The 72089-nt window shown below is 45.0% G+C and overlaps 1 pseudogene; it reads left to right on the plus strand.

Moving 5' to 3' along the window:
• Positions 1–35522: 35522 nt before the first annotated feature.
• On the plus strand, positions 35523–37304 carry LOC142567784 (uncharacterized; annotated as a pseudogene).
• The last annotated feature ends 34785 nt before the right edge of the window (positions 37305–72089 follow it).

Below are 72089 nucleotides of genomic sequence, written 5' to 3' on the forward strand. Positions count from 1 at the left end.
TTCTTAGGGTCTTCTTCCACTTGTCGGAGGTAGAGTCGGGCGGAGCGTTTCTGCACATCTCCTACTGTTATTTGATATGCTGCAAATAGCCTCACTTCATATATCTTAGATTTTTTTTACAATTCGTGCTTATTGAAAGAAGAACATGACGTTTACTCATAGCGGCAGATTGTATATACCTCTTCTGCTCTCTTTTGCAACGTGTACACTACTTCTTGTTGGTGAAGCTAGCATAGCAGGCTTCTTCGAGGAAATATCAGACAATGTTTGGGATATCATTGGCCTCAGTGAGGTTCGATGAACTGGTGAGGATTATACAGTGCTGACTTATGGCCAAGTCCTCTGCTATAGACGACTTCCAGATACGCAGTATGGTGTAGGATTCCTAATCCATAAGGAAATAGCGCGCAACATTGACGAATTCTGCAGAATCAATGAAAGGGTCGCAGTAGTCGTAATAAAACTTCATAAGAGGTATAGAGTAAAGGTAGTGCAAGCCTACGCTCTAGCCTCCAGTCATAATGATGATGAAGTAGATGAGTTTTATGAAGATGTTGAATTAGTGATGAGATCGGTATACAGGAGTAATAGGCGACTTAAATGCAATAGTGGGGAAGAAATAGGCTGGTGAACAAGCAATCGGCAAATACGGCATCGATTATAGAAACACAAGAGGGGAGGTGTTGCTAGAATTCACAGAAAGGAACAAGCTGTGACTAATGAACACGTTCTTCAAGAAGCGTAGGGCCACAAAAGGGACCTGGAAAAGCCCTAATGGTGAAACAAGAAATTAAATTGATTTCATATTTTCCGCCAATCCTAGCACAGATCAGGGGGCAGGAGTGTTAGTGAAGTACAGTGATCCTATGTTAGTGGTGCCTTGCATTCACCTCAATCTGAAAAGAGAAAAAGTAAAACTGGTCAAGAAGAGAGAGTTAGAAGAAGTTAGAAGAAAGAAGTTAGACGCAGTAAGGGTAAAAGCAGACTAATTCAGGCTGCTACCTGCAAACAAACATTCAACCTTAGAACAGCGAGACTAAGACGACATAGAGGTAATGAATGGAACCGAAACTTGGCTGGCTTCAGAAGCAAGAATTGAAGTGGAAGGTAAGGCACCAAGGCAACCAGTAGGTTAGCTCTCCCAAATAACAAATGACCTAATAAAAAAACCGACAAATATTGAAAGTGTCCTACTCAAGAGATCAGATACATTTCGCGGAATTGTCACTACTGATCAACAAGGAGAAAATAAGAGATATTCGAAATATAACTTCAGAAAGACTAAGAAACCAGCAAAAGATGGACGCAGCCTAAAATCAGTGAGAATAAATTGTCATGGGACAAGCCGATATGTATGAACTGAAATATAAGCAAGGTAATATCGAATTTGGCAGCGTAATTTAGTAACATAGCACGGTAATTTCGAAGATATAGTAAAAGCAGCAGTAGAATTACTACAAACGATTTACTTCACATCCGAATATGTTAACAATTATTTTACATCTCTTGCTCAGCTAGAACTCTGCACTCACACAAAACATACTACACGAAACCCCGAGGTATAGAAGGTACCATGGTTTCGAAACATCTACAGCCTACAGTCCTTAACACATAATATACCGCCTGTGCTAAACAAATATAAGCACACAGATACGCTAAATAAAAATGGTTTGCGTGACCATTTTCTTTTGTTGTAGTGACACTTTAGTATATTGCATTCAAATGTAAAATGTCATTTTTATGCATACGTGCGATGTGTAATCTTTGTTGTGTATAAAGCCTTCTGTGTATATATCATGCGAGTGCTACTGCCACGTAAGGGACCCTGGGCCTCCGTCAAGCTGCTGCGACTGCCTTTTGCACAGGTGTCCCTCCAGTTCGTATTATTTCTGGTAAATAAAATTGATTGATTGATTGAATTCTATAATCACCTGTACAGTAACCAGACCAGCCACGATACCTCCATTTGAAGTAGTAACGAACAGGTTACAGAGGCTCCTTCTATAGCTAGTGATGAAGATAGAAAAGACTTGCGAGACATGAAACAAGGAAAAGCGGCACGAGAAGATAGAATAAGAGTCGCTTTATTCAAAGGTGGAGGAGATATCCCGATACGCACGACTTCAAGTGTTCCAGACAACTTGGGTAATACCAACATTATGCTAATCTATAAAAAGGGAGACGTTAAGGATTTGAAAAATTATAAGCCGTTTAGCTTACCTTCAGTATTATATAAAAATTCGCCAAATAATTTCCTATAGAGTAAGGGCCACACTGGATTTCAGTCAAGCAAAGGGACAGGCTGGCTTCAGGAAGGGATACTGTAGAACGGATCATATCCATGTCATCAACCAGGTAATTGCGAAATCTGCCGAGTAATGTCAGCCTCTCAATATGGCTTGCATAGATTACGAAAGGGCATTTGATTCAGTGAAGGTACCAGCAGCAGGCACGTACCCAGTATTTTTTTTTCAGGGGGGCCCAACGCAAAGCAACTTTTCTATGCAAATGAGGGGGAGTACCTTTACTAGTACAAATGTGAATAACGCCCACCATTCGCCATAAAAGCGTGTACACACACAAAAGAGAAATGAAATAAGGTGTATTTTACAGGTACGCCTGTTCGATACACCTCTCATTTACTTCGCACACTAAGAACAACGCCAAATGGGCTCGCGCAGGAAGGAAGCGCAGGAAGAACACTGCCAAGAACAAGTAAAGAAGCGAAAGTGTAAAATAAAGATTACATCAGTAGAAGTGAACTTTGAAAACAGTAGTTGGCGACAAGGGCACACGGACCACGCGGAGTTGTGTTATTCCGCCAGCCAATGACAGAAGCAAACAAAGTAGTCATCATGCGGCTGTTTCAACACGGCGTCGTACTAGATACCTCTGGAGCGTATGCAGTTCTTCAAAAGTCTTTTCATCGGCGGAAACAATGAGGTGTGCAACAGACATGGACAAAATATATCGAGTCTGAGAATTTCACTCTTCAAAAGTCTGCTGTGCAGTTCATTTCACTGCTGAACCCATTTTTCTCATGAAACTTCATTGCCAACTGAAGTGAAACTTCATAAGAAATAGTTGTAGCGAAGCAAGCATGTTATTTAAGTTCAATGATGAATTAGGCATTCGCCATTCCACTATAATAGGCGAGGGGAAAGGTATAAAATTACGCGGTAATAATTTTTATTTTTGTAGTTACCACCTTCAAATCGAAGAGGTTTGAAGTACGAATTATTTGCAGCCTGCGGAGGAACAGTGGCTGGCGGTTATAAGGGCGTGGGCGGGTCTTCATTGCAGACTTAAGAGGAAGCTTTAGCTCGGGTACTGCTATCTATATACATGTAAAAAGAGAATTCATTTTTCTGAGCAACTGCACTAAATTTGACGAAGTTTGTTCCATTTAAAAGAAAAACTTAAACTCTAGTGACTGTTGGTTTCGAATTTTCTATTTATATCGTCAATCATTTAATAAAATTATCAAAAATGGAAAATTTTCGGTAGAGGAGACAATAATGTTTACAACTCTGTCGTAGGGCAACAAAAATGATTTCACAATTCTGTGAATTTCATCTAATAGTACATTTAAAGCGGTCAAAAGTGATATGTTACATATGAATCTCAAGAAAATTAGTAATATGGAAATACACCTTTTGCAGAACCCTGTAAACAACGTAACAAATTTACATAAGATGTAAAATGACGTATCGAATTCGTCCGCTTTGAATGGTCTAATGGAAGCCGTTTACAGAACCGCGACATCTGTTCTTGATGCAGAGCTATGGATTTATAAACTTCGTGCTTCTATTTTTTTTTCACACTGTCGAATATTTGAAAATCTTTTTACCAATATTCCGGCACTAAATGGAAATTCCGCTTCAAACAGTCAATAAAATTTAACTGTCTCTCTCAAATGCAACAAATTTCTTTAAATCGGAACAGGGGTTATCTCAGAAAAACGTTTTTGGGTTTTACGTGTATTTGAATAGGCCGCCTCGGAGTTGGGCCCGAGGTAAAGCTTCCTCTTAAATTGTATCCAAATATAGTAGCGTTTTTTGAATTATCTCTGGAAGAAAAATACAGAAATATATATTTGCAGTACAATCACAGTTCTTTTGGATCCCTCGTTTACTGCTCTAACAAGTTAAGTGCCACAACCGACTCTTATTGTTATTTCGGAAGTTACGTAACGATGCGCGGCCGCCAGTCGCGTACCACCGCGTATGGCGCAGGAAGCAGTGACTCTACATGTACTGCGCCCACCGCGGAAGGTTAGAAAAACATCTACATAAGCACAGCAGAGAATGGCAACGTTAAGCGGCTCGAATGATAACAGTAGAAGCGTCATTCAAAACACACGGAATCGTCCTCCACTTCCAGAGCCGTTCTCTTTACTGCCGTTTTAAATAAAACGATGATCCATGAATATTTTCATAAACAACGGTTACATTTTTAATTTTCGCTTTTCCTTCCTGTTTGGCTGTGGCCCTGGCTCTCTCGCTTAGTAGACGGCTTAATTTCTCAAATCCTTGCGACTCTTGTTTCCAGTTGGCAATCTTGCACGAAAATTTAAGAGCTGTACAATTCGGGAAAACCCAGACGAGTTAAGAGGTGACAGTCATGTTGCCTATGAGTTTCAAGGTTATTGCAGGGATTGATGATGGACGCTGTCTCGCATTATTTTATTTTCCATCTTATCTAACCCATATAACGGGTATGTGGTTCCGAGGATCAGTCAGCGTCGCGGCGAGCCGTCACTCGAGGAAATAATGCAACAAAAAGAAAAAGTTAAACGCAATTGGCATTTTCTCTGGCCGCAACTCGTTCCACGTGCATAAAGTCCAGCTGACCACGAACTGAATCCCTTTCCTGGTCCCTAGATCAGTCTAAACGAAGAAGGTTGAACTTACGAAGCAACAACGATGGGCGTGACCGTTGAATAGACGGTAGCAACTGAATGCATCTCGAGTTAATCGCGCGGACACCGAATTGATGAGGAAACTGGCCATCACATCCCAGGAGACGCCGATAACTACCGGCATCTAAAAGGAGTGAAAAAGGTAGCAAAATGTTGACCGCCGAATAGCTGTCAAGTCTCAACATTGATTTGGTGGCGCTTTAGGTATGTGTGGGAGAAATGGTGGCGTGGGCGGGGAGCGGGGGGGGGGGGAGGTTATGAGTCATAATATCCGGGGGGGGGGGGGGACCGGGCCCCCCCTTGGGTACGTGCCTGACCAGCAGTCATAGAGGCAGTACGTAATCAGAGAGTACAGGAGGCTTATTTAAATATCATAGGAAATATGCGCAAATATTCCACAGCTATCTTAATTATCTACAAGAAAAGTTAGAAGATGCCTACAAAGAAAGGGGTCAGACAAAAAGACACAATCTCGGCAATGCTATATATTGCTCACTTGGAAGAACTATTGAAGCTATTAAACTGGGAAGTTTTGCGACTTCGGGGTGGTCCCGTAGCGCTCGTCACCCGTTTCGTGATAGAGCGTTGCCAGCTCTCTAGTCGGTAGCGAAGACTCCGAGTCAGGCGTCGGTGAGAATAACAAAAGGGACTTTATACACTATATACAGGCCATTACACAGGACAAGATCGGATAGGCACTGGGGCCGAGAGCTAACAGCAAACGCGACTGTTCCCGCACGGCGACTTCCGGGGAGACTCCAACGGGTAACTCATCTCACTCCACTCGTGAGCGGCACTGGGCTCACGGTGGTTCAGTGGATCCGGTTCTCCAGGCGGCGGCGTCGGGGCCTATAAAGCCCCGAGAAACGATTGTCACTCAAACGGCCCAATACAAAGACAGCACTCGACGGTCGTTCGAGAGGGCCAACCAGTGACCGCGCTGGGCACCCGCTTCAATTTTGCCGCGCGCGGTGACCTCTAGGGGAACGGAAATACGGCGCCTGGCTGTCTAGCACTTTGTTGCACGTTTGGACATGTCGCTCGCCGATGCTCCTCCACAGGGCGCCGCTGCCTGGCGGCTAAACATCTTGACTTGTCAAGAGAGAGTTAGGCCGCTGTGCCTTTCGCCGCAGCTCCGGGTTTGTCCAAAGGGCGTTCGCAGGATAAATTCTGAATCTTGTAGATTCGGAATCCAGGCTGGTTGAACGGGCGGAACAGAAGGCTTAGGAGAGAGGATTAACGGCGAATGCCTGAGCAACCGTCAGTTTATAGATGACATTGTCCTCTTCAGCAACCCTGGGGATGAGATACAACAAATGACTAAGGACCTTAATAGAGAGAGTCTAAGAGTGGGGTTGAAGATTAATATGCAGAAAAAAAAGATAATTATCAACAGACTGGCAAGACAGCAAGAGCTCAGGTTTTTCAATCAGCCTCTAGAGTCTGTGAAGGAGTGCATTTACCTAGGTCAATTACTCACGAGGGACCCAGATCATGAGAAGGAAACTTACAGAATAAAATGGGTTGGAGGGCATACGGCAAACATTTGCAGATCCTGACTAGAAGCTTACTATTATGATTGTAAAGAAAGGCGTACAATCAATACATTCTAACGCTGCCAACATATGGTGCAGAAACTTGGAGAATGATAAAGAAGCTCGAGACAAGTTAAAGACCACGCAAAGAACGATAGAACGAAGAAGTTTGTGCGTAAAGTTATGAGACGGAAAGAGAGCGGTATGGATCCGAGAGCAAACTGGGATAGCCGATATTCTAATTGGCATTAAGAGAATAAAATGGAGCTGGGCAGGTAATGTCATGCCTATGTCAGATAACCGGAGTAACATTAGGGTTACAAAATGGGTGCCAAGCGAAGGGAAGCACAGTCGAGGACGGCAGAAGACTAGGTTCGGTGATAACATTAAGAAATTCGCAGGCGCTCGCTGGTATTGGTGCGCGCAGGACAGGTGTAATTGGAGATTGCAGGGAGAGGCCTTTGTCCTGCAGTGCATATGAAATAGGCTGATGTTGGTGATAAGTTTTACACGTAGAGGTACCGTGTACCGAAGCTTTGACGCAGCGCCAGCTGCAGGGGATTGCCTTCCAGATATATGCTGAATATTGTTATCCCATGACAATGTACTAGAAAATGTAACACCTAGGGACATTAATTCATTGACAGTTTTGGTTTATTACAAACCAAATTGATTTGGAGTCGTATAGTATTGGCCTGCTGGCGTGCTGATGTTTGCAACAATGTTACAGAAGCCAGGTGGATTCATGATTTAAAAAAGCTTTGCTTCGACATAACATAAGAAATTAACAACGAAAGGGTACAGTCGTTTCGTTCATATAGGAGGTTGTGGCCAAGTACTGCACCAGGGTGGCCAATCCTGCTCTGGTGAGGGAGTGCGTTACCGGGATCAGGCCACACTCTAGGCCGGTTTATGCAATTTCATCAACACGCGGATCTTTGTTTTTTTTAAATCCGGTGGAAAATTGCTGGCACCGGGATTCGAACTACGGACCTCTTGCTTGCGAGGCGGGTGTTCTACCTCTACGCCACCGCTGCACAGATGACAGGGGTTGTTGGAGAAGTATGGGAAAGGCCTTTGCCCTGCAGTGGGCGTAACCAGGCTGATGATGATGATGACACTCGTTTCGGCTTCTATGCAGGTAGCATCTTCAGTATACACAGACACAAATGAGGGGAGGCCCAGTCTACTCGTTACACACGTCACACACGTTGTTAAGCTGAACCGTGACGCTACAGCAGTCAGAGCAGCAGCTGGTTGAGTAATTGCGGGGGTACCAAAGAAAGGAACCCTTGATAAAATGTTGCACCGCCGACTCTTTTCTTTCCAACGATATACGGGTTGCCCAGCGTGTATAAAGAGGGTTGCCTTCTCCGTCCTGTCGTGTCTTCTATTGGGTCACCAACTTACAACCTGTTGAAGTTCTTGGTTTGAATGCTGAAGCCTTTAACTGAGGGCAAAACCAGGTCACCTAGAAATTCTCGCGATTTTGCAATTGACGTCCGTACACAGCAACTTAATGATGACGATGTGATGGTGTCTTTTGATGTTATTTGCTTCTTTACAAACGTCCTTATTGGCCTGGCCATTGATGTGGTACAGGCGCGTTTGAGAGAAGATTGCAATTTAGAAAGTCATAGCTCCCTGTCAGTGGAAGAGACCGTACTTTTGTTACGGTGTTGCTTGTACCAAACCTGCTTGAGTTTCGCCAACACGACTAATCATTAAATTGAAGGGTGCCCTATGGGAAGCCCTGTTTCCGTTACCGTGGCAAACTTAATGATGGAGCGTGTCGAATAACAGGTGCTGGAATGACTTCCCTTTCGGGTGAAAATGTATTGTAGATACGTGGATGACACTTTTGTAATTTTGGAAAAGGAAAACCTGGTTGGTCTGCACGCGGCGCTGCACAGTGCACACCACGCCATTCAGTTCACGTGCGAAACAAGAGAGGTATTTTCTCGCCTTTTCTGGATGTGCGTGCACGCCAGGCCCATATTGGCCGTGTGGAAACGCCAGCCTACCGTCAGGAGAGGAGGAATAAACTTTATTTGTGCACACAGACCTAGGCTTCTCTACCCAAATGACGGCCTCGAGCCCTTGGGCCCTGGCGGCATCTTCGGCCTGCTGGATGGCCTGAGTTGGTCTTCCGGTGCACAGCTGAGCAACGCGGTTTCCCACTGCTCTCTGGTATTATTTATTTTATTCTGTATGGGTGCATGAGTACAAGCCCAAACCATATGTTGTAGGTCCGCCCTTTCTTGACAGAATCTACATGTATCCGTGTAAAGGTCCAGGTAGTAGCGGTGGTAGGCCACCGGGTTCGGATATGTATCTGTTTTTAAGAGGCGCCATGCCGTCGCTTGCCGTCTACTTAACAAGGAGTGTGCCAGGGGGAAATGGGCCCTTCCCAATTTATAGTGTTTGGTGATCTCGTTAAAGCTCGTCTTCCGTTCTCTCTCCGTTCCCAGTATTTGTTGCGTGTCACCTGCTGGGCCTGTCAGTTCTCGAGCCAGGTTGTGCGCTATTTCGTTCCCGGGAAGGGAGGAGTGTGCGGGTGACCATATAATGTGAATGTCGCGATCTTCACGAAAGTTGTTTAGAATTTTCAGTGCTTCCGGCGAAATTCTTCCTTTTGCATAGTTCTTGACGGCTGTCTTGCAGTCGCTTACTATGATGTTAGCCCAGGCAGCACACCAGCATTGGACCAAGCATGGCCCAATGCTGGCAAACATTGGAGCCAATGTTGGCCCAATCTTGGCATTTTGGCAAAGTGCAACCCGATCCAAGGTCCAGCCAATGTTCAAGCCAACATTGGCCCTACATTTTGCCATTGTAGTATCCGATGTATTTCCAGCATAGAGCCAGTGCCCAGCCACTTTGTATCCAATGCTTTTCCAGCATAGCCAGTGCTCAGCCATTTTGTCCCCAATGTTTTTCCAGCATAGCCGCTGCTCAGCCATTTTGTATCCAATTTTTTTCCAGCATAGCCAGTGCTCAGCCATTTTGTATCTAATGTTTTTCCAGCATAGCCAGTGCTCAGCCATTTTGTATCAATGTTTTTCCAGCATAGCCGATGCTCAGCCATTTTGTACCCAATGTTTATCCAGCATAGCCAGTGCTCAGACATTTTGTACCCAATGTTTTTCCAGCACAGCCGGTGCTCAGCCATTTTGTATCCAATGTTTTTCCAGCATAGCCGATGCTCAGTCATTTTGTATCCAATGTTTTTCCAGCAAAGCCAGTGCTCAGCCATTTTGTACCAGATGTTTTTCCAGCATAGACTGTGCTCAGCCATTTTGTATCAATGTTTTTCCAGCATAGCCGATGCTCAGCCATTTTGTACCCAATGTTTATCCAGCATAGCCGGTGCTCAGCCATTTTGTACCCAATGTTTTTCCAGCACAGCCGATGCTCAGCCATTTTGTATCCAATGTTTTTCCAGCATAGCCGATGCTCAGTCATTTTGTATCCAATGTTTTCCCAGCATAGCCAATGCTCAGCCATTTTGTACCAGATGTTTTTCCAGCATAGCCGGTGCTCAGTCATTTCGTTGCTTGTGTGCGGGCTTACTGCCTATACTATTAGGTAAACGTGATGGAAATAAGTGCAGGAAGGAAGTCCTGCAGATGCAAGCAAATCGTAAATGAAGATAACTTGCTTATTTATAAATTACATGCCTGCAGGCCTTATGCAGAAGTGCAGGTCTGCAGGGGAGGCAGCTGGACAGCTGGGGTCGGTGAACGGGCCAGGGCTCTGAGGGCAAGGGTGGGGTAGGGAGAGGGCAGCAGTGGTTAAGCAATGATTCCTGTCCCGAGGGCGAGAATCACTGGGCTCCTCTGCTGCGAACGTTTCGGCGAAACGCCTCTTCCTGCCGCCACCCCTGTCCACAGACCCCGGCAACCACTTCTTTGTGAAGCTCTGGGCCTCCACCACGTCGACGTGGCCCTTCTCACAGACAACATCTGCACACAAACATAAAGACCACAAATAGTACACAAACATACACTGTGCTTGAGACGTTCAAAATCCTTCATCCTAAGTAACTTCATTGCAAATATTATGCACCATAAAGATCACCCAGAATAGAGCAGGGCAGATGTATTAACAAATCAAAACCTTCATTATGAACTCAAGAGACTTAGTGATAAGTTAAGTCTTTAGCGCACACTTCATGTGAGAGAATGAGCAACCGCAGCGAACCTTATTGAATCGAGGTTCACCGCATGTTCTGCGGCAAAATGCAGGAACTATGAAAAGTGAAGCTGCAGACCATCAAATGCGGCTAGCACCTTCCTCGCCATTAAAATTCTTGATCCATTTACAGGATATTCATCCCTGTTGCCTTCGTTGGCATTCCTGTTTTTCCACCCTAACAAAGCATTGATGTCATCAGTGATCATTACGCCATGTTTTTACCAACCGAGACATATTCATCAACAGTCTCTCCCGCTGATGCATTACAGCAGAGCGTACTAGTTTAGCAATCGATCGGCATGCTTGTCAAGCAATTCACCTACGCTGCCATTGGCACTAGCACCAGAGCACATCTTGGTTACATCTGCGATGTCCGTGGTGGGTGCAGTATGTGGATCTTATAGTAAATAATTAAACCAGCTGACAGGGAACGCCTAAATTCGTTCACTGTAGAGGTTCACAATTAATATGAAACATAAGATTTTGGCCAGGATATAATCTTTTGCTATGCAAGTCATTCATTGGAAAGTTCGGCTGTATACACAAGACTTCAACAATGCAAGAAGATGGCCAAGGAAATCTTACCTGTGACTATACGGCAAAGCTTCAAATTAATGAAGGCTCGTTTGCCTTTTCTGCCATGAAGGCTGTAAAGCACTTGCACCGGATGTGCCATTACAGCCTTCATGGCATTCGATGCCACCTCCCGCAACAACAGACAACAGTGGTTTAGCAACAGAGGCAGCGCGTAGGAAGGACGTCTCACATTTCCCTGTTTGATTTCCCAGGTGTATCGAGAGCAAACCGACACAGAAGAATACTCAACGAGCGCAGCGTGGCCACTGCTCAAGTGGGTGCGGCCAGACCGTCCGGTATCAGCTGATCCTGCTGAACCTGCTGGATCACGTGGAGCTTGTCGTCACCGGAGCCTGGGATAAAAGCACGCTCGCATCGAAGAAGCAACATTTGGCAACAGAGGCAGCGCGAAGGAAGGACGTCTCACATTTCCCTGTTTGATTTCCCAGGTTTGAGACTTTTACCATATAGTGAAACTTATTTGCTTGTTAGCTTGCTGCCTCTGTTGCCAAACCACTGTCGTCTTTGATTGCTTTTCATGATGTCAACCGAAGTGTCAAATTTAGCGCGGGAACTGCGCAAGGATATAAGGGAGCTTAAAAATAGTCTTGAGTTTATCAACAAAGAGTTCGAAACACTCAAGCAGGACTGCGCAAAAGTGAAAGCGAAAAATGTAGCTCTCAAAACATCGCAACTAGCACTCACGCAGGAAGTCGAGGGACTAAGAAAACAATTGCATGAAACATCGCTCAAGGTCACTGTTCAAGACCAATACTCTCGGAACAAGAACATCGAAATTAAGGGAATTCCGTATGAGAAAGCTGAAAATCTACTTAATGTGCTAGGCAAAGTAGGCGACGCAGTGGGTGAACCAATTAAGAAGGAAGACATTGACATTTGTCATCGAGTCGCGTCACGAAAGGCGGACATGGGCATTGTGGTTGTTTTCAACCACCGTGCAAAGTGTGAAAAAATGCTTGAGAAAGCACGGAAGGCTAGAATTAATTCCTGTGACCTAGGATTTGACAAGCGGCAAGCAATATATGTAAACGAGCATCTTTGTCCGCAGCTAAAGAAGCTTCTGGGCATGGCCACCGCTAAGAAACGGGAACTGAACTGGCGATTTGTTTGGGTGAAGGGCGGTAAAATTTTAGCTCGGAAAACGGAAACATCTAATGTTATTCGAATTGGTAGCGAGGCAGATGTGCAAAAGATGTGCGAGTAGACGCGCCTACATAAATTTCATTGATCTGTTTCATATCTTATTTGCACCATGGGAACAGTTTTACCAAGAGACGTCATAAAGCCGAATTCGCGCGATTGCCTTTCATTTCTTCACTGCAACGCACAATCAGCTAGGCACAAGCATGACGAGTTGATCGCGCTTCTCGGTGACTTCCCGTTTCAATTTGACAATGTAATGATAACGGAAACATGGTATAGATCAGAGGAAGAAGTTTTTCGAATGCCTGTTTTCCAAACCTTTTATCTGAACCGTTCAGATAGGTGTGGCGGGGGTGTATTACAGCTAGTATCTGATCAAATTTCATGTAGCGTGCTTCCAGCTTACTCTGCATCGACAACAGATTACGAAGTGTTAAGTCTAGAATCACACAAGTGTGTTTTCACTGTTGTGTATCGTCCCCCTAGCGGCGACATTGACAATTTTTTGGTGTTTCTTGAAAGATTGTTGTGCTACATCAGCACAAATCACCTGCAACTTGTCATTGGCGGGGATTTTAATATTAATCTTCTAGTAAATACGCCGATGTCTCGAAGATTGCAGATTATTCTTGATTCTTTCTGCTGCAGAAACGTAATTACGGCACCCACACGAATTTGTACCAATTCCGAAAGCTTGCTTGATTTGTTCATCACAAATAGCTCGGAAGGCTATGTACAGTCTGGTGTAATTGAAGGAAAGATAGGAGATCACTCGCCCGTGTACATGATATATAAGGTTAATCGCGCATTTTGGAAGTATCATCGTTCTGAGCCACTTCAGATTCAAGCAATTAATAAGAAAACTCTAGAAACTTTTAGAACGGAAATAAAAATAATTAATTTCAGCTCTGTACTTGACTGCACAGACGCAAATGAAGCGTATAATATATTTATCCATACACTTTTAAAAGTTAGGAAGTTTCTTTCCCGTACAAAAAACCTAAAAAATCGAGAAAGATTAGGAAACCGTGGCTTACTGATGAATGCCTCAGAATGATCCGAGAAAAAAATTCTTTGTATGCTAAGTTTTTTAAGACTCGGGATCCTGCGGACTTCACTTCCTTTAAAAAATACAGAAACAGTTTAAATAAATTCTTGAGAAATGCCAAGAACAGGCATTTTGAAAACGTTTTTAATAGAGCGGGAACTAGAAGTGATGTCGTTTGGCGTGAAGTAAATAAACTTCTACGGCCGGAATCGCATAATAAGCAGGAATTTGAGCTGACAATTGATAACAAAGCTATTAGTGCTGAAGAATTAGCTAACAAATTTAATGAACACTTTACGTCTTTAACCCCAAGCACGCATAACATAAATGCAACTTCCTTTCTGGGTAGTCCCAATGCTTACACAGCTTTTTTTGAACCTGCTACACCAGAAGAAGTATACGCGATCTTTATGTCCTTAAAAAACAGCACATCGCGCGATATAGATGGCTTGCAGATTAAACCCATTAAATTTGTGCTTGATCTTTTGTTACATGTGCTTACTCACATTTTTAACATTTCCTTATTAAACGGCGTCTTCCCTGAGAAAATGCAACATGCCAAAGTGATTGTTATATTTAAGTCCGGAAACAAAAACCAGCTAACAAATTATAGACCAATATCTATACTTCCTGTAATTTCGAAGGGTCTCGAAAAGATCATTTGCGCAAGAATTAGATCATTTTGTCATAAACATAGCATACTAACAGATATGCAGTTCGGTTTCCGGCAGGGAATGTCTACAGAGCTTGCCTTGCTGACGCAAAAAGAAATAATTTTAAACAACTTTGAGAACAAAATGTCAACTCTAGGTGTATTCGTTGACTTTTCCAAGGCTTTCGATTCGGTTAACTATAATACTCTATCTTCAAAATTAAACCATTATGGCTTTCGCGGGACTCCCCTTAAACTTTTGAAATCATATCTTGAGCACAGAAGGCAGTGCGTCGCAATAGGATCAAAACTTTCTTCAGCAAGAGAATTAACACAAGGCGTTCCACAAGGAAGTGTACTTGGACCGATTTTATTTAACATTTATATTAATGACATAACGAATATTAGTCAACATGCACAGTTCTTAGTCTATGCGGATGATACTAGCCTTTTTTTCAGGTCACTTGCAAATATGGCAAATAAAACTTTAAACTTATTGCAAAAGTGGAGCAATCTAAACTCATTAGCAATTAATGCAAATAAAACTAAGGCTGTGTTGTTTATGCCACCACAAAAACAAGTAAACTGCAAGACTGTTCTTTACCTCGGTACAGAAAGGATAGAAATAGTTGATACTGTCAAAACGTTAGGTGTAATTTTTCACAAACATTTAGTTTGGGATGCACACGTTGAGCGTATTATGTCCACTTTGGCGAGAGCATGTGGAATAATCTGTCGATTACGACACATACTGCCCTCTAAGGTAAAACTAATGTTATATAACAGTCTCTTCCTTTCACATATTAGCTATTGCAACTTAGTGTGGGGTACGACATCACAAGCAAACATACGAAGCTTAAAAACACTACAAAAGAAAACTGTCCGACATGTTGTTAACGCACCGTTTGATGCACATACATTCGAGATATTTCGTGCTCTTAATGTGCTCCCTATTCAATATTTCTATGATTATAACCTAGTCTTAAAAATTAAAAAATATTTTCGCTGTAACAACAACGTTTTCACAAACTTGTGCAACTTAGTCTAATCAAGGGAAGCGTTATATGATTTCCGAAAACAGAGCCAGTGGGCATTACCTTTCTCAAGAACAAATTATGGTTTCCGGCGATTGCAGTACCAGGTGCCGAGAATATTAAATGTGATACAGGCTTCCCATACCGAACTAAATGCTATTACGAGAAAGGCACTGAAATTTAATTTCATTAATAATGGTCAAATTTTATAAATAACATTTGCCATTTTTATTTTTTTTAAATTTTTTATTCATTTTATTTTTTAGCATGTTCCAAACCTCGCTTTTCCATCGTTCCGCATTTTTATTTTGTTCCGCTGAACATTGCCGTTACATTGAGTTGAATTTTTGGTATTTTAAAGCGTTTTTGTTCAGGTGTTCCTTGTTATTTGTACATGATCTTTCTTTTCCCTCCACTTTTTTCTGTATACAGATGTATGCCTACATCTACAGATGCAAATATCTATAGATGCTGGGTTGGTGTAGATGCGCATTTGAATATATGTATACAGATGTTATAAATGTTCTGCTGTGAATATCAATATCTGTATGATATGAAATTGTTTTTGCACATATGTAACCGATTTTCTTTGTGAATATTCTGCAACTATTCGTCAAAGACAGGCGACAGGAACCTCGTCAAGCTGCGATTGTGCAGCTTTTTGTTCCTGCCCTTGCATTTTCTTTTTCTTTGCAAAGGAAAATGCGAAATAAAGTTTGAAAGTTTGAAAGACTTCCCTCCTATCTGTAGGAGGTGCTTGCGCTGGAAAAAAAATGTCAGAAATGTGAAAATGAGCACTTATGCGGCAGTGTCTTCATGTTGAAAAAAGCCCAATACTGCTAGAATATAATTTTTAGCTGAGTGCAAAGCAAGACATTTTTGCTACAAGCGGGTTGTGAGGCTGTGCTCTTTAATTGTAAATGTGCTCCACAACACTTGTGTTACTGGAAGACAAACACGAAGTGTATCAGATCTGTCTGTTCAGTACATTTCATGTTTGCGTTTGATCATCCTTAGTACTAAAACCATGTTTCATAATAACTACCTTGCCAAGCTTTCACCATCATTAAAATTACTGTAAGCGCACCAATTCTATTCACATGCAAATTTGCAGTGCATATTTAGGAGATGCAATATGACAGTGTGCAGGAAAGACAAATACACACACATTTGTGGCACAAAACAGCTACTGACATACCAACATGATATTTCCAGATTTTCATATTTCTGTTAAATGGACTGACAATATATATTTAGGGACTTAATTTCTTTAAACTGTAACGAAACGCTCACTCTCAGCAATGTTACTGTGGATATTTTGTAAAAAGCGTGTGGATATTTTGTAAAGAATATTTCTATTTGAGGAGCCTCTAAAAAAGAAGAGTCCCTCCTCTAGCAACACAGCACCGAGAAGTGAAAGCAATGCAGATAGCCCACTTTGCAAATTGTGAAAGCAGCCCATCATTATACTTTCACAGGAGTGTGCGCGACTGTGATCAACCATCTACATTTTGACCTTGTCAACCACTTTGGAAAATAAAAAGCTGGTACAGTAAGTTAGCGTTGCCAGACCTTACACCTGCATCATGGCTGGCTGGCCCCCATTGTCGTTATTTTGTTGATAGACTTGCCAAGCCAACTACCGCATTTACTCGCATAATGACTGCACTTTCTTGTCAGAAACATTGTAGCAAATTCAGGGGTGCGATCACTACGCGGGTTAAATTTCTCGCAAAAATAATGTTCTTTTCATCCCGCGTTTGCTGCGGGATGACAACAGGTCAACAAGCAGGCGGCTGCCGCTGAAACAGTGCGGGACACCAAAAAAATATGGCGGCCAGAGGAGCAAGCCGAACGCACCGAATGAGATTCTTGTTCTTCTTGCGAGTATATTAGGCGCACTGAAACAGTTTCTTCTCTATCAGTAATGAATAACATCGTTAATATCTGCAAGTTTGTGACAATAACATAGCCGTGTTCACTTTGAGGGGACAGAAACAGAGATGTGTGCGCGTAGCTGTCAGTGATATAGAAACACATGGCGGGCATGCTGCAGAAACTTCTGCATTAGTCTTCACTACTATCCTAATACGGCATGTTTCCGTTAAGCGTAGGCGAATATCTTAGCTATGTGACAAGCGTCAGCGTGTGAATAGGGTACACTTCCAACATATTAGTGTAAACATGGCCACTATATTGCCACTCGAGACTAGTTCCGGTTGCCTGCCCACGAGTGTAGACGAGAAAAATCGAAAGGAGCCTTTTTTGTTGTTGGTCAAAACCATAATGAAGCCTACAAATAATAAAGCCAAGGCAAGTTTGGTTGTAGCTTTTCTCTTTCATGGAAGTACGGAAAGTGATGAAAGGAATGAAATGGGGCATCTGCTTAAGAATGTTTGGTGCATGCAGACCGCTTGGTATGTCTTCATGAGTCGTTTGCGTAGCATTTGACAGTATTCGACAGATGGTAAGCACAATCACCATTAGCTTGACTTGGCACACAGCATATCGCTGCGACAAGTTCGGGGTACAATCATTACACGGGAAAGAAAAACAATATAATTTTGATGACAAAATTCAGATGTGCGATCATAATGCGAGTAAATACGGTAACTCATCGAAAACAAAGGCAGCGCCACTTTTATACTCGCGACTAACAAAGGCTTGTCTGCACATTCTAAGTGAAAGAAATAACAGAAAACGTAGACTGCACTTCAGTACTAATAAACATATCATGAACCATGTACACTAATGGGAAGTCACGCGATAGTCCTCCGATTCACGTTAAATAAGGAACAGCGCACTCAAAACGAAGGGAGACAAACACATCACAAACTCTGGCATTCAACTGGAAAATTAATTGAACAAATAGGTGAAAAAATTGGAGGACGCTTAAGCTTCGCCTTCAAGAGTGGAACGCGACAGCGTTGCCGTCGACCCGCCAAGGGCTGTAAGACAATGCGCTCAGACAGTGATCACTTACGAGGCGCCCCGCATCGGACTCTGCGCCCACCTATCACGAGGTGAGCGTCGAGCAACGCAGCGTTCGGCGCGGCAACGAAACGCGCGCCTGAACAAACGGAACGAAGCAAAGAACTCGGTGTCTCGGAGGGGGAAACGATCTACGCCAGCCAAACGTCGCGATCGGCAGGGGCAGAGCGATAGATAGATAGATATCTAAAGAAAGGAACGGCGCTTGATTCTGCAACCCGTGTGGGAGCACGGCGAAGCGTCGTCAGGGGAGAGGGAGTCGGGGACGCGAGGCGCCTGGCACCGGTCCGCGCACAGCCCCAATGCGCGCGCGGCGCGCCACCTTTCGGGGCAGCGCCGTACATTGAGAGAAGGGGGTCTATTGTTTGCCGCAAGATGGCTCTGCGTGTGTGGTAAGCGCAGAAGAAATGTAGCGGAAACGTACTTCGCTATTCGTGTAAATGCGACTTCTGTAAGTTACATGCTCATAATTACCGATATACACCGCAGTATAACTTTCTACGGCTCGTTTCTAAGGCAACACCGCATTCACTAGACGCGCTTTTGTACCGCTTTGAAGCATCGAACTCGTGGCTGAGTGGTAGCGTCTCCGTCTCACACTCCGGAGACCCTGGTTCGATTCCCACCCAGCCAATCTTGGAAGTTGCTTTTTATTTATGAAGTGCCTGCCATGATTTATCGCTCACGGCCAACGCCGCGGACGCCGACGCCGACACCCGACACCGACGCCGACGACACCGGCTTTTCTGCGACACGAGCTCCTTAACGCTATCGCGTTAATACACACTTGAATTGGGCATGTGCCTGCAAGGCAGTGAACAATTCGTGACGTGCATTCGTGGTTAGCTTACGTGATACCAAACAATAATGAATTAACAAAAATCAATACCAGCGAGCTGCTCTGCTATCAACGATTTGCTTGGTCTAAAAAGAAACTCTTTTTTTTCTTTTCACCAAAGGAAAAGGAAGAAGGTAGCTATTATGCCACACTTCACCCAGCTTTTGCAAAGGTTGAAAAAGGTGGGATCTTCGCATGGCCTAGATATGGTATTTTTTAGCAAAAAAAAATGGGTAGTGTCTGCGCAGTGGTAAGAAAACATGTGGAAATAGGTGCAAATGCAAAAGATGTCTGCCCTGTTAGGCGAACTGATATGTTTATGCCTTGCACCATTGCAATCATGTACAGCATCCCCCTCAGGTGTGGCCAAGTGTACGTGGGACAATTAGTTCAGTGTGTAAACGTGCACGTAAGGGAGCACCAAAATTGACTGAAAGGCACTGTCTGCTCCTCGCACTTCGCAATGCATTGCCGTGACTGTGGGTGCACTACAGAATTCACCACAACCTAGATTCTTTTTTCGCCACCCAGGCCAATTGACATGTGAAATTTGTGAGGCTTATAGAATACAGAAAGCAGGACCAGAATGCATTAGCCAGCCTTCAATAGCACTCCAACAAAAAGCAATTTCCGCTGTAGACCACGCAAATTGTTGATAGCCAAGCAGCAAAGTGAGTTTTTGTTAATTCATTATTGTTTAGTGTCACCTAATCTAACCACAAATGCATGTCATGAATTGTTCAGTGCCTTGCAGGTGCATATGCAGTTCAAGTGTATATTAACTCATTCATTCAATAAATATTCCAGTTGAAAGTGAAGTTGTGGTGTGTCTACGTTTCATTTCATCTTCCGTTTGCAGTGCGCTGTTCCTCATTTATCATAAATCAATACTAACACGACCGAGTTTTCCAGGGCTGTTATAAATATGCTCTTGCCGCATGGGGAGTCAAAGGTCTTTTTCCACGACTTTTTGTGAAGGATGAAGAATATAAATACATGTTTAATGAGAAAAAGATGGCTCGTTTTACCCAGTTTTCATAAGTGGGGTTTTCTCAATTCATGTTCTGAGCAGTTGTCTATCCCTTTAAATAAAGGTGCGGGACACTAAAACCCCAGAATTAATACTGGCAAACCCCAGAGCGCACTAAATAATTTATTGCAATAGATGTTCTACAGCCAGGTTTGGCTCAGCTTTCTCCCCCATCACATCATGGCACAGAAGGTAGCCACTTACGACAATGGAAGGTTTGACACTTGCTTTGACTTGCTTGTCGAAAGGATTAGAGGTTTCGGCTTCTACACAGAAGCCAGAACATCTAACCCCTTCAACAACATTATTTTGGTCAACGTTACATTTATTGCAGGTCTAACATGATCAGGAAGAAGCATGGTGAAAAACAACAGATGGCAACCAAGGTGAAAAAATATTTAGAACAATGTTGTGGACCCTTTGTGGGAGCCTTGTTCACTATGGTTGGCATTTGTTTTCACCATGAATGTTCATATGCAATGGTTCGAGCTGTTTGCAATTTGACCGACTTTCCCACCTAACCCTTGGCATTCAGGCATGGAAAATAAGCCCATAATAAATACTCATACATAATGTAGCATAGAAGCAGATAAAACAAGGTGCTGAAAAATGCAAGTAGCGAAATAAAAAGTAACAGTGGCTGCAGTGTATGTGTGTTTACATCCCTAAAGTAATTGCTAGTGTTCTGGAAAATGCTTTGAATCACTGCCTGAAACTACATAGTTGAGTTTGTTTCTTGGACTTGTAGCAGAAGAAAAAAAATGCCATAGTGCTGGTTAGTATGCAAGCAATGGGGCAATTTGACAGCCTGTACAGTAGACTCTGCAAATGTTGTTTTGATTACATATTCAATTGTAGTGCAATTTTGAAACAATTTTTTTTTTCAGAAAACCGCACATTAAAATGACTTAAATACAGTTACCGCCCCTCTTTTTCTGTACCGTGTCCCACTTGTTTGTACTGATATTTATCATTCACAATGGACCAACTAGTCCAACAAAAATAATTTATTCACAAGTGTTCTGCATTGCGTCCTTTTACAGAAAGCTGGCACAGTTTGCACTTTGTGTCAGCAATACTTTCTATCATCTCGACAACCTATTCTTGAGTCAAATGTATCTCTACAGAGAGAGCAAGCCACTAAGGTAGCTTATTGGCTATGACGTTGCCGAGCTTAAGCTCACACATTTGATCCTGGCAGCCACTGGCACGCTGCTATACTAGTGTACACTTACATTTATATGCATGCTAAATGTAGGCGCAGTCGAGATATGCCATTAGAAACAATCCAGCAGGGAAGAAAAATTTTTTCTATAAAATCTTCAGTGTGTGCGACGCTTAATAGGTAGTTAACATAGAACCCACAGCATGGTTCATGAAACAGCACAGAACATCTACACATTACATAGCCTTATAATTAAAAATAAATGGGCAGTACAAACCAAGGTGGCAGCCACAGCCTCGTCGCCTACCGCTGCCTCTGCTGCCTCTAGCTCCTCCAAGCTGTTGGCAGGCAGCCGAGGTAGACTGGCAGGCACCGTACACTGGGCAGGTTGAGGCGTGGTACGGGTCCTGCCTAGAGACTCAATTTCATGAAGCCTGTCAGACATGAACCGTACCTCGTGCCTCAACTGCTGCAGCTCATGATGCAGCTCTCTGTTTTGCTGCCTCACCTCTAGCTGCACCCGCAGCACCCGCAGCATCACCGCTGAAACACAAGAAGATTTATTTCATAGCAGAAGGAATGCACTTGTGGCACATTTGATTGCTTGTTCCAGAGCACACTGGTAAATGTAAAAGTACCAGGATTCGTACAGGTCTCAGCGACAAAAGTTCACGGGTATTCAAAGACTTTCAAGGCCAAGCCAAAGCCTTTTCAGGTTGCAGAACAGCATCACATGTGCCACTTTTTACTATAACACTTCCAAAACACTTTAGGTAACTTTATTGCACCATAAATACAAAAAGTTATATTCAACATGTCCAGCCTTGATCACTCGCAAGTTCCTTACTTCTAGCATCTAACGAGGCATGATAAAAGCACCATAAACATGGGATGGCAGCCAACCCCAAGTGCCGGTGTCTTGCTCTTGCCCACTGTGGGGTTTTCCAGTTCTATGCAAGTCATACGAAACGAAATGCCTGAGCACTGCAAAAGCTACGGCAGAGCGAAGCATACCTACAACCCTTCACCTAATAAATGTCACCGTGGTGGGCTGTTTAAATTTGAATTCGTGTGCTCACGAAGATGCCACTACTTCCCATTTTGGCACCAACAATGCACCAAAACTCTGAGGCTGTTCCTAAACTTATGGTGGAGTGCAGTGTTGCATACCTTTGCTGTCCTAGTCTACCAGATAGCTACATGCAGCTTTTACACACAAAGTAACAAGCCACATTTTTTTCACTTATTATGGCAATGGTACAATTTCTGACAAGTGAACGAAACATTGTATTTATGTGCACTCATAAAGAGTTCCGGCCATGATTTTGGCACACCTCAAAGATATGCAAGTTCGGAAGCAGACGACCTGTTCCAGTAGGATATTTGCGTTCGGGCAGGCATGCTATGTGCCTGGAGCCATGTTGCCCGGAGGCAAATTTACAGTTGTTAGTGCAGGGGTGCGTTACACTTTCGGAGGCGAAAGACATTTGTGAAATGTGCGGGCATTTGCGCCTTGAATATCTCACTGCCTAGGCACTATGGAGAAGTTTCTTTGCTTGTGTTGTATGCATCTGTCCCTGGACGTGCCTGCATTGTCGAGTGGGGTCAAGTTTACGCCCGGACGCTGGCGCGGTGAAACAGGTGACGCAGTGGGTACCGATGCCCAATTTGAAGATCGCTGTGCCGGACAAACTCTCTTGTGCTTGCAGTGCTCATGCTGAGTCAGTCGTGCTGGATGATATCTTCCTCGCGCCAGCCTTCAATATAATATCACCTATTGTCCCAGGGGAGAAGTAGGGACCATGTAGTTGAGGCCGAGCCGCATATAATGAAAATCTAGAAGGCACAGTGCCTAATCCTCACGGCGTGACATCAAAGCGTCGCCTGTGGAGTTTCAGGCAATAGCGTTCATCCACAGTTGCTAAGGTGCCGTGTGCTTATTTCACTCAAAGAGGATCAGTCAAAAATGCTGCTGAAATGTCACGAAGAGCAATGTCACGAAGAGCAGCATATGAAAAAGCCTGCAAGAGCAAAGATAGTGCTCGAGGAGAGCATGCCTAGCCTCTACTACAGCCCCTACTGCTCCCCAAGAAAAATCGGTGGTTTTTTGTTTTTTAGCGTAGAGCACTGCAAAGCGCCAAAAAGGTATAATCCAGCATGACTGACTCGGCACTAACGCTGCATGCGCGAGAAAAGTCTGATGCACCTTTAGACACAGCGATCACCAAATAGGGCGTCCGTTCCCACTGCATACCTGCTTTACAATGCTGGCAGCCAGCGTCGGAGCTTAAACTCAACCCCACTCCACAATGCCGGCACACATAGGGACAAATGCATACAAGGCGAGCATAGAAACTTCTCTGTAGTGTCTAAGCAAAGTCACATATTCAAGGAGCAAAAGCCCCGAGATTTTCTCTTGCTCCTGCTCTTACTCGCAACTGCACAGAAACGTCGGGTGCCTCAGGAAATGCCACACCCTGCTGTGGTTACTAGCGATTGTAATGACACTGCCCGGAAACCACTCAGAGCACCTCAGCGAGCCATAATGAACTTGATACCGCAGCGACTGCGGTATCAATGTTCCATAGCAGATACAGCTACATGCTACTGTATTGCTTTTGCTCTGGTGCACGACAGGGCTGGAGTGCATGCTTATGCTCAATTCTGGCCATGCTAAGTGGTCTGGATCGGCTTTGAATTGCACCAACTTGTCCTACGGGTACAGTAGCCACATCCAAATGCTGCATTTAGAGGCACTGTCTACAGTTTAATAATAAGTCTATCAATTCATCTATGCAGGGGCAGCCAGTGGTGAGAGTGAGCTAGCAAGTGAACATGTGGTCTCACCTTAAGTCTCTTGTGGTTCAAGGCTAGTCAAATGTTCTCGAAATGAATCGAAATTAGCGAGACCTGACGGATACAATACCAATAAGCAGTGTGGCTAGACAATACTTGGGCTTCTTCTAGAAGTAATCGTATTTTATAAGAATTCAAAATGCAGATTTTCTTTAACCACACCACAGGCTTAGTGAAAAACGCCTTCTGCAGATAGCACACGCTACTGTACCTCAGCCAAATTTTGCACTTGTGTGCAGCACGTGCAGCTCAAGAAGTGGAGTCCGGAGTCATCTTTTTCTCAAACCTTTTTTTCAACAGAGGCCTTCTCCTCAAGCTTTTGGGGCTGCTGGCAACTGCCCCTTGACGTCAGTGTGCACATTCCCAGACGGCGCTGCCATTGGCCCATAGCCAACACCAATTGAAGAAATTGTGCACTTCTTCCTGGCTGTTACTGGGTAAATCTATAGACACAGTTTACTAAACAGGCTTGAATAAGTGAAAAGCTGCACTTCCAGGAGAAGCCAACTATCGTCTGCTTACACTCAGCCGCACCCACACGCATAGAAATGATATTTTGGCCACAGTGCTTATCAGTGTTGTAGCAGTAGGGCCTAGCTAATTTCGATCAGTTTTGAACACTGAACTAGCCTCGAATGACACATAATTCGAACACAGCCTCGAACCACACATACAAAGGCCACACTTCGCATGAATGGCAGTTAGCATCTACAGTGGACGCACACCACTGCAAACCTAGGCTGGGCTAACATTGCTTTCAGCCAGTCCTGGCTAGACACCTTGACAGATATCGCTTCGTAATGAACTTATGCGAAAGCTTTGAAATGCACAGTTTGGATTTGTGTACTATCACTGCAGGACAGCAAGTCCACACCACGTAGCATGGTCAGACTAGGCGCAAGAGTGAATGTGCAATCCAATCCTGCCATGCATATAGCAAGTGAACTACATTTGCATGTGGTTGTGTCTGTTGCCTAGCGTACAAACTGCGAGAAAACTCTCCTTGCTATCTACATGTAGCACCATGCAACATTTTCTGTTCCCCATATGGAAACTGGTGCTCAGGGGTTTCGGGGATGGGACTATAATTCAAAAGGAAAGGACATTGCTGCTGGAGCGCTTAACTGAAGGACTTCCAAGAGGGCTTTCAGCAATAGGAAGAGAGGTGGAACCAAGCTATTGTGTCTAATGGGGAGTACATTGAAGGTTAGCAAAATTATTTCTTTAAAGCATACGTCATCTTTTTTACTTAAGCATCTAAGGATTGGAAAACATCTGCCTGTAGAAACTTTGCACCATACCTATGGCACTTATATAAGATAGCCATTGAACACATTGTGCTCTTCTTAAAATATGATGCCGGAGAGACATTTCAAATAACATAGCGATGTCGAAGCCTAAAGCTTTCTGTTGCAGAAAGATACAGATAACATTTGGTCAATAATATCTGAATTGACCCCCTCCTTCGCACCTCCCCTTCCCCTGATGGATCCACTTCCTGGGAGCGGCAAATCTTTACGGTTATTTTAATAAATGTTTTAACAACAACATTTGCGTCATACCTTTAGGTGCGAAGAATGAATTGTCGGATAACAGCAACTTCGAAATTAATCAACTTTTATAGGCTATGTAAAGATGTAAGGAGACTGACGCATCATCTCCTCAGGGCCTCCAATTGCAACTGGCTCCAGGGATGCGCCTGTGATGCTCTCATGAGCTGGTGCAGCTAGGGCTGAGGAGCAACAATCCACAATTAGTGCCAGAATAACAGAGCAACAAACTGCTATTTTTTATAGACCTATATATAAACAAGAAGACCCCAGCCCATGATTCGTAGCAAGAAACTTTGTGGGCACACATTTCCTTCATTTCTATATTGCCTAAATATTGTACAATTACAGACATTCTGCTTAGTTCTGGCATAATGTGTGCATAGCATAGCAGCCCTTGCATCCCTAGTGTAGTAATCATTGTAACCAGCTTGAAATATACCAATAGAAGTGCTATTTCCATCCTTGTTTTGCATAAGCATGGCAGTGACCGAGTGCAGACAGGAAACGCCATGCACACATAGGAAAGAGGGCATACGCAGTGGTGCTTTTGTGAAGTTCTTGATTTGATGTGTCCAAATTTTCTACGACATGAAACATTGAGAACGCCAACTGCTCTTGAAATAGCATTGCACACAATATGGTGCGATATCAAAACAAAGTTGCTTGTTAACTTCCGAGTTTCGTATAGCGATCTGGTGGAGTTACAAAAACGGGACTCAAGGGAGGCCATCATCACAATGTACAGCACAATGTACAATAAAGCCGAAAAGGCATACAAAGAAGTTTGTTTTGGGGGACGCTGTTTTTAAATGCACTATTAAAATCACTTTTCAAACTTCCCTGTGACAAAGGATGAGAGCTTAGCATACAATGGGCCATTTTATAGATTGTAGGAACTTCTTAAAATCTCTCTAAACTTCTTGCGAACAATTAAAGGTTGCCTTCCTGGAAGAGCTCTAGGCATGTGTAAGCACATAGCCCGTTTGATAGCTACATTTAAAGGGGCCCTGGAGAACATTTTTCGAGATCTGAGAAACAAATTTTTCCGATGAGTGCAGCATCTTTCAAGGAACATAACTCAAGAAGTTTTTTTTTAAAAAGGCCTCGTATAAGCAAAGGAATTAGGAGCATGATATATACGTTCCTTATTACCCCTCAATTCAATGGTTCTTTCCAGCAGGGGCAGTGCCAGTAACAATGACAGGTCTATCACACCTCACCTTTACTTTTCCAAAGCAAACTTATGGATGGGCCTCAGAAAAAACATTCGAGTGATAAAAGAGTGGCGATGCATTAACAATTGTCAGTTTTGACTTCCTAATAATCTGTACTGAATCTGGCAGGGTGTGAGCACAAGTAATTCATCTAAAAAAATTTCCCAATGACCATTCTCTATCAGCTGGTACCATATAATGTCAACTGGAAGCTGGCCACCGCTTAAAAAAAATGGAGAGCAGAAGCCTTCTGGAAAGTTGACCGTACGGACTGCTTGTTAGCTCCATCTGCTACATGCAGAATGTTTGCTTGGTAAGATCAACAGGTGGTTCAGTGCTGCTTTAGAGCATTAAAATTGCAAGAGAGTTTCAGTGTCATCTGCTTTTATATTTGTCGCTCAGATAAGCCAAAACAAAGGCCGACTTGTGCATATCGGTCTGCACAGCAACACAGTGACAAGCTTTGCAGCCACAGGCAAAATGAAGGTGCTACTACAGCAGACATCCATTAAGTCAACTCCAATGTATTATATCCCAACCAAAGGTTGTGGCTGAAGCCCATACATTTCCATGGGACGAAATTTTTTGTTATTCAGATCCTAAAATTCAACTTTGTCGGAGAATTCATACTTGGCTGGTCATCGCACATGTGTTAGACCCTAATGGTGACTGCATTGGTTTTAAGAACCCTAATAAAAAGACCAGAGTTGTTCAATGAAACACATTGCATAGTTATTTTATAAAAAGCTTACAGGGCGGTGCAGGCAGCTCCAGTCGAGGCGATGCAGCTGCATCCTTGTCTTCATCCCCATGGCAAGCATCATTGCCTGAAGATTTATGCATGTACAATTATTTTTGAGGCACTATACAGGGTGTTTCACATAACTTCAGCCAAACTTTGAAAATATGCGGAACGAACCAAGGTAATGTTGCTTGCCATCGCTAGGAGCTCCTCAGATTATTTTTACATTCTGCTTAAACACATAATTAGTCTTAATTAACTTTCCAGTATTAAAACTAAATGAAAAGTGTCAGTTGTAGAGCAACATGAGAAACTCCCGATACAGCTTTCTGTTGCTCCATACATGCTACATAAAAGTGTTTTTTTCGAGAGTGAAACAAGCCCGCTAATACACGCAAAATTGCCACACGACTGGCTGCTCAAGGCACTTTGCGTGTATTCGCAGGCTTCTTTCATACTTGTAAAAACAATTTTACGTAGCACGTATTGAGCAACAGGAAGCTGTATCGCGAATTTTTCATTTTCTACAATGTTGTCATTGGCACTTTTCATCTAATTTGAGAAGATGATTAATGAAGTTAGAGAGAAATAAAAAAAAATCTCAGTATCACCAAGCGACAGCAAAAAACATTAGCTTGGTTTGGTCCAGCTACATGGCATTTGCATATTTTAGTTTGACTCAAGTTAAGTGGAACACTCTGTATACTAAATTAACAATTCAGAATTTTTCAAGGCAAAGGTAGTCGTGAAAGAAAAGTGGGCTGCTTAAATAGGATGAAGCTCAAAAAAAAGGGGGGGAGAGAAAATCCATACAGCTTCCTTGAAGAAAAGAAAGGTACTGCAGTAAAAGAAAGATTATTTTGGTTCATGTACTCAACAATATACCACCATTTTTGGGACAGTTATAGAGCTACCCAGGAGGCAAGCACATGGCAACACAAGGTTAAATTAATCTGGAAGTTGCTCTACTGTATCCTGCTAACGTTTATTGCATGCACTTCGACTTGCCAGTTCTGCCTGATGCCTACATCTGCTAGCTTCCTGGTCAGCCGTCAGCAAAGCGACTGCTCTGTAAATGTAGCCCTGATCTAAATTTTCCTTCCTCTCTCCCATAAGCACAAGCATTAAAAAAAAGGAAAGAAAACAGAAGCAATTACCCGACTGTTCCGTAGTGTCCACACCAGACAGAGCTTCTGCTCTTTTCGCTCTTCTTGTTGCCTTGTCATAAGTGCCTTTGAACAAAGAACAAATATTTCAATACAGATTATAACGGACACTAGAACAAGCAAGCTGCTAAGCTGTGCAGGCAACATTCTGCAACCGACAAATGTCATGAACAAGAAATTTGTGACCACTGAAAATGCCCATAGCAAACTGCAGACATTGTGCACAAGGTTGCACAGCTATGATGACATCAAAGTATCAGTGGTACAAATTAACATAACACAGGAACTGAAGAATGACACTGAAGGATTAGTTTGCCATTGCTTTTCTTATTCTTTGCAAGTTTTCAGTTCCACAGTGCCCACAGCCAATGTTATCACACATCAGACTGTCATGCCCCTGAGAATATTTTAATAAAGAAAGAGCCAGTTATTACAAGTCCCTTTCACAATGCAAAAATGCAGATTGCATTTGCTATAACTTAGAATGGAAACATTCAAATGGCAAAGAGGTGCAAGCCTCTAGGTGCACTGTTTATAAATTTATATGTTAAACAAGCTCTTGAAATTTCTAAGCTAGTTTTACACCTGAAAGCTATCGGTCAAAAATGACAAGAGTGAATGAACTGCACAAAAGTGCGCTGTTAATATTCAAGCCATTGCTAATTATAAGGCTACAGGCACTGCAAGTTAGACAGGAGAAAATTGTTCATAAGAAGACACCACAAAGGCTTGTTTAATTTTCTGGACATGCTAACAACAATCACAACTTTATTTTATTTAATATATATTTATTATTTACACGACTTCATCATGCATAAACCTTAAAACAAATTTTAAGGGGGGCACGACGGAACTGTGTTCGTCCCAACCACCGTGGTCTTAAAGGGACACTAAAGAGAAAAATTATTTCTTCTGCATCAGTAAATTACTCATCAGCATACACAAAGAAAAGTAAGTGCATGTTCTTCAGAGTCCAGTTGAACTAAACTAGTATTCATAATGCCCAACATCCATGTAGCAAAGCTAAGTAATGAGACAATGTTTTATTTGTTCTAATTGTCAAGATGTCAATTAGGTAAATGCCATCAGAACAGGCTGTTTCCAGCAAGGAACGCATTATGTGCTTATTCTTTCTAGCAATGAGCGCCCCCCCTCCCCCACAATATATGAAAAAGATAATGTGCATGCATTTGCACGGCCATGAAACTGTCTTGAGTAAGCAAGCTGTCAATTTCCTCCCTTCTGTTGCTTCCGAGCTCCGATATTTATTTATAACGCAAATATTCTTTCCACAATGCACCAACAGCTCCCCGGTATTATTAAATACCAATACAAAAAAAAATCCACAACTCTGAGTGGTGAGCCTGCGACGAACAGTTTACTGTTCTGCTGAGACTGTTGGATGGCACTGCAACCTTTTGAACCTGGGTGCGCAGACACATGGTATGAACTGGGGAGGCAGAGTTAACTTGTGACACAGGTGTGGATGGTAATGTAAATGATATATTTTGCAACGACCAGCAAGAGACGGTAGAGTACAAACAGTATTGTTCGATATCATTTTAATAGCATGCGATGAACTTTCCTGAATTGAATCCCATATTGATGCAGAACATTCAAGCTTTGATCTAATTAATTAATTATATAAGAGATGCTTCAATGAAGAACGATATGGAAAAACTGCGACGAACATATCCAAGCAAATGGTTTGTCATTTACAATGTATGCTATGTGCACATCCCAAGTTAGGTTAGCGGTGATATGTGGGCCAAGATGTTTATACGAAGATGTATGTTCCTGTAATGTTATTTAGAAGATAAACAGGCATTGTGTTAGTAGATCTAGACACACAAATATACACTTAGTAATGTCTAATTCCAGTGTGTCAAAAATTTAGAACTGCGTCACCTATTACAAGATCATTTCAGTCTTATATTTAATCTCACATGTCCAAAGCAATACCAAAAAATACTAAATCAAGCAAAAGGCCGATTATGTTATGAATGTAGTCACTTACTGCACCTCGCCATCACGACAATGGAATACATTCCCCAATCTTGTTGTGGGGCAACTTTGTTCTGGATCATGTTAATTACTTCTGACTCCCTGACACATTGGGGACAGAAACACAGCTCGTCATTTTGTGTCAGCCACAATGTTGGCACAACTGCCAAGCTGTCCTCGTCAGGGAATTTCACGACCCTATATGGTTTCGGCATCCTGCATAGACAAAGCAGTTGACGAGGTGGCCAGAAGGTTGTACCGATTTCATTCACTCATAAAGCACTGCGCAAGTCAAAATTCAGGCCAAGAATGCTGCTGCAACAACACTCAGGCTAGAACTTCTCAGTAAGAATTCAATATCTAATGAGATGAGGAACTGAGGGGACCAATCTTTGGTTACAACTATATGAAACCAGCAGACAATAAAGCAAAGAAATGGAAAGGAAGAAAGCATAAAAGTAATTGTGAATTTTAATTTAAATGGAGAAATTATCAGGAAAAGGGAAATGAGCGTGGACAAGAAGGCAACTGGACAATGTTGGAAACAAACCCACCAGCTCCCACATACACTGCTATAACATTTGTGCTGTGGCAATTATCCTCCCATCGACCTATTTTGGCACTTGCTCTTGTGTACAAAATCTGGCAATGGAGTTTTAGCCAGCACCGTTTCAGGTCATGGCAGCAGACGAAGCATATGCTGTTTTAACCACAGGAACCATTCAGTAAAAGAAACTTAGGAGCAGGCACCTGGTAATGCAGATGTGGTTACGGCTGCCATCAGCCGCAAGTTGCCTTTTCATCAACATTAATTTCTCATTATACTTATTCAAAACAAGAGCCATCTGTCTGTTAGATTCATTATGTTCTGCGAGGAAACAGACCATGTAGGTATCAGTCATGGGAGCAATATTTGTACAGGAGGTGCTTCGTAATCCCTCGCTGGTGAAATAGTGAATAGGCATCTCCATATATCAACCCATGAGTCCCTAGAGAAATCCCCTGTACTGCAGACCCCTTACCCCGAGCGAGCCCTCAAAGCAGACATAACACACTCCCAACTTCATATACATTGAAGTTGATAATAAGTACCATCACAGCAGCAGAAAATTACTGGGCAACTAGAGAATGCAAACCAGGTTTGCCTTAGGCTAGAAGATGGTGCAACACCTTATTCTGAACACAATAGGCAATTTGAATCGGAAGGCAGCTACACTAAAATGCTGTTCTCAGAACAAAATAAACTTGTTAACTGACTCATCTTTGCATTTCTTTTATGAAAAAAAGACAGAATGCACCATTGTCTGCCTAAGCAGATACCTCTATTGAATTGTGACTTTTTCAAGATCTGAAATGCTTTGTTATGCATGTTAACAAGCCATAGTATGACAGATAATCCTTGTCACTCTGACAGACAAGTGCAGCCAAGCTAGGTCTGGAACAGAATCCAATTTCTGAATTAGACTTTGGGAAAAAGTAAATTAAATTCAGAAGTCAGGCTCTAATTGCAGAACAATGGCCAGCACCTCATTTGAACACCCCACACACTTGATGCAGAAATCTATTGTGCTAATGACCTTTCGGTGGTGAAAGTTTTTGTTGTGCAGGAAAGCGAAGTTGCCAGTTTTGCAAAGTGTTCATGGTGTATTATCCACATTCCGCGAACTGGTCTTTCAAATGGATTTCCACTGTATGTTCCGTACTTGTAATGAAATGTAACAGTGAATGCAATGAAAAGACATGTCTGGTTTGTAAAGGATGAAAATCGCCTGTGTGGCAGCACGACTGTCCAGAAGAAGAAATTGGTGTGCAATTTGGGTACAGAACCACTTCTACTGATGTAAGCCACCTTATAAACTTGCTGCGAAGCGGGTTGACACTATTGCAAATTATCTCGCAATTTCTGCCTAAGGATGCTGGCAAGACATCAGCACTTTGTCTAGCGTGCCAATGTTCGCATACAATTGCCACGAGTATAAGGAGCCATTCTACGCCTAGTCTCCGCGTCGAGTACGGGGCACGCTGCAATTTTGATAAGTTTTAACGCGATAGCGTTAAGGAGCTCGTGTCGCAGAAAAGCCGGTGTCGTCGGTGTCGGCGTCCGCGGTGTTGGCCGTGAGCGATAAATCACGGCAGGCACTTCATAAATAAAAAGCAACTTCCAAGATGGGCTGGGTGAGAATCGAACCAGGGTCTCCGGAGTGTGAGACGGAGACGTTACCACTAAGCCACGAGTTCGATGCTTCGAAGCGGTACAAAAGCGCCTCTAGTGAACGCGGTGTTGCCTTAGAAACGAGCTGAAGGCTTAGGCGTGCGTCTCTTGCTCAGGCGCACATTTCGTCGTCGCGCCGAACGCTGCGTTGCTCGACGCTCACCGCGTCCGATGCGGGGCGCGTAGTCGCTGCGCCGTAGCCCATTGTCTTACACCCCTTGGCGGGTCGACGGGAACGCTGTCGCGTTCCACTCTTGAAGGCGAAGCTTAAGCGTCCTCCGATTTTTTTCTTTCTATGCAGTGAATCTGTTTTAGAGGTTTTGCTAAAGGGTCCATTGGATTCCACAAGCCGTCCGCTATTTTCAAGCACCGTTTGATTAACATAATCGATCCACGGCATAAGGCTGGAGGTTTCTGTGCAAGCATGCGAAATCGGCCGTTTTATTAGGCACGTATCCTTTTGCACGACGTACAATCTCGTCTCCCATGAAGAATACAGCTAGCGGAAGCTGGTGAACATGTTTGCTCTAAGTTGTGAGCAACACGTGGCTGAAGCGAAATGATACACTCTGACCTCATTTTGTGGCACTAAACCATACCACTCGTACGGGACGAAAAAGGATCACTAAAGAAGACTTTAAAGATAATTTTTCAGCTGCATTACTGTTCGCATAGAATTGACGTGGCTTTTTTTAGCACCACCGCAGGAGCAGCGTCGGAATTCCTCGTGATACGACTCATTTATTTCCTGGCCGGCACGGTTGCGTGTGGACTCTGCTGCCCTAAAAGATGCCAGAGATGACATGTGGACGGGTGACATTCGCAGATCCCTGACAGACCTCATTCAAGGTCTGGTGTAGCTATTTTGAGCAAGTTGTGCATGAATTATACGCTTAGTGTCTTTCTGCGCTTCAAAAGAGCGCTCTACTCAATGCCATTCCAGAGTATAGCACATGTGCGCATGATCAGAGCTCATCTCGATATCACATAGTACGCGACCGATCACCTGGCCACACGTGCGCTCGCTGCATATTGGGCACGTGCCATTAACTACGCACAAGACGTTGACCCGTAGATGAGAATGCATATAAGGTACAATCCCGACAAGAAAAACCTCGTACGAAAAAAATAACAAGAAAAAGAAATGCGAACTCACGTGCACGTTGGGAACAAGGAAGGCTACGGCAAGACTGTCGATGGCGATGGCGCGACGATGTCCTATAGAACGTATCCTGGACGATAGACGATAGGACAGAGAAAATCGAGGAAGCGACGTTCTTTTATAGCCCCGAAATTTCTTGGCTTCACTATGCGCCACCTCTCGAATTGCCAGTGCAAAAGTACATTATTACTTCATGAATTACGGCTCGTCATACGCAATGAAAACAAGCGCACCGGGAAGTGTGTTCGATTCGCGCGGGTCGCACCAGAATCAGAGAATGACAAAAACAAAAAAGTGTAATAATCATTGTTTTAATCCGATCCACAATCCAGCTTTCCGTGGCGGCTTCGCTACGGATCGTATGCGATGTAGGTGAATCGAACGCACCTAAGGTACGTTCGATTCACCTGCACCAGTTCGCAAAGTGCTGCACCTCACCATTCGTTACAAAAGGTGCAGAAAAGCGCAGAGCTGATTCGTGATTATATTGCGCCCTCTCTACGCTCTCTATTGTCGGCGCCGGCTTCGTGCAGATCACAGCCTATTCTTACACCGTGGTGCAGACGTACAGGTGGTGGTATACAAACTTTATTTAGCAGACATACAGGTGCGAAGCAGCGGCGCAGCAGACGACATAGCCCATATGCGCAAGCGCCGTTAAAAGCCCGCATACGTGCATCTGCCGTGTCTACACAAGCGCGGGTGTATGAACGCCTCAGAAGCTGATCATACCAGAAGTTCAGGATCTTTCAAACTTACGCACTCTTTACACATTAGTCGGACAGAACGCCTGCACCGCGTCTGCACCGCGTCTGCACCTTGTCGTTCGTTTCGAGTGTCGCGCTGGGCCTGCACCGCAGAAATGGAGCTCCGAACTTCTCGCGAATCGATGTGAACTGGTTCACAGTGGTGCGGGCGAATCAAACTGACCTTTAACACGAACGGACGAAAGTCCGTTCGATTCCATTTGGCTCATGTGCTAGCTGCTCGGCTGTTCCTTGCTGTGACTGACTGCCCCACTGCGCTGCTGCTGTGCACGCCTTCGCCTCGCTGTCGTTTTGCGTTTTTTGGCACGGGTTGCAGCGTTGCGGCTTGGGCTTCTGACTCGTCTCTTTCGCACACCATGTCTTCCAAGTGGAGAAAATGTAGAGTCGTTAGAAAGGAATACGACAATATACTGAATGAACTAGGACTCGCGCGGCTTGTTGCTGTGCCTTCATCGGTTTCCCTGTCCAACGACAGAGCTGCAAGCACCACCTTTACGGACAGTGCTCGCGTAGCGCCACTTTCGCCTCCGAAGCGGGGAAGCAGCAGGCAATCGGGAAATTCAATTTCGACGGACGACGGGGGTGAGCCTCCACTCAAACTGTTGAAAGAGCAGTCGGGAAGCGAAGCCTTAGCCAACAGCGTCTGCGGACAAGGTGCACATTTTGTTGAAGAATTCCAATCAGAAATTGTGGATATGTCTTCACGTGAGCACAGCGACTCTGATAGTAGCTCAAGTGACAATCAAATCTCAAGCAAATCTTGGGATGAGTCTGATGACTTTGTTGCTTCAGACAGCTGCACGGGGCCAGATGAGGGAACAGCGCTCACTTGTAGCGCAGCGATGTCTCGTGTATCTCCTGAACAAATGACAGCAACTGAAGAGTTTGCTGTCATTGCCTCCAAACATAATATGACTCATGCATGCATTAACGATGTCCTCGATTTCTGCCATCGAAGAGGCTTCTCTGACCTTCCAAAGGATGCTAGGACAGTTTTGAGAACTGAGCGCAAAGCTCAGGTGGAGCAAAATGGGTCTTTTGTGCACTTTGGCCTTGCAGCAGGAATTCGTCAAGTGTTGCCGCCGGGGCAAGTAGTTCCAAGTGAACTGAAGCTACAGGGCAACATCGATGGAGTCCCTCTTTACAGAAGTAGCCAGCTTGCCTTTTGGCCCATTCTGTGCCTCATTACAAATGTGGAGGCATCACCACCATTTGTTGTAAGTGTGTATTGTGGTGCAGGGAAGCCACCATCTCTGCAGGATTATCTAGAGTCATTTGTGCGAGAGGTCTCGGAGCTTGCGTCTGAAGGGTAAAGCATAGGAGATGTTCGAGTACAGGTGAGCATTGAAGCCATGGTGTGCGATGCTCCAGCAAGGAGCTACGTGAAATGTATTGTTGGCCACACTGGCTATTATGCGTGTGAGCGATGCAACCAAAAAGGGCGGCACATTGAAAACAGGGTCACATTTCCCAAACTGCACGCACCAACACGAACGAATGCATCATTTCGATCTCAAGAGAACAAGCGCCACCATTCTGGTTTTTCACCATTCCTATCGCTTGATGTCGACATGATTGCATTTTTCCCATCTGAATACATGCACCTCGTTTGCCTGGGAGTCATGCGACGACTCTTAAAGAATTGGGTACGCCAAGGCCACAGTAATAGATTGAGCAGACTGTATCGTTGCCAACTAAATGAAAGTCTGTGAGAGGCATCCAAAGCATTTCGAACATATTTCTAGCGAAAGCCAAGGGGTACAGAAGAACTTGATCGTTGGAAGGCAACAGAGTTTCGGACATTCCTCTTTTATGTGGGGCCTGTTGTCCTAAAGCATCTTCTGCCTCCATCACACTACAAACATTTTCTAATGTTTCATGTAGCTATCAGGATTTTAGCATCACCTCAGTACTACTGCGAATACAATGATTTTACCAAAGATGTGCTGGAGTACTTTGTTCAAGATTTTAGTGAGCTATATGGAAGAAACCAGCTTGTGTACAATGTGCACTCACTAATTCATCTTGCTGACCAGTGCCAGGACCATGGCCCATTGGATCAGTTTAGTGCATTCCCTTTTGAAAGCTACCTTGGACGAATGAAGAAGTTGCTGCGATCCTCCAACAAGCCACTTTCACAGCTAAGTAGGAGAATCTCTGAACTGAGGCACTCGACCAAGAACCAAGTCGAGCAGAAACTGCAACATGTGAAGCCTGGAGACTGCTTCCTGATTGACAGGGCTCCTGTGGTTGTTCTGGAAATAATGGGAGACCACTTCAAGGGAGGGATTTTACCAAATGCCAGGGACTTTTACAAACTTCCACTCAAGTCGTCTCAGTTGAATATTTGGCGCTGCAACACCTTAAGTAATAGAAGTAAGGTCTGGCCTCTTGATGACCTCCGGAATACTGCTCAGTGCCTGAGGCTTAACTACAAGCAAGGACATGTTGTTGTTCCTCTTTTGCACTTTCACTGAAGCTGTCAGTGGTCGGTGAACTTATATTAACCCAAACTGCCATAGTCAGTCATCTGAGTGCCATATTGCTATACCTCCGATGGCCACAATGTCTGTTCTATATGAGGCCGACAGTTCGGCTAGTTGGAATTCAAAGACAAAGACATTTTCAAAGAAACGTTATCCTTTTGTCTCTGCACCTCTTTTCATTTTTCGTATGTGCTGGAACATGTCCTTGTTTGTTCTATTGTCATTGTCGCGAATCACCTATTCAAGCCATGTTCAAGCTTTCTGCATCAAGCATCTTGTCACTAATACAGTCATTAGCACTATTGTCCAGAGTGCTTGAATGGCATCCTTTGACCTGCACAGGTGGCATTTGGTGGTAACACTGGATTCGAGGTAGCATACAACTGTGTATGGATTGCTGCACTGATGGTACTTCCCTAATCTTTCTCCTCACAGGCCTTCATGTCTTCCGCAGCTGCAATTTCCTGAAGGCACTGCATTGCCACTGAGCAAAAGTAGAGATAACGCATGGGAAAACTTTCATCAGCACACGCCAGGATGTGTTATCTTGACTTTTATCCAGATGGTACCTTCAGACGCTACAGTTACCGAAGCCACAGTGGCCAGTAAAGTGAAAAAGATAAAGCCAGCAGTGATCAGTGCAGCAGTGCAAGACCCGGTCCAATGACAGTGCTGCAAGCTCCCCATTTGAGGCCGGCACTTGCATAGCACCACTTTTGCCTCAGAAGCCGGGAAGCAGCAGACGATCCGAAAGTCCATCATATCAGTGCAGCAGCGCGTTCTCAGATGTAAGGTATCTAGAGCCAGGTGTTATCGATAAATGTCGCCCAAGCAGGCTTAAGCATGCCGTTCAAGCACTTAAGCATGCTGATAACTGCACAACCCGGACAAATTGCATTTCAAGCCTTCAAGGTTCAGCCCCAGCTTTCATTTTTGCTGCTGATGTGTTTTCACCACATCAGGCTCATAGTGCCATGTCTCTTGAGAAGTCACCGCTCTCACTTGGGCACATAACCACCTCCACGACTTGGGTTTTGATTGACACAGCAGAGCATCTGAGCCATCCAGTTCTGCAACACAGAATCCAGCTGAGCCTGCACCTAACTTGCTGAAACTGTACTTGTGCTTAGATACCTCCAGTTTCTACGTGTTGAAGTGCACTTCACCTGTGACAAGCTGCAGCATGGAACACTAAACGGCCCTTTTCAGGGCCACCCAAACTATATGACTGGTGGGGACGTGGCAGCTCCTACTTTGCTCTCCCTGACCCTCTAGAAAATTAGCATGTAGTTATGTATGTCTGTGTGCGAATAGAATATCAATTGAAATCTTGGGAAGTGCTTCTGGAAAAAATATATATACAGAACAGTCTTTCTTTTCTAGAATAAACAGAAGGAAAGAGCGAGAGAATCATCAAACCATTTCTTTAGTAACCACAGAAAATACTGCTATGGAATGAAAGGAAATTTAAAAAAAAAAACATAACTAGGCAACGTGAAGTGAACACGAAACCAAATGTTTCCAGATTTGTATGATCATGACAGCAACAGAGCAAAATGACAATGTAATGCCATTTGAGACTTCATCTGCGCAAGTGTTGAGTGTCTCTTAAATGCTGTTGCAGTCAGGTTAAGCTTTCTAGTGCTAGGCGCCCTGTTCTTGCAATCTTATAGTCTGAAAACTCTGGGATGAACTTCTGCAACCAGCATGTTTTATATACAGCCGCCTTCTTTTAGAAAACAAACCACCATAAAATTCAGGAAGATGCAAGCGAAGTAAGTGATAGAACAGAAGCTGGACTTACAAATGTTAGTTTATCTTCACAATGCCCAGCATATAATTTTTGATATGCCGAGTTTGGTACCTCAAAATGCCAGTTTAAGTTTGGGAAAGTTTATGTGAAATTCACTCTAGTGTCTTTGACACACCGAACCTAAGGTATCATCGTGGGTAGCTCTGATAACCAATAATAATTACTAAGTTGTAAATAGGGTGTGTCTGCACTCACCTACACAAGATTCAAACATTATTCTAAATGTCTGCATTCTTTCTCAGTGAGTATAACTGATGGAATGCTTGCACATCTAGAGCGGTGTTTCTTAAGTATGTTTCCAAAAGCTCAATTTCAAGAGTTGTGCATGCTTTTCCTATTTGATACACACAATTAAAGCTGGAGGTAGAGCCATATTCACAACAAATGAAGAATACAGGTAAGTGGTCACCTATGTGCCCATGGGCAGCATAGAGTAATGTTCACGCATTCTATCATTGATGTGCTTACCAATCTGGAGGATGTGAACCATGCCACATGTCAAAGGGTCCTGCAAATTTTTTTTGTGGCCTGTGAACTCTGTGGCATATTTTGACATGCAGACACCCTTGAATTGGTTACCAAATGGCTACAGAAGCCATCAAGCATGCTGTGTGCAGAAAACAGCAGATTCACATTATGCCCCTTCTCTACTTATGCGAAAATGCACAAACATGAGATAATTTGCTGTTTAGTCTCCGCTCTGTCATGATCACCTTGTTACATATATATTGCTGCCTATCTCACTTCTTTTACATTCACTGTGACACCACAGCAGTTGCACTACTGATGCTCATCAGCTTCCAGGCGACAAATTTCTTGCTGACCGCTTAATTAATTTGAGTGAATGCAGCACTCTTTCCAAGCGTTAATAACAACATGCCAACACTACAAAAATGAACTGCAACAAGGCACGGCAACTGAGTTTACTAAAGCCTGCCTAGATTGCAACATGTGCAGTCCCCATCAGGCTTAGCCCAAGCAATCGAGCAGGTTAGTGACTTTCAGCACCTCACCTATCTAATCCTCACACCTCAACTGCAGCAGTTCTAGCTGCTTCCACACATGCAAAAAGATAGCACCAACACAGTATATACATCTGCATCTATGCATGCAGCATGCACATCATCACTGGAGCAGCTTTTTGGTGTGCTGCTAGCATAATGGAAGCAAGACTTTATTCCGCACTCAATTTTACGTTATCTTCAGCTGTGTCGTAGAAGCCGAGACACTGCACCATTACTGTATCCGTGATTCCTTGTGATGTGTTCTTATATTTGTCATGCACGTGTTGTTTTCGACATGACCCCAATTACGAATAAAGCTTATAAGTTTAACCACTGCCTCCCACCACATCAAAGGTACACTAAAAAGCAAAAATAAATCATCTTACACTCGTAAAGTATTCTTTCATACTTTTTTCATTCATTTGGCAGGAACAGATTGACTTTTACTTCAGAATATAAGGGCGAAATGTTTTTTTCTTCTTTCTTTTAGTGTCGTACTGGCACATCGATATGTATGAAAGATATCAGTGTTCTCTCATATTTGGGATCTGCTAAGAGAGGGGAAGTACAAAAAGGTTTCTAAGGTTATTCTTTGGCTCCTTTAGAATGAAGTAATTTTTACCAGGTAAACCAGCATACCCATTTAGATCTTGTCAAAATTCAAAACGTCGCATTGAGCTGGTGCCGAAACTTTGCTGCAACACCACCACTCATCTTTCACTTGTGTCTGACTTCTAAGCTGCCTCCTAACAGTGGCCGTTTTGCTATTGCAGTGCATAATTTACTAATACAGCATAAATTGGTGACCCTGTCTAGCACATCTTTAACGTAAAATGTAACATTGCTGTTACAGTTGTGCCTAACTTAAGGTGACCACGTGGTTATGAAAACGGACACAAGAACCATGAGAATTTTTGTTTGCGGAATGCCATGGGACATAATGACGATTTGGTTTGAGTGAAAGCACTAACTACTCAGACTTGCACTATGTAAACATACTCTGCTTCTCAGGTCGCATTATATAACCTATGGTATACTATATTAGTAGCAGTGCATAAAGACAGGCTTCCTTGTAGGAGCACGTAGAAACAATAAACAACATACAAATTTTGTGCACATGTGACTTCTTGAAGCTCAGCACCATTTTGTTTGCCCTATATAGAAGGACAGATTAGAGACATGCAAGTATTTGTTTAGTATTCAGGAAACAGCATGCAAACAAAGAAGACTGATTTGAAGCAAGAGGATGTGCTGATTTGCATCTGAGGTTTTATAGATGCTTTGTGCAGTGAAATATACAACTAAAATAAAAACATAACAGACTACTAACTTGAAAATAAAAATTGCAACTATCCATGCACTAAAGAACATCTTTATAATTCAGGGAAACGGAAGGATAACTGCTGTGTCTTCCATCGATTCGGGTGTTATACATCTGTGTTATATTCTGCATGGTCAAGCTGCGTGGTGCTGTGATAGATGATTCTTTAAACAAGTATGTGGCTGAACTGTTGATGACCGACCACAATGTGGTTGTTTGTTGGCTTTTATGCTCCTGCAATGTTACATCAATGCCACTTCATGTTTCTCCTATAGAGCCGAGTCCATACAAGAAATTTTGCCTCCAGCTCTTCAAATGGTTGGAGCTGTTTCTAGCACCACTGCCCCTTTTTTTAATGAAGCATTAATTGTTTATAGCAGCGTAAAATTTGTAAGCTCATATTTGATTGCGTGACAGGATTATGACTTGGAACTTGCACTGGGCAACCACTTCATCCTGTAATATGGCATGTGCCTATGGGGCTGTGGTAACTGTCTCCATGTTCATTTCTTCCTCATACATATGCTCCCTACCAGTTCGAGCTTTCCTGGAAAATCACCTTCTGCAACATGCATTTGCTAAAAGGAAGTTTCTCATCACCAGTGTGTTACCTGGAGAAAGCCTCATTGCATCAATTACTCAAACACGGAAAGAAGGGCCTAAGGACAGCTGGAAATGCTCATTTTTTAAACAATATAAACGTCACATACCACCCACATGAAATAATTGAAAACAGCATGTTGGTGTAGTTCTCAAAGATGTTCCAAAAATGAAATCTCCTTGCGACAGTGCCAGCAGCACGCAGTTTCTAGAGAACACCTGCAAACTGGAGCATGTAAACAAGTTTTTTAAAAGCAAGAACATTCACTCCGGCATTACACTTTTATGAGGCTATACATAGGCAGGCTAAACTTAAATGCACATCATTGAAAGGCTCAGGGAAGAACATTGTACATGCAAACAAACTGACAACACAGCCAATGAAAGCTGACCATACATTGTGGGATGTGTACCTACACATCAAAGCTCAGTGACGCAACTAGAATGCATTGAAATGATAAATGTAAAAGCGTGCTATTGGCCGCTCTACTGAAGAAATAAGTATTGCATGTGCCAAAGAGAGAGACTGCACATGTGTATGAATAAATATGACATCTTCATTGTTTTGACAGAAAAGGAAATGGTATACAAAAATGAACAGATGGTGAGTTTGGAACTCATTTCATCTGTCCCTGTATCTTCTAATTATATGTCTGCATTAATAAGTGCCACTAGCAGCGTGCATTGCCATGAAGTCTTGTCAACTAACCAGGCTTGTGCATTGCTACTCTCTGGTTCCAAAATACTGCAATCAGTTCAAAATTTTACATTTAAATGGTTTTGCTTGCTACCACAAAGTGTATCTTACTTGCAAGCACCTAGTGCACTTCTTTCAAGCAAGTGCATCGTAGCAGTATTCTTACACATGATAACTTGTATGCTGTAAACAGGTTAGAATGTATACGCATAATAAGGACAGCTGAGGAATTGGTGTGGGAATGCAATGAAGTAGCACTGAAGACGAACACAAAAGGAGAAACAGATAGTGCACGTGACTATCAACTAAAGTTTATTAGAAAACTTAGTGCTATTTCATCATATTGCCACGCCAACTTTCCAGCTGTAGTTAGTTATGCAGACTTTAATCCATTTGCAGCGCTAAAGACGAACACAAAAAGCAGAAACAACAAACCTTTCCAATAAACTTAAATTCATATAAACGGACTATTAGAGTGCCTAGGTGCCTATATGACATGATTTCAGAGAGATAAAAAAACACAGCATGAAAGTAAGGGTAGACATGAGACAAGTGCTTTAAGGTTTTAGATATTTGGCTATGTATGTGTCAGATGGTGCAACATTTAACAAAACGGCCTTCTAAGAGTTGCCATGGAACTGTATACATTGCCTGCCAGTGTGGACAACCCTGAAAGCACTTCTATCTCTATTCACCAGATGTGGTATTCGCTGGTGAGGCTGAGGGTTTAACTCGATCCTACCAGTTGTGGTCGCAGTACTATGAATGTGGGCAAAATGCAAAATAATGCTTGTGTATAATGTGCTTTGGCTGCATGTTGTGGACTCCCAGGTGGCCAAAATGAACCCGAGTTCATTACATCATCTCCGACATCTGTATACTCGTCGCTTAGGTACATCAAACCCCATGAATCAAGTTTTTCTATGCACAGTATTTGTTGGTCACTTGTAGGAGCTGTTATTGTGCACAATGTAATGGACGACTGTGGAACTTTTAATGATGAACTCAAGAGTTTGTGATGACACACAATGCTTCGTATTATACTCTGTGACTATAGCAGCTTTTAACAAGTTTTAAGTCAGGCATACTAGCCTCAACCACAAATAACGAATGCTGTCTGTAGCTTTGACTGCAGTTAATTTTTGCTGAATGCATGGGGAAAAAATGAACACAATTAATGTAACTGCAAATTGGGAACATATGTGGTACACAGCCGCCTTTAATGAAATAATGCTATTGCACTTGTGTGGATCATGCACAACATCAAAAACCTCACTTTCTTAATGCTCCATGTGTTGCACATAACGTTAGTGCTAGTGCTAAATTGCCGTACAAGATAAACTAAAGTACTGTATGGCAAGATAAACTAAAAAAGAAAACGTTAGAATAGAGTGAGTACATTGCTTCAAATTAAGGGCGGATCCAAGGCAACTTCACAGCAAGCAGAGGGGGAAGCTATAAAAGATGGGGGTGCCGCGGAAGTCCCCGAGACACGCCGACACGGAAGCGGATTTCGCCCAGTAACCGCAGATTTATCGGTAGGGAAGCGCATGAAATTGCAAATGTCAAGCACGCAATACTAAACTGTTAAAAAAAGAAAGAAAGACAAGAGCGGAATCGAACACACTCAAGCTGAGATATGAACAAAGCTACCCGCAACGTACGCACACAACCACGATCGCGCCGACACCGAGATGTGCTTTAAATAAGGTTTTTTATTTCATTCTTTTTACCTGGCTTTACAGAATCATTAACGTGTAAATGTCTGTGTAAGGTTTGATCAGATTTGAAGGACAAACTATCGACCTGCTGTCGAGACCGACGACCGAGTCGAAGGCCTTTTTGCGCCGACGGCGCCGAGAAAGAAGGCAAGCTGTAGATTGCGCCCCAGGTCTTCGACTGGGGCGTAGACTTCGACTTCGAAGAACGTATGCTAGCATAACCTGATAGCAAACATTACAAGACTGCAGTACTTTGCTTACTTCTGCCCAAGGTGACACGAAATAGATTAGTGAGTGCTAATGTAGAGGCTTCAAGCACTGGGGAACCGCCCATAAATGGATCAGTTGACCACTTGCGAATACCATACTACGCAAATCCCTGATATGCTGCCAGAGCCCGTAATGTAAACGTCTGTGTTCGCCGTAATTGGTTTTCACAATTCAGTAATTAATACACCATCGGTTATCACGTACGTGTGGAGCACACTTAAGCGGAAGGCGTTAGAACCCCTACCCTGCTGTTAACAACCCCGTCTGTCGCCGAAGTGAGCCCGTCTCCCGTGGCAGATAAACATACAAGTGAGCTGTTATTAAACCTCAACAAAAATGGTATTGCTTATATCCCGTGTCCAGCGAATTAACAAGCGTGGTGCCAGCTCTGTTGAAGTGGTCGCAGCTTGCAAACATATTTCTGGTACCTGCGCAGTGTGCCTGTGATCATGAAGTGCGTTAGTTTTCAAAACATGTTCAATTTCAGCAAGTCGTAGAGCACTAAAAACCGACAAGGCAAAAATTGGCTTATTACGGGCCAATGTCCTCCAAAGAAAGCCAACTAGTAACCCATTTTGGCAAATCCGTACGAAAGTTGGTCCAATAATTCCCACCTTGTCGAACGGCAGTGCCAATATTGTTTACTGACTGTGTAACGTGGGCCAACGTTGGTTCTCTATCAGAATGGCACAACCAATATTGTTTACTGGCTGTGTAATGTGGGCCAACATTGGACCTCTATCAGAATGGCACAGCCAATATTGGCGCCACGCTGTTAAACCTTGGCCCATCATTGGGCCAGCAATCAGAATGGCACTGCCAATATTGGAAACACGCTGTTAATCTTAGGCCGTCATTGGGCCAGGAACTGCCAATATGTTTCCAACATTGGCCCGACCTGACGTGCCGTCTGGGAGCTTCCGTGGAGTCTATTGCCAGTGCTAAGGCAGCTTCCTCCGCCACCTCTGCCTTCCATGTTTTTACCGTTCCGCTAACTCTGCAGTCACCCTCTAGACTCGTAGCAACTATCGACATACTCTGTCCATTTGCGTACTCCGCCGCGTCCACATAGACCACTTCCCTAGCACTACGGAATCTTTTGTGGAGAGCTCTCGCTCTTGCGTTTCTTCGATCTTGGTGAAACTCCGGGTGCGTGTTTCGGGGGATTGAGGGTATTGATAGATGTTCCCTTATTTTCCTTGGGATGTCTCTCCACACTCCGTGCTGTGCTTCGTAGGTTATTCCGATGTCCTCTAAGATGTGTCTCCCCGTCAAAATCTGTGTAAGCCTTTCATACTGCGCTACTCTCTGGGCCTCAATAACTTCGTCTAATGTGTTGTGCACGCCGAGCGCCAAGAATTTCTCGTTTGACGTATTTGCCGGAAGTCCGAAGGCTTGCTTCTACGCCCTTCTAATAATGAAGTCTATCTTGGCTTTCTCCGCAGCGTAGAGCTTGAGGTAAGGAACCACATATACAATACGACTTATTACGAATGTTTCTATTAATCGGATGAGATTGTGCTCTTTCATGCCATAGTGCCTGTTGGATATTCGCTTTATTAGTCCGATTGTTTGTTGAACACTATTGTCAAGTAGTCTAATGGTTTCTCCGTTATGGCCATTTTCGTATATGCGGAGTTCCAGTATTCTCAGGCGGTATCGGTATCTATCGGTATCGTGGCGCCTTCTACTGTGACCAGAATGCCCGGCCTTTCCCTAATGCTTTTGCGACCCCGGCATGTGCGTCTATAGAGCAGAAGTTCTGATTTTTGCGAGGAGCATCTCAGTCCCTTGTCTTTGATGTAGTCTTCCACCGTGTTTACTGCTGTTTGAAGGATCTCTTCCACATGCCCATCGCTTCCACCCGCCACCCAAAAGGTGATGTCATCCGCGTAGAGGCTGTGTCCGAGTCCTTCTATCTTATCGAGTCTCGCAGGAAGACCGATCATTGCCACGTTGAATAGAAAGGGAGATAGGGCTGAACCCTGCAGGGTACCCCTATTACCTAGTTTGAGCACGTCCTATTTCGATTCTCCAACTGAAATCTTTGCGGTACGATCTGTCAAGAAGTCTTTGATGTACGCGTATGTTTTACGTCCTACATCCAGCTTTTGGAGATGTTGTAGTATGGCTTTGTGCTTGACGGTGTCAAAGGCCTTAGTTAGACCGAGACCTAGTACTGCATTAGTGTCTATACTTTTCTCACCCGCATCTATGATCTGATGTTTTAGTTTGAGCATAATATCCTGCGTCGATAACTTTGGTCGAAATACAACCATGGTATGTGGGTAAAGTCCTCCATCTATCTCGTGAGACGTGTGAGAACAACATGTTCGAAGAGTTTACCGACGCAGGATGTCAGCAATATGGGCATTAAGTTCGTCAGTTGTGATTTCCTTCCGGGCTTTGGGATAAAAATGATTTGGGCTGATTTCCACTGACTTGGAATGCTGCCTTGCTCCCAGCAGTTATTCATGTAGTCCGTGAGAGCTCAGATGGATACATCGTCGGGGTTCCTGAGTGTTTTGTTGCTTATCCCACCAGGTCCTGGTGCAGATTTCGAGTTGAGCCTGGTAAGTTCATTTCTGACTAGAATAGGGGTATATGACGTAATAGGGGTATCAAGATCAGGATTCTCGTTACCTAGGTAATCCGGAAGTAGTTCTCTATCCGCATCACCAACGTACATCTTTTGGAGCTCTCGAAATAACTCTTCTTCTGTACCATTGTAGCTGTGTATAACCTTCTGTAGATTGTCTTTGTATGGTTTTTGTACTTCCGGGGTTCAAGAGGCCTCGGAGAATGTTCCAGGCCTTGGACATTCCATCTGCCTTTCCATCAAGTCGCACGTGGCTTCCTACTTTGTTAGGTTGACCTATTTGCATATATCTCGATTTCCTTGTTTAATTCCGCAATTCTCTTCCTTAATTTCCGATTTTGTTTTTGCTTTTTTCATCTTTTCAGCATGCTACCTTTCGCTTCCCACATGTGCAATAATCTGCTATCCACCTCCTCTATACCTGCCTCCTCTGGAACAGTTTTGGTAGCTCGTTTAATGTTTTCTTGCAGTTTCTCTGCCCATTTCTCAATGTCCGTTATAGTGTCTTCCGCATCATCTAGTCGGATTTTGCGAAAACAGTCCCATTCTACTAGCTTCAGTTCTCTCCCCCTCTTTTTCCTTGGGCCTGCTTGTACCGTTGAGACAACGATGTAGTGGTCACTACCTAAGCTTTCCTGCATGTTTGTCCATTGAGAAACTGCTACATTCTTCGTAAATGTGAGATCTGGTGTCGTGTCGTTGGCTACGCTGTTTCCTATTCTGGTTGGTGCCTGAGGGTCAGTTATGAGCGTTAGTCCTTCGTGCTGAGCGTCTGCCCATAGGCTTCGGCCCTTAATGTTCTCTATGCTGTATCCCCAAGCCGCGTGTGGTGCGTTAAAATCGCCGACCACGACTAGTGCCTGCTTGTGCGCTACGCTCAAAACTTTGCGGAAGAGTGGGCCGAATTTGAGCTTGTGTCGGAGTGAACTGTATATGTTGAGAATAAGTAAACTTCTCTCTTCTTTACGGGAGGGGATTATTTCAATCATCATCATCATCATCAGCCTGGTTACGCCCACTGCAGGGCAAAGGCCTCTCCCATATTTCTCCAACAGCCCCGGTCATGCACTAATTGTGGCCACGCCGTCCCTGCAAACTTCTTAATCTCATCCGCCCACCTAACTTTCTGCCGCCCCCTGCTACGCTTCCCTTCCCTTGGAATCCAGTCCGTAACCCTTAATGACCAACGGTTATCTTCCCCCCTCATTACATGTCCTGCCCATGCCCATTTCTTTTTCTTGATTTCAACTAAGATGTCATTAACTCGCGTTTGTTCCCTCACCCAATCTGCTCTTTTCTTATCCCTTAACGTTACACCTATCATTCGTCTTTCCATAGCTCGTTGCGTCGTCCTCAATTTCAGCAGAACCCTTTTCGTAAGCCTCCAGGTTTCTGCCCCGTAGGTGAGTACCGGTAAGACACAGCTGTTATATACTTTTCTCTTGAGGGGTAATGGCAACCTGCTGTTCATGATCTGAGAATGCCTGCCAAACGAAGCCCAGCCCATTCTTATTCTTCCGATTATTTCCGTCTCATGATCCGGATCCGCCGTCACTACCTGCCCTAAGTAGATGTATTCCCTTACGACTTCCAGTGCCTCGCTGCCTATTGTAAATTGCTGTTCTCTTCCGAGACTGTTAAACCTTACTTTAGTTTTCTGCAGATTAATTTTTAGACCTTTGCTTTGCCTCTCCAGGTCAGGGAGCATGCATTGCAGTTTATCCCCTGAGTTACTAAGCAAGGCAATATCATCAGCGAATCGCAAGTTACTAAGGTATTCTCCATTAACTTTTATCCCCATTTCTTCCCAATCCATGTCTCCGAATACCTCCTGTAAACACGCTGTGAATAGCATTGGAGAGATCGTATCTCCCTGTCTGACGCCTTTCTTTATTGGGATTTTGTTGCTTTCTTTATGGAGGACTATGGTGGCTGTGGAGCCGCTATAGATATCTTTCAGTATATTTACATAGGGCTCGTCTACACCCTGATTCCGTAATGCCTCCATGACTGCTGAGGTTTCGACAGAATCAAATGCTTTCTCGTAATCAATGAAAGCTATATATAAGGGTTGGTTATATTCCGCACATTTCTCTATCACCTGATTGATAGTGTGAATATGATCTATTGTTGAGTAGCCTTTACGGAATCCTGCCTGGTCTTTTGCTTGGCAGAAGTCTAAGCTGTTCCTGATTCTATTTGCGATTACCTTAGTAAATAGTTTGTAGGCAACGGACAGTAAGCTGATCGGTCTATAATTTTTCAAGTCTTTGGCATCCCCTTTCTTATGGATTAGGATTATGTTAGCGTTTTTCCAAGATTCCGGTACGCTCGACGTCATGAGGCATTGCGTATACAGGGTGGCCAGTTTCTCTAGAACAATCTGCCCACCATCCTTCAACAAATCTGCTGTTACCTGATCCTCCCCAGCTGCCTTCCCCCTTTGCATATCTCCCAAGGCTTTCTTTACTTCTTCCGGCGTTACCTGTGGGATTTCGAATTCCTCTAGACTATTTTCTCTTCCATTATCGTCGTGGGTGCCACTGGTACTGTATAAATCTCTATAGAACTCCTCAGCCACTTGAACTATCTCATCCATATTAGTAATGATATTCCCGGCTTTGTCTATTAACGCATACATCTGATTCTTGCCAATTCCTAGTTTCTTCTTCACTGTTTTTAGGCTTCCTCCGTTCCTGAGAGCATGTTCAATTCTATCCATATTATACTTCCTTATGTCTGCTGTCTTACGCTTGTTGATTAACTTCGAAAGTTCTGCCAGTTCTATTTTAGCTGTAGGGTTAGAGGCTTTCATACATTGGCGTTTCTTGATCAGATCTTTCGTCTCCTGCGATAGTTTACTGGCATCCTGCCTAACGGAGTTACCACCGACTTCCATTGCACACTCTTTAATGATGCCCACAAGATTGTCATTCATTGCTTCAACACTAAGGTCCTCTTCCTGAGTTAAGGCCGAATACCTGTTCTGTAGCTTGATCTGGAATTCCTCTATTTTCCCTCTTACCGCTAACTCATTGATCGGCTTCTTATGTACCAGTTTCTTCCGTTCCCTTCTCAGGTCTAGGCTAATTCGAGTTCTTACCATCCTGTGGTCACTGCAGCGCACCTTGCCGAGCACGTCCACATCTTGTATGATGCCAGGGTTAGCGCAGAGTATGAAATCTATTTCATTTTTAGTCTCGCCGTTCGGGCTCCTCCACGTCCACTTTCGGCTATCCCGCTTGCGGAAGAATGTATTCATTATCCTCATATTATTCTGTTCCGCAAACTCTACTAATAACTCTCCCCTGATGTTCCTAGTGCCTATGCCATATTCCCCCACTGCCTTGTCTCCAGCCTGCTTCTTGCCTACCTTGGCATTAAAGTCCCCCATTAGTATAGTGTATTTAGTTTTCACTCTACCCATCGCCGATTCCACGTCTTCATAGAATCTTTCGACTTCCTGGTCATCATGACTGGATGTAGGGGCGTAGAGCTGTACAATCTTCATTTTGTGCCTTTTATTAAGTTTCACAACAAGACCTGCCACCCTCTCGTTAATGCTATAGAATTCTTGTATGTTACCAGCTATGTTCTTATTAATCAGGAATCCGACGCCTAGTTCTCTTCTCTCCGCTAAGCCCCGGTAGCACAGGACGTGCCCGCTTTTTAGCACTGTATATGCCTCTTTCGGCCTCCTAACTTCACTGAGCCCTATTATATCCCATTTACTGCCCTCTAATTCCTCCAATAGCACTGCTAGACTCGCTTCACTAGATATTTCAATCAGGACGGGGTCTATGCCGCGCACACCGGTCTCGTGCTCGACAGCCGAGAGGTTTCTCTGTATCAGCGTCGTGACGGTTGCCTTCTCGCCGGAGGCACTGTAAGATTTATACCCCGATAATTTTGCGATGCCCCCGGTCTCCTGCAGGCCGATGACATCTGGCGCCTCCTTACTTGTTACGAACTGCTGCAGGTTCCCACGCTTGCGACGATACCCGCGGGAGTTCCATTGCCAAATCGCGTATTGGTTACGCGGCGCCATGTTGATTTATCTGTTCTTCCCCGGTGGCCTTGCTATATTCTACCCCATTGGGCATGCTATATGGTTTGCTTTTAACCGGTCCTGCGCCTGCCGGCCTAATATCCTTTGGTGTGCTTTCTAGTGCCGCTACTCTATTCTCTAATCCATCGAATCGTTGTTTAATCTCGACATACATGTTTGTGATTTGTTGCTGTAACCCATCGAACATTCCTTTAAACGTTCCCATAACCTCAATCATTGCAAAGACATTCTTTTCGTCAACCGTTTCTTGCGCCCTCTTTTTGTGTGGTGGTGCTTCTCCGTCCGCTTGCGTGGGAACGGGCGTTGGAGCCCGACTACGCGTCGACGTCGTACTGGCGGAGGGCGCGTTGCCATTCTTTTGTTGCTGAAGCTTCGCGTTTTCTGCCCTAAGCTGCTTGATCTCATCTTTAAGCGTTGCATACTCTCGGGTAATCTGTTCTAACATGTTTCTAATCTGTGTCATTTCCTGTTCTAAGGCGGACCCTTTAACTTTAGGCGATTGAGTAGCAGTGCCGGAGACCGCGCTTGCCCAGCTCACCTGCGCTTTGCTCCCGTCTCCCTCTCGATTACTTCTTGAACCGGACCTCGACCTTGATCTCGTCCACAGTGTGGTCCTGGAGCTGGACCTGGAGCGTCCGCGACCGGCTTCCCTTGGTAGTCTCGGGAAGGAACTGGAGCGGTGTCTTCCATAGTTTTTTCCTGCATGTTTCTTCTCTGTCGTTTGAGGGCTGCTTGCTCCCTACAGTCTTATGATTATCGTTGTTTCTCCCTCTGGTTTCTTTGTAGTTGTGGTAGTAGTACTCTTCCTCTTCGGCCTCTTCTTCTTCCCTCCTCCGTCGCTCCCAGCGGCGTCTCCTGAACAGGTACGGTATCTTGTATCTTGCCTGGCACTTCTTGTCTGCCGTGAGGTGGTCTTGCCGAACAGTTGGCACTCCGCATCGCAGTTGTGATCCTGCTGTGGATTCTTTCACCCACACCCCTGGCAAATCTTGTCTTCAGGGTTGGGGCACACGTCAGCCCTGTGCCTTGTTCTTCCGCATCCATAGCATATGTCGATGTGTTTTTTATACAAGGAGCATTGGATAAGCATCGCTCCATACCTCACATATCTTGGGACGTGAAAACCTTCAAATAAAATGATCACGTTGTCTGTGTTACCCATTATCGTGGCGTGCAAGACTCCAGGATTGCGTGGCATGACCAGACTGGTCACTATGTCCTCCGGACTCTCCTCCTGAGATATTCCTCTCATGAGACCCTTGGATGTGTTATCAGGAGCAGCTCTGTAAGCACTCGCTTCGAATTCTTGTTGTCCAAGGCGTAGCATATTAATAGCCCCATATTTCCTGGCCCGGTCCTCGGAAGGCGTGCCCAGCACCACTATATTTTGTTTGCTGTTTATGCATATGCTGTCTTCCTCCGCTGTCTCTCGGCCGACCCCGGCAGCGTTGCGCAGACAGTAGTAAATGCGTTCCAGCTTGTAATCTGATACGTTAAGTCCGCCACGTGGACGCACGATAACCCTGTAGTCTTTTTTTGGCAGGTTAGGCAGCCTACTTGCTTTGATGATTTGTCGCACCTTGCGTTCGTTCTTCCATTTGTTTCTATTTGTTGCTTCCTCGACGAAGGTTCTCCCCTGCTGCTCGTGTCCCGCCAATGCGGCCCCACCGCTGCATCGCTTCTTTGTGCCTCTTCTAACTTCGCACCAACCTGATTCTTTTCCGAACTCCTCCGGATGCATTTCTTCGCCTTCCACGCTCACGACTTCCGACATGGAGCAGGGCCTGGGTATCTCCGTCGGCGCGGTAGGCCGAGCTCTCTCAGCCACCGCTGCGGTGGAGGCGTTCGAGTTAGGTGTAGATCTCCCGCCACGCGTAGCGAGAGGAAGGAATGATTGACGGCAGAATAACGGGCCCACCTGGTAGAGAATGGTGTCGTTGGAGTCCTTGGCACCTGTTCCTTTGATGATCAATGTATTTCTCCACAAAATGCGATTTTCCGCCGAGAATCACAAGAAAATGCGGAGCTGACGCGATGTGCATCAGCACTCCATGGCTTCTTTTTCTACTTCTTCCTAAAAGTGTGACACCAAAACACAAACCGTGCTCACATGGAATAGATAAAATAGACACCGTCCACACGTGAGACTCACTTCCCCTTCTCCTCCGCATTCGTTTCTAGGTATAGTTAATAAATATCCCGGGATAATGTCGTCGTTTTAATGCATCAAATATAGTTTCTATTTCTTGTAGCCGCAACTGTTTGCTCGAGCGCACTGCATCACCACGTGACACAAAAGTTTTTACGACGGAGCGTTTGAGTTGGGTCGTGTGAGCGAGTGAAAAGATAAATTTTTTGGTGTCACATGTGACACCAAAAAATTTATCACATGTGATTATCACATGTGACACAGTATTATGGTGGCTAGATGGGTAGGTTTCCTCACCGGCGCAGTTCACTGCTTCTCTGCGTCATGACAGCAGTAGTGGCGCTGCGGTTTAAAGCCTGTCTTTTAGCAAAGGTAAAAGAAATGTAATGAGCTTTTACGGATTAGCGGCGCATAGGAAGGCAACGACATGGCTTGGAGTAGCGTAACTATGGCGAGGTAGTGAGAGCAGAGATAAAAACGGAAAATTTATTGATTGCACTAGAAGCTATATTAATCAGCTCAAGCAATTGAGCCAGGTGGTTTTAGTGGGAGATATTAACGTACACATTAAAGATTTAGACGGATATTTGGATCACAACGGTTCAGTAGTGCTGGTTCTACGCGATGCTTAAAACCTTATAGTTGTTAACAGAGAGAATAAGTGTCATGAAAAGGCAGCGCGCTGTTGCAAAAAGAGGGGGTCATATATTGACTGTCCATTAGTCTCTGAAACGGTCTACGAACAACTATACCGAATAATAATAGAACAACAGGAAAGCAACAGCCTGCGTAGCGATAATAAACTTTTAACGTAAAATTTGACAAAGATACATGAAACAATAGCATCAGAATTTCTAAAAAGTGACTGAGAGACCGAGATTAATGTGATGCGAAAGGCAGGAGGGTTAACCGGTAGATATCTAGTTTGAATAAAATAAATAATAAACAAATGAATGAAAAGTAAATTACAAAAATCGCAAAATTAGAGAAGGAATTGAAAGCATTTTCTGCAAGAGTCCGGGAATATAAAGATCTGATTGACGTTATGCAGCAGGACATAAGAAAGACTTTGAAACAAAATTGTTGGATTAAAAAAAAGAAAACGCGTTAGCTATGAAACGAGGAAATAAAGCAAGCTATAGAAGGACATAAGCAGGCCTCTGAGGACAATCCAGAAGTCAAAAAGTTGCAGTTACACGAAGAAGAGGTGCTCCTTAAATGAAACAAATACCGAGAAAAGGCTCTCGAGTGAGCTCGTGCAGGAGGGACAACGGCGCACCAAACTGGAACCGTGCGAGACCACTCGGAGGTCCACCTGAAAATTCACAACTGGCTATAACGAAAGACGAAGATAACGTAAAGAGACGACGCGCTGGGGTACATGAGACACATCATTAGGGATAACTTCGGTAAGAAAGAAAGCGTAGTCCCGACTCAACGTGTGGCAACACAGCGGCAAATCTAGGACTTATGACTATCACAGAGAAATCAGCAATCATGATCCCTAATGAAAAGACGAGTAATTGCGTCGTGTGAATTCGACAGCAAGCCATGTACATAGTCAAGCAATGTAAATACCTTGGTGTATAGGTTAACAAAGGAAAGGCTTACTCAAGCAACCACCAAGATAATCTGACAATAAAGGGGAATCGCAATGCTGCAAATGTGAAACATAGATCACTTTGCGGCCACGACATATATGGGGTGCTGCGTGGAATCAGAAAAGTAGTAATGGTGCCAGCACTAACGTTCACAGATGCTATTTTGTGCTCTAAGCCGGACCTTGACGAGGTTGGAGGTTAACGAAAGATTGGTAGAACGGTTGGCTTTGGGAGCCCATGGCAAAATCACAAATGCGGCAGTGCAGGGTGACATGGGTTGGGCCTCTTTTGAAGTCAGAGAAGCGCAAAACAAAATTATATTTTCAAGAAAGACTCAGGAACATGAGTCTAAATATATGGCGGCAAAAGTGCTCAAGTATCTGTACCCGAAGAGCGGGGTCAAACAATAGAGGAAGAAGTGAAGAACGTTGGTGACCAAGTACAGGGTAATTGAAAGTGTAAATAGACAAGCAGGAGTCATAAGAAAGAAAGTGAGGGATGCAGATATATCAAATTACATACAAGGAATTTAAAGAAAAAGTACCATGATGCACAAGAATGGGAAGAACAAACTTAGGAGGGAGAATCTGTACGTTAACACATAAGCCAGTGGCTTGCCATTCGTAGATCAAGGTGGTTGCCTCAGGACAAAAACATACCGGAGCAAATATTCACAAGATGAGGCACGTTCATGCGAGTCGCGGCTCCCACGATCGTTCAGCTTCGTTGCGTGTGCCGAGGAGTGATTCGCACGAAGCTTGCCGACTGTTTCTCAGGGGCGCCCTCCCTCGGAGCGCACGGGCAGCTAACATTCGAGGAGACCACGACATCGCGTGGTGCCCCGTTCACGAAGGTGTACAGGGAAACGAATTGCCTGGCCCGAGGACTAATTTTCAAGGACCAGCAGTGGAATGTGAAGAAATTCCACCAGTGAGACCCATAGGTAACGTACACCTTTGAGAATCGCTTGGACTTAAATTGCGAGGACACATCAAGCTCTCCACAGTGGCGATAAGCGAGACATATTTAGAGTACTGGTGGAAAAAAAAGTAGCGAAGATATTAATATGACCGGATCAATTACTCGCATTACTAGCAATAAACTGTAGAAAGAGAAGCTTTGAAGAAGAAAAAGAAAACGTTATATAAATGTAGACAAGTATAATCGAATGAAAAACTTGTACAACATACCTGATTAAATGCAAGCACGATTGGCGACTATTTTTCACCGCTTCATTTCAAAGGGGATGCCAATAAATCATCATGTCCCGAAGCGCACGTCGTCTCCTGCAGAGTCTGTTGTTATTCTGGGCCTGCTATGTATAAAACAATTGGTCTTCAGAGTATAACCTGAAACGCAATGGTTGTGCTTAGAAAGTGCATAAAGATGTGATCTTTCTTGCTATAATAGGTAATATTCGAAAGCGCTCAATTATATCGCCTGTCAACATGCTGACGGCACGCTGCGCTGCGCTCGCAGTCATGGTAGTTCTCCGACCCCCGGTAACTCATTTAGAAGGTTAAGGAACGAAGTGCATGTTGTAGGTGATGTCCGTTAATACGAAGTTTTCTAGTCTTTGAGGTAGCGTAAAAGCCTTCCGGCACAGAACAAAACTAGCCGGCAGGACACCGCTTAGTGTGCGTCGAGTCGTAAATACGTCAACAGAAACGCAACCCACGGGCTAAAAAGCATCGCCGGGTTTGAAGCCACAAGCTCCAGAACTTTCTGAGAAGCGTGAGCTCGCACATCGCCGTGCTGACAAAATGTTGCAACCGCACTAGTCGTATGCGAGCGGCACTTTAGGAGCACTTCGCGTATTGTGCAGGTTCCGAAAGTGTGTCTGCGGTTAATCAGCGGCACTGTTGCTTGCATCATATCCAAAGCTTCAGCTCAAGAAAGCTACCGAAAAAAGATAACAAAGACGTCAACGAGATGTCTGTCGCTAAAATAATCCTGAAGTGAGTCAGACTTACAGAGCGCTTCAAGCAGGTAGGGTTCCAATTCAAATGACGCGTGTTGAACAAACGAATAATGAGCATTGACACGCAAGTGAGGAAGTGAAACTGTTGAAAGACGGTCGACAAAATGATTGTGAGGAGCTTGAAGACATTTTGGCAAGTACGACGACGAATAACAGCCTCATAGCAGAATGAAGTTCAGCTTCAAGTCCACCGGCCGCAGTTCACAAGAAAACGACTGCTGTGTACACTGCACCTGGCAGATTTTTCTTTATTTTTTTCGCCTCAAGCCTGCTGAATTGGTCGCTTGTAAGCAGCACAAGGTTGAACTTACGAACAGCATCATCAAGCTAATCCACTGTTCGCCTGCACTTCCTTTGTGACGAGCAAGAACTGGGCTGCTGAGCGTACGCACTCCAGAAAATAGAAAGCACCTTACGCTACGCTACATGTATTGCGAACGCTGTGATGCAATGCGGTGTTTCATATAAAGCCTATAGTGGTTTGCTTTAAAAGCATGGAGCATTGTTCGTCTACACGCGCGATCTAATGTGTACCCGGTTAAATTCACATATATGTACACGACCATCAGATGTACAAACTATTGCTCTTCATGCTACAAGCTGCTACTGTCATTATAGATCATGCAGTGAACCATAAATGATCGAACGAGGTAAGAAATACTTTTCTTTTTTTCAGAAAAACATGTATACTTATATTAGTCAAAAAAGGCTATCGATTTGTACTGCTAATGTGTACAGCTCGACGCAAATTATTCTGCACATCATTTATAATGGCACCCATGCGGAAAAAGAAATAAAACGAGGAAGTTTAGTTGTTCGAAATTAATATTTATTCGATTGTGTTTTTGCATTCCTTGAGACCAACTCATTTACGTTACGCATTTAGAGGTATATAAGAATATTCTCTGCGTGAATTACGTTCGCATACAGCAGCTACGCACTGATTCGCAGAATAAATTTGACTCTAGCTTTCCCTTCCTAAGAACTGACGAAGAGCTAACTCGTCCGTGCACAGTTTATGCTCTTCTTCGTAGGCTCAATTCTAACGCGTTTATCGAACAAAACAGCGTTAAGAGCTCTATATTACTGGCCATAAAACCGGCAACCAAACAGCTGACGGGGAAGGCAAGTACGTCAACTCCGCAAGTGAAAGAGCGCCTCTGCATTCAGAGTAATCTGGAATCTGAATAATCTGACTGGTCTATCGTGACACTGTGAACACAGTTTGCAGCTTAAGTACTGCGACAAACACACCGCATTTCCATTGTAACGCGGCCGCAGCAGCACAGAACGCACGCTGTTTGTGACAGGCCTCTCACCGTAGCGCCATGGTTGTCGTCGTGAAGCAGAGAAGCGCGCAACTACGGTTCATGCCCGGCAGACGGCAACCCTAGCGTTCTCGCCATATCTCGCCCCCGTAACGATAGTCTCTGCCCTCGGAAGCCATAAACCCCTAATTTTAGGAATAACGTATCTTTTTTTTATGAGATACAGTCGGAGGCTTCTCTGAATGTGCTTCTTTTCCACAGTTCGTAAAGTGGATACGTTTTGCTCAAGTAGTGTTAGTTCTGGGGAACATGAGGCGCAATATATACGTACTGCGCGTTTAAAATGTGGTGGTTAACTGCAAAAGCCGAATATCTGGAAAGATTGATTGTTTTCAAGTCCCTTGCCAAAGACGGCGTGTAGAAATAGAACGATCGTGGCCAAGCTCATTTCTATTTCCTGTTTTGAATATCGGGCATACGATAGGTGAATAGTGCGTTCTCTAGAGAAAGATTACAAATAAGACAAGAACAGGCGCTACTGTCAAGAGAACATGTTTAGCTGGTGTATCTGTTCACTGTCGGTACCACATGCGTAGCTGTTCATGAAGTTTCTAAGCACATCGATCATTTCTTTCGTGATGACAGTGGAAATAAAGTCAGTGCACGAAGGCAAAATTTGTAACTCGGATAAGAAATCTGGTCTCGAGGCACAGTTAATTGAAATCATCCCCCACGGAAAAATCCGACGTCACATTTTCATTCTCAACTTGTACAGCTCTGCTTCCGCACATAAGCATTATCTCCGCTCACTACTAAATAGGGTCGCAACCGCTGCGAAATCGCAGCCCTTAATAGTCGCCGGAGATTTCAACGCTCCCCACCCGGCTTGGGGTTATGTAACACGAACAAAAAAAGGGGCCAACCTAGTTGCAGCGAATACAGACCTAAACCTGACGCTGGTCTCGGACCCACGTTTCCCCACGAGGCTCGGAAACTCCGTCGCCAGAGACACGACCCCTGATCTCAGCTTCACTAGAAATGCTGTGGCCACGTGGTCCTACTTACAGGAGAACTTGGGGAGCGACCACTACATAATAGAACTCAGGATGGAAATAATAGCAGCTCTTCCCAAAACCTATAAATAAACAGACTGGGGCCTCTTTAGGAAAATAAGAGGTGAAGATGAGGCAGTATACGACACGTTCAGTGAACTGCTTGTACAGATACAGATGGATGTCGAGAGGGCCACCAAGGAAATAGTTACGAATTTTGATGCCCCAGGGATGGACGCAAGGTTAGCGCATCTCCTGGAAGCCAAGCGCTCTCTCCTCGAGAGATGGAAGACACAAAGACTCAATCGCAGGCTACGGAAAAAGATCGCGGAGCTCAATAAACTCATTGACGAGCATTGCTCCGAACTTAATAAACAGCAATGGAGAGACGCCTGCTCGGCAGCGGATGGAAAAATGCGCAAAGGAGGCAAATGAACCGTCTTCAAACACCTCTTAGACGATGGACAACCCAAATGTAATCAGAGACTAGTGATAGACCGATTAATTAATAAGGAAAAAATGGAAGGCATCTCAGAGGCCTCCATATTGCGGAAACTGGCGAATAAATACCTTCCAATTGGCCAAAGCCCAGGTTCTCCCCTACCTCAGTATGAGGGCGCGCCTGCCCCAGATCTGGACGTACCCTTCTCGGAAGCTGAGATCAGGGAAGTGCTGCACAATTTAAGCGGAAGGTCTGCCCCAGGCCCCGACGGAGTTACAAACCGGCTCTTCAGAAATTTGGACGACAAAGCAATTCAAGCTTTAGTGAAGGAGATAAATGAGGTATGGGAGGAGGGCATTGTACTGGAGAGTTGGAAGAAGGCCACAGTGGTCTTAATCCCCAAGCTAGGTAAACCACCCAGCTTGGAGAACCTCCGTCCTATCTCCCTTACTTCTTGCATTAGCAAAGTAGCGGAAAATGCAGTGCAGAACAGGACATCGAGACATATTGAGCGCAAAGAACTATTCCCGTACAATATGGTTGGTTTCAGGCCCTTGCTTTCAACGCAGGATGTCATGCTCCTGCTCAAAACACAGATAATCGACTCTCAAAGCAAAAATGTAAAAGGGGTCCTCGCACTGGATCTATCCAAGGCATTCGATACAATTGCGCATGACTATATCCTTCAGGAGAATATCGGCCTTGAATTAGGAGTTAAATTCTTCTCCTTCGTTGCACCCTTCCTCGAGAGCAGGACGGCGGCCGTAAAGTTGAGGCAATCATTCTCGAAATATTTCACACTCGGAAACAGGGGTACTCCTCAAGGGGCAGTTATCTCACCCCTTCTGTTTAATATAGCAATGCGCAAGTTGTCGGAAAGCCTTGCCGCAATTTCTTACGTAGATCATGCATTATATGCTGACGATATTACAATCTGGTGTCCTGGAGGATCGGAGGCTACGGTCGAACAAGCTCTACAGGAGGCTCTGGATGTTACAGAGTCTTTCTTGGAAGGTACGGGACTGGCACACTCGCCTGGAAAGTAGTAACTCCTGCTGTACAGACAGGCTAGACGAAGTGCCAGGGGACTCACCCCACTCGATCAGGTGCCCATTAGCGTTCGTACCAGAGATGAAAACACCATCCCGAGAGTAGACTCTATCAAAATACTAGGGCTTTCAATAAACTCAAAGGGATGCAACGCTAAGACTATAGCCCAACTCACCACGAAAACTGAGAACATTATTAGATTAATTATGAGAGTGTGCAACAAGAAAGGCGGCATAGGCGAGGATATACTCCTTAGGGCTCACCATGCTTTCCTCATCAGCCATGTCATTTATATTGTTGCGGCCCTCTATTTGACGAAAACGGAAATGGATAAATTAGACACGGTTATGCGCAAAAGTATCAAAAGTGTGATCGGCGTGCCAATCACGGCTAGCACAGAAAAACTAATGACATTGGGAGTACACAACACAATTTCGGAATTAATAGAAGCACAAAGATCAGCACAAATTATTAGATAATCAAACTCCAAGGCAGGCAGAAGACTTCTGGATGCGGCAGGCCTCTGTCCTAGCTTCAATCAGGGAAATACCACGCAACTTGATATACAGGCAAAGAGCTCCTTTATTGTAGACCCTTTTCCAAGAAATGTCCACCCCCAACACAATAAAGGTCGAAGGTTAGCGAGGGCTAGAACTTCCTTAAAGAACATATCCGGATCGGAGACCTTTGTTGACGCGGCGCGACACGCCAGTGCCAACAAGTTCTCCGTAGCCATAGTCAATGACAGGGGAGAACTCCTCTCGGCAGCCTCGCTGAAAACCTCCTCGGTCGATGTGGCGGAACAGGCTGCTGTAGCTCTCGGATTATTGGAATCAAAACGCACTACGGTCTACACGGACACCCGAGCAGCCGTTAGAGCGTTCGCATCTGGATTGATAGCCAAAGAAGCAGCCAGGATTCTAAACGGCAAACACCCCTCTGACATTGTTCACCACATAGTCTGGTTCCCAGCTCACATGGGACCAGACGTATAACCGGGTCACCTGAACCCCAATGAGATAGCCCACGACCGTGCGCGAGGTTTCGTATGCCGCGACGGGATGGTGTCTCGGGTGAGTTCGGGAGAGCTCGTCTACAGTGATCCACTGGTTACTTTTCATAAAATCACCTCTCATTACAGAGGGAATAGGCAGAGTTTTCCTTTCCCCCATCATAAGCTCAACAGGCCACAAGCTATCCCGCTCCGCATGCTCCAGACGGGGTCCTACCCCTCTAGGGGGTTTTTGAACATGCTCCACCCGGACATCGATCCACTCTGCCCAGATAGCGGCACTGAATTTAGCTCATTAAATCACATGCTCTGGTAGTGCCCTGTGTTACAGGATTTTAACCGAGAAGAAGACTGGACGAAGGCCATCTCAGACCCGAAACAAGACGTCCAGCTCCTGGCTGTCCAGAGGGCCCGTGAACGAGCGGAGAGGCATGGCCTCTCTGTTCCGACATGGGACTTGCCAACGGCTGGGTAGGGATCTGCGGGCCCCCGCTTAGCTCCTCAGGACCCCAATAATGTTGTTTGCTGCTGCTGCTGCTGCAATTAATGCGATCCTTGATTGGCACATATTCATCTGAGAGGTTGTTCCTATGAAAAATATTGAAAAAGTATTCATTGAAGGCATTCTCGAGTGCAGCATCAATGAGGACCTCATTATTCTGGATTCTTCAAGGAAGCGCACGTAATCTACTTCGATTAAGTAGCTTGTTTATATTATTCTATGTGCGATCTGCTTGCCCCTCGCATGAAGAGCCTATTGTAATGTGCTATCTTAGCCGTCTATAGTTCTTTATGAAGTTTGTTTCTATATACCCTAAACGCATGCAGTTTCCTAAAGTTTCTCATAGCAATAAAATTTCTGAACAAGCGAGCGTTTTCTGCGATATTTCGCAGGTATATTTAGTTACTCATGGTTTCCGTTTTCGTGTTTCGGTTTGGTGCGAAGAGGAAACACTTGCTATATGGGCCCGTGAATCCACCCAAAAAGCAAATTTACACCTTCTCGGGATAAGTATGCGAATAAACATAGTGCCAGTCTGCGCCAGCAATGACTTCCATAAACCTTCCGGAGAATTGTGGTGTTATCTTGTACGCTAGGAATTTATCGCATTTATTGAATTTTTTGCAAGTACATGCTCTTTCTAGAACATGAGTGTGGCTAAAGGATCCCTGAGTACCATCAAAAGAGTGCCAGAAAGCGAGACAGCAATTACTATGCTAGTGATTAGAACACTAGTTTGAGTTTCAGAGTGCAATGTAATTCGATTGAGTTTACTCAAAACAGTGGAAAGCCCATGTGGCGCAGAACAGTGTGCAAAGAGTGAGAGTTCGGTGTGTCTGTTAGCATATCAATATTAAGGTCTCCCTCAAGCACATGTCACAGCGATTAGTGACAACGTAGTACACAATGCTTCCAGGGATGATAGGGAAAAATCAAACTTTCCGTCAGGTGGCCGGTATAAGGAGCTAATAATTAAGTGCTTCGTTTTAACGTTGATGACGTCATAATAAATGGTAATTACAGTGAGATTATCAATGACCTGTCTTGTGTATATTTTGTCTAATGATAACCATACTCCTCCTCCACGTCTAGCGGTTATGTTTCAAAAAGTGCTATAGAAAGGCTGAGAATTGTCTGCTAATGCGTAAGCATTCTTTCGGCTCGACTGTTGCTTCGCTTATCCTTACTTTCTTTTCCAAACTTATGCCTGCCTACCCATCGCTTTCCGGTGCCAAAGAATGCCTATGCATTTGTAGACAATTCTGAGAATTTCTGTAACATTTTTGTTGCTTATCATGTGCATCCCGCTTAAACCATATCAGAACGTTCCAAACACAATTCCATTCCATGCAATCATGGGATTACAAATGTTCCTTGCTGCGTTCTGTACAATTATTTTCTGTGTGTATCAAACAACCGCCATTTCCTGTGTGAAGTTTGGGAACCACGTTGTGCTCCGCTTTGAATGACTCGCTGTTCCTGCGTTGCCGTAGGATAGGATATCCTTCTTCGATGGCGCGTACCTACAGCGTGGGATCGGCTAACATTTGGATGGTATTACAAAAATGTTGGTGTTACAAAAACTCGTAAAAGTGTCATGTGGAAAAACATAAAGATAATGCACGAAATACTTAAGAAAATCATCTTGAAACAACTATGAATTGCTCCACCTCTGTGCAGACATCCCTATGGTATTTTCCAAGAGAGGAGGCTCCAAGAGAAAGGATATTTAAAATGGAGAAATTGAAACCAAGTTGCGTGAACGTTGGTTATAAAATGTTTTTACTTAAAGAGATAAAAAACGTAGCTGGTTGTTCATCAACGTCTTCTTTTGATCTGTTCTGTGCTGGTTCCAGTACAGAGCGTTTCCTACTTATTTTATTTTATTTCCCGTTTGCGTTACGACACAATTGCGGTGACGTCACCAATATTTTTTGCATTTTTTAAAGGCTTCTAATCATCTATTATAAGGCTATTATCACATGTATAAATGAGCTATTCCACCATTTTTTATAATCCGCAATCCCGGCACCAGGGTGTCGAAACAGAATTTTTTCGGCTTCGGTTCGAGTTCAAACCTATCGGATTCGGTTCCACGCTCGGCTACCGAGCACCATACCGCACAGTTCGAGCGAGTTCAAACGGGTTCAGACGGACTCCGAGGAGAAAAACAGGAGTGCTTCTATTGTTTCTTTTTCTGTTTCAGTGCTCCATTTTCGTTTCTCTGTCATGTCGCTATAAAAAGAAATTAATAATATAGGTTTCATTTTTGTAAATGTTGTGACTTGCCCGAGTTAATTGCACAATTCACTGCACAATATTTTCCATGCGAGACCAACCATTACAACACTAAATGAAGCGAAATAAGAGGTTCGCAAGACACTTAAGGCTGCTTACGGGTGTGAATGTGAAAGCATTACTCTTTGTGGCAGCAAGTTTATTTTTATTAAATTATTTTATTTCGTTGTTATAGATAAATTTAATTTTGTTCTTAGCTCATATACACGCAGTTGTACATGAGCCCTCCCTTTGAAGAAAACAACAATGGCCCTACGTAGCCGCCGAGGTGCTGCCTTGTGCTCCACTCCCCTCGCCCACCAGTGACGGTAGCATTTCGTATCCAAATAATACAGCCTCGCCGCAATCACCTGGCAGGCAGGCATGTAGCCTCCAGGCCAGTGGGCAACGCCCCGGTGCCACTGACGCCCCCCCCCCTTTTGGCGGGCCGGTGACGGGCCTTTCTCGAAAGCATGCATCCTCACCTGAATATTATGGCTGGTTGGTTTGCAGGCAGGCAGGCAGGCAGCCTACTGGTAAGGAGCAGCCTCTTTGGTGGGAAGGCAACTTTTCTTGACACCAGACACCCTGCCCATCCGCCATCTTTTTTGGTACCATCAAATGTCTCCACACATACACACACGATTTTTCGCTCAATGAGACAAGTGATGCTTTCGCATTAAAATAAACTGCTTGGTCTCCTACGCACTTTATGCACCTATAGCGTCAACGGCGTTTTAGCTTTAACGCGGGAACATTGGCAGTGCTAGAAGCCTAAGACTGTCCGGCGTCGGCATCAGCATCCACCTGTCAAGCGTGGCAGGTGGCGTTTAGAGGCATTTCATTCTCCCCACCTTCTACCTGCTAACAGACCTGCTAGAAGAAAGGAACGGCTGTAACGACTCACTGACTGCAGGGAAACACTGGCGATAGCAACTTCCTAATCACACTTCAGCGGCAGGTGGCAGCCGTTGGGTTGTGGTAAAGATAATGTCACAAGCAGCGGTAGTGGTCGCTGCTAGTCCAAGGCTGCAGATGGGTTGCACAAAGAAAGGAAAGATATTGAAAAGAACATATTTCCTTCGCATTAAACCATTTGATCGCCCCTCATCTTTGTCTCTCAGCTGCTTCCTACAGTGTTGTAATAAAACTGAGATATTAATAAGGGGAAATGAGACTTCTACCCATACACCCACAAAGGAAACCCATACGGCTTCCTCGAAAGACATGCCTCGCAGTTGAAGAAAAATTCGTCCTGTTCCGAGGACTCGAACCCGGGATCCCCGCCTTTCCGGGGCAGCCGCTCTACCATCAGAGCTAACCAGGCGGCTAGCAGACGGCAGGGTGAAGTCGAATTTGTCAACAACTCGAGGCAACCGCAAGAGTTTCGCGTAATAGTTCTGCGAAAACCTCCAAGGTGGAGAGAAGTAAGAAGGGGAAATGAGACGTCCACCCAAACGTAGCTAAGTGCTACAAAGGAAATGATCGGACGAGGACGAATTTTTCTTCAACTGCGAGGCTTTTCCTTCAATGAACTCATACGGGTTTTCTTTGTAGCACTTCGCTACGTTTGGGTGGACGTCTCATTTGCCCTTATTAAACATTTATCTCCACTTTGCGGGTTTCCGCAGAACTATTACGTCAAACTTTTGCGTTTGCCTCAAGTTGTTGACGAATTTGATTTCGCCCTGCCATCTGGTTGCCCCCTGGTTAGCTCAGATGGTATTGCGGCGGCCCCGGAAAGGCGGTGGTCCCGGGTTCGAACCCCGGACCAGGACGAATTTTTCAACTGCGAGGCTTTTCTTTCGAGCAATCCGTTTGGGTTTCCTTTGTAGCACTTATCTACGCTCGGGTGGACGTCTCATTTTCCGTTATTAATCACTTCTCCCCACCTTGCGAGTTTCGGAAGAACTATTACGTAAAAACTGAAATCTGTCAGTATGAGAAGGTAGCCATCCTTGTTTATTGTTACATCTCTGTCTCCCCAACCCCAACCTTTCCTCTTCGTCTTCTCCCTTACACTCCCCCTCTTTTAAGCCTCACCCCTCCTGGGGTGACACGGAAGGACGTTACTCACAGCTCCAACTTCTAATTATCCACTGTTCATGTACCCAACACTCTTGAGTACACCTTGCTGCACATATGTTTTCACGACCTGGAAAGGACCAAGAATTTTTACGTTGGTTCTTGGTAGTCCCTTTCGGACAACAAAGTCATTTAACTCCTTCTAAACACGCTCATGTAACACGCCCAACTCCACTTGCGACTACGCCGCAATGTACCCTTTAATAATCGAACCCGTTGGCATAGAAAAAATATTCGCATCATTGAAACTCTCATCCGCTCCTGGCTGTGACTTAAATAACGCAAAGTTTCTAAAAAACACTAGCACATATTGACACGTGTACTTATCTTTATCGAGCGACCATTTTTCGACGCTTAACAACTGTAATCGCACAGCGAGGGACGCGCCTGCATGTATCCGACGTTTCTGGAAAGTTATCGATGCTTCTATCCGCTGTCTGTTGTCGCCGAGACTTATGTTATCTGATTTCATCACCTGACGCGAATGGGGTAGAACTTTGTGGAAGGCACGCGGGTCCGAACGATTAGTTTGGAACATTCGACGACTGCTCTATAAAAGCCGACGTGCTTGACCCGCAGATCAGATTTACGACGATCGCCGACTGTGTTCGCCGCTCTCGTTGTGCTTCAAGTGTAGCCTGTTTTGTGGGCACATGTTCGCCCAACAAAAGCTAGTTTTTGCCTTTCACAGTATTGGTACTGTGTTCTTTGACGTCACGACCACGTGACATCTGGTGGAGGTGCTTTACGTCCATGTAGCGGACGCCCCCGACAAGCCGTAATCCAAGCCCGGACCGCAAAGACAACACCAGCGCCGTCCTGGAACATCGAGCAAGCCGCCGTCTTCAACAGCTGCCCCCGGAGCACGGACTCCTACCTGAGAAGACCAAGAAGATTGTGGCCAAGGAAACCCCAATGGCAGCCCCAGCGTCCCCCATCGTGCTGCAGCCGCCCAGGGAGCCTCCATCGTTCCGCGGTTCAACATTCGAGGACCCGGAAACCTGGCTCGAGACGTATGAGAGGGTCGCCGCATTTAACAGCTGGAACAGCGACGACAAACTGCGTCATGTCTATTTCGCCTTGGAGGACACCGCCAGGACGTGGTTCGAGAATCGAGAAGCCACCTTGACGACGTGGTACCTTTTCCGAAGCGGCTTCCTGCAGACCTTCACAAGCGTCGTACGCCGAGAACGAGCAAAAGCACTACTAGAAACCCGAGTGCAGCTGCCTAATGAGACGACCGCAATTTTTACAGAAGAAATGAGCCGTCTATTCCGTCACGCCGACCCGGAAATGTCAGAGGAAAAGAAAGTCCGGCTACTGATGCGTGGTGTAAAGGAGGAACTTTTCGCCGGTATGGTACGAAGCCTACCGAAGACTGTCGATGAGTTTCTTCGCGAGGCCACCAGCATCGAGAAGACACTGCAAATGCGGAACCGGCAATTCAACCGCCGCACGAATTCAACAAGCTACGCCGGAGTTAACTCACTGGCCACCGACGACCTGCGCGAGACTATCCGAGCGGTCGTGCATGAGGAGCTACAGAAGCTGTTCCCACCATCACAGCCTCAAGTGGCTTCGATTGCCGACACCGTGCGTGAGGAGCTCCAACAGCAACTTGGAGTAGCCCCTGAATCGCCGCAGCCTCAGCCGCAAGCGATGACATACGCCGCCGTCGCCCGCCGTCAAGGTCCCCCTCCGCGACAACGCCAGGGCCCTGTAACGCCGCAATTCCGTCGTCCACCGCCGCCGCCGCCAGCACGCCCACCCGTCGCCCAGCGCACCTACGCGAGGAAGACTGACGTTTGGCGCACCCCCGACCACCGCCCGCTTTGCTATCACTGCGGAGAAGCCGGGCACATCTACCGCCGATGCCCATACCGGGAGATGGGACTCCGAGGATTCGCCGTTAACGCGCCGCGACCACAGATTGGCGAACGACCTCGCGATATCGCCGACTACCTCGCCGCCACACAGTGTAACCCTCGACGACCGTCCCGTTCGCCGTCACCAGGCCGCTACCTGTCGCCGCAGCGCCGACCATACACCGGCCCAGCCCGGGCCGCTCTGCGAGCCCATATCCGGAAAACTAAAAGCAGCAACCGATGGAGGTGCGGTTGCTGTTCGTCGAACTGACAAAGATCCTCCGCCGCCGACGAAGACGACGAAGAGACCATCTCGACGACATAATAACGACACGCCGCCGTCCCGACGAAGTCAGGAAGCCAAGACTACACCGACGAAAGACGACTTGACGACGCGACGTTCCAACTTCAGTTCAACACGACGCAGCCGTGATCCAACGCCAAGACCTAACTGCAATGCCAAATAAAGAACAACCGACCTCGACGTGCTTCTCGACGGCCACGCAGTCACTGCCTTAGTCGACACAGGGGCCGATTACTCCGTAATGAGTGGACACATCGCTGCAAAGTTGAAAAAAGTTAATACCGCATGGGAAGGCCCTCAGATTCGCACCGCTGGAGGACACCTCATCACGCCGACTGGGATCTGCACGGCAAGAATAACCATTCATGACCGGACTTACCCTGCCACCTTCGTTATCCTCCAACAGTGTTCACGAGAGGTCATTCTCGGTATGGACTTCCTGGACCAACACGGCGCAATCATCAACCTGAAGTCGAAGTCAATAACGCTGTCGGAAGATAAATCAATGCCGCCGGAGAGCCCTCGTAGTCACCACGCCTTGAGTGTGGTCGAAGATCAAGTGAGCATCCCGCCTCGCTGCAGCATTGTTATTTCGGTCAGCACCGAAACACCCGCTGACGTAGAAGGCGTCATCGAAGGCGACCAACGTCTACTGCTAGACCGTGAAATTTGCGTCCCAAGAGGGATCGCTCGACTGCATGGAGGGAAAACTGAAGTGTTGCTGACAAACTTCAGCCAGGAGTTCAAGCACGTCAACAAGGGCACGACGATCGCGTACATCGAGGAAATTCTGGAAACAAGTAATGCGTTTGTCCTCTCGGATTCCGCCGCATCTACCCCGACGACCATGGTTCCCGAACCAGACTACGACATTAATCCAAGTCTCCCTATGATTAAGCAACAGCAGCTCAGAAGTCTGCTCCAACGATAGAAAGGCTGCTTTTCGACGTCATCGAGGATTCGAGAAACACCAGTCGCCAAGCATCGCATAATGACCAAGGAATGCTCTCGACCACTCCGTCAGAGCCCTTACCGAGTTTCAGCGCGAGAACGTGAAGCTATAAGAGAACAAGTCGACGAAATGCTGCGCGACGACATCATCCAGCCGTCGAAAAGCCCGTGGGCATCCCCTGTTGTCTTGGTGAAGAAAAAGGACGGAACCCTACGTTTCTGCGTCGATTATCGTCGTCTGAACAAGATCACGAAGAAGGACGTATACCCCCTCCCACGGATAGACGACGCATTGGATCGGCTCTGCAACGCTAAATACTTCTCGTCCATGGACCTCAAGTCTGGCTATTGGCAAATAGAAGTCGACGAAAGAGATCGCGAAAAGACCGCCTTCATCACCCCAGACGGCGCCTACGAGTTCAAGGTTATGCCATTCGTACTGTGCTCGGCGCCTGCAACGTTCCAGCGCGTGATGGACACGGTTTTAGCAGGATTGAAGTGGCAGACCTGTCTCGTATACTTGGATGACGTCGTCGTCTTCGCCGGAAATTTCGACGTTCACCTTGGGCGGCTTGCAATAGTACTAGAGGCCATCAGGTCATCAGGACTTACTCTGAAGCCGGAAAAGTGCCGCTTCGCTTATGAGGAGCTTCTATTTTTAGGCCACGTCATCAGCAAATCTGGAGTCCGCCCCGATTCCTCCGCCGGCTGCCGAAGCGAACGGACGCGCGTCCGACGAGCTCCGTCGACACCGGGGGACCGAAGCGTACTCGGACCACCGAATGCGTGAACATCTGGCTGGAATCAAGGAGAAGAGAGGTCCGAACGCGGATTCACCGGAATTAACAAGGTGGGACCGAATTCTCCAGCTTGCTGAGCTCACGAAGCCGCACCGTGCCGGGAGGGCCGCTTGGCCTAACGAGGCCCAGACGCGCTACCTGGGCCCAGACGAGGCCCAGACGCCCAGACCTCGTGCAACATGGAGGTTGTAGAAGGTACGGAAATTGATCCCGACGAGTTGCAGATTCCGGGACAGTGGTTTAAAGCAAAGAGGAGCGGAAAAATAGCACCAGCGGAGTTGGCAGAAGGCGGCCACGTCGCCGGGAACCGAGGCCTACGGGAGCGTGCTGCGGAGCGACGCGAGGGAAGAAGAAAGGCAGAGAAGTCGGTGGAAAGGCAACATACGAGAATTCCGCCCGACTACGAGAAAATAATTATGAGACCTCAAGGGGGACTAGAGAAATTACTCCAACTCGGCGGAGCTTTCGTGGCTGACGCAATCAGCGCGACGGCCGGGACAAGTGAAAGAGGAGTGAACGACATCATCACGTTCAACACGAAGCAACAATCGATCCTCATTGCTACAAAGGACAAAACGACGAGAAATAAGTATGCAGCGCTCAGAGAACTGACGATAGGCAAAGAAAAGGTGAACGTCAACGCATACGTGGCGGCGCCAGAGAACAGCGGAAAAGGCGTCATATACGACGTACCTCTATTTTGGACTGAAGACGAAATCAAAGAAAGAATGGAGTACTTCAATGCGAAGAACCCCCCAATCCTAGGAGTGCGAAGGCTGGGCAAGGGAACGAAGGCCGTACTTATCCTCTTCGAAGAAAGCACAGTTCCGAGGCAAGTGTACCTGCCGCCCACGCCAACGAGATGCGTCCTGTACAAGAAAAACTACGAGGTATGCTATGCGTGTGGTCGATTGGGACACAGATCGGACGTGTGCCCAAACCCGGACAACAAAATATGCCGGAGATGTGGGGAAGAAAACCCGCAGGAGGACCACCAATGCGAAGCCAAATGCCAGCTCTGCGGGAAAGAGCACCCACTCGGCGACAAGAGATGCAAAGAGCTGTACAGAACACCGTACGAAATCAAGAAAAAAATCTGGGAGAAGAAGAAAGACAAGCAGGAGGAACTGAAGACCCAACAACGGCAACCCCCTGCGGACGGAGCTGAGAAACTCCTCAAGGAGGACTTCCCCAAGCTGGGAGGAAACCACCAAGGAAACTTGCTGACCCCCGGTAGTCAGGAGACCAGGGGACGCAGGAGATCGAGATCCAGGGACCCAAAGGACCCATGGGGCAAGGGACGAAGCTGAAGCAGGGATCCAAGCAGAGAGCCCAAACAAGTA

This window comes from Dermacentor variabilis, unplaced genomic scaffold (assembly GCF_050947875.1).
Source record: "Dermacentor variabilis isolate Ectoservices unplaced genomic scaffold, ASM5094787v1 scaffold_14, whole genome shotgun sequence".
In the NCBI taxonomy this organism is placed as follows: Eukaryota; Metazoa; Arthropoda; class Arachnida; order Ixodida; family Ixodidae; genus Dermacentor; species Dermacentor variabilis.